We start from the raw sequence: 70,361 nt of genomic DNA on the forward strand, positions 1-70,361 counted from the left end.
GTGTGGATGGATGGGTGTGTGGATGGATGGATGTGTGGATGGATGAATGGATGGATGGATGTGTGGATGGATGGATGAGTGGGTGGATGGATGAGTGGGTGGATGGATGGATGGATGGATATTTCAATAGATGGATGGATGGACAGATGGACGGATGGATGTTTGGATGGATGGATGGATGGATGGATGGATGTGTGGATGGATGGATGGATGTTTGGATGGATAGATGAATGGATGGATGAATGATGGATGGATGATGGATGGATGGATGTTTCGATGGATGGATGGGATGTTTGGATGGATGGATGGACGGACAGACAGACGGATGTTTGAATATTTGGAGAGATGGATGGATGGATGGATGGATGGATGGATGGATGGATGGAGAAAATTGGTCATCCCCCAGAAAGACAACTGTCTTGGTAGAATAATTTATATTTCCTTTCTCTCCCTAGAACTCTACAACGATCTCAGTCAGGGACCTCCACTGGCCGGGTCCCCCACTCCTAGCCTCAGAGACAGAGAACCCCTCCAGGCCAACCTCTTCAACCCATGTTTTTCAGCACTGTGTACTGCTCACACAGTTCTTGCCTAGAACACCTGCACTTCCAGAAGCCCTCTCTCCCAAGGACCCTGACCTCTTCCCCCATGCAGATGCTGGGGCACTGCATCTACCAACTTCTCTCTCTTCCATGCCAGGACACACTGACCTCAGCCTCACACAGGCCTGAGCTCCAGGCCAGGGTCGGCTGCTTCTCAGTTGATAACCCTGAAGCCACAGACTCTCCTCTCTGAGCCTTGGTTTCCTCATCTGTACAAACGACCTCATGAGGGGAAATGGGAAGGATTAAATTTGATAATGTGTGTCGGATGCCACTGCAGTGCCTGATACACGAGGTGCTTAACAAAGCAACACGAGGACTGATGTACTGATTGATTTATCAACTGACAGATTTGAGACTCTGCAGGGAGTGACTGTTCTTCAAGGCAGTCAGGTGGGAAATGCCTTTAAACATGGTAGAGCCCAGCAGACAGTGCGGCCCTGCCTGGATCTGGGTCATCAACACCTCAGCTATCTCCCACCTCGGAATGAACAAGAAAATGGCCACGTCTCCTAGCCTTTGATCTAAAGAGTTTGCAGCACCTGATTAAAGTGATCGGTTGTCTCTCTTGTAGACTCAAAAGCACCTGAAGCCACCCCTGCAGATCCTCAGTTCTCCACTGACCAACTCAAAGGCCATGGACACCCCAGCCATCAGGGCTCAGGACAAGCCTTAACAGAGTGCACTGGATCTCATCCTGCCTCCACTCGAACCCCCAGGAGCTCCTCTGCTCCACACGAGGCCCCTTCAGGGAACCTCAAGGAGCTGAGCATGCCCCACCTCAGGGTCTTGGCACATGACCCAAGGTCTCCACTGGGCTCTCTGCCTCCCTTTCCTCGGGTGTGTGTCCCTTCATCAGCAAGGTCTGCCCTGGCCTGGCCGAAATCTCCACTGGAGCCCACCACTGCCTGATGCATCAGACACTCCGTCTGCTTCTCTTGGCCACCCGACTAGAAGAGCCCACCAAGGCAGGCACTGTCGTATCTCCAGCCCCTGGCACCCAGCAGCATTCAATAAATGGTGATTGAGTGGATGAATGAATGAATGAGGTATCTCATTCATTTAATAGTACTACTAATAATAATAACAACAGGAGCTGTCTCTGTACAGATGATTTAAAGGTAAACCAGACATAGTTCATATTTTCAATAATCAACAAATGTATAATTAACCAATAAATAAGTTAATAAGTGATCAATAAATGCATGATCATAGACTGTGGTGGGGCTCCCAAAGGGGCAGGGGCAGGTGCTTGGATGGGCACCAGGGAGCTCCTCCGCCAGGGATTGGGTCTGGGACCTGAACGGCGTGTGAGAATGAGAAAAGCATGTCGGCAGAACAAATGTGTACGAGTTTTCTGCAGCTGCTGTCATAAACCATCCCAAACTGGGTGGCTCAGAACAACAGAGACTTATTCTCTCAGTTCTGGGGGCCAGAAGCCCAAGACCCGGGAGTCGGCAGGGCCTCCCTCCTTCCAAAAGTGCTAGGAGAGGGTCCTTCCCAACTTCCGGCTCCTGGGGACTCCAGGTATCCCTTGGCTGTGGCCTCATCACTCCAGGCTCTGCCTCCATCTTCATGCATCTTCCTCCTTCTCTACGTGTCTTCACCTCTTCTCTCCGAGACACCCGGCAGTGGATTTTGATCCCACACAGATAATCCAGGATGTCCTCATCCCTTACCTTAGTCTCATCTGCAAAGACCCTGTTTTCCAAAAAGTTCACACTCACAGGTTCTGAGTTAGGATTTGGACATATCTTAAGGGGGTCATCATTCAGCCAAGTCCAAACATCCTGGACAAAGGCCCTGAGGCTGGGAGGTATGGTGCTGACCAGTGACATGGAAGGGGTGGCAGGCCCACAGGAGCCTGGACGGTGGGCAAGGGCTCATGCATGCAGGGCTGGGGGCCAGGGCGAAGGGCTGTGGATGGCCATGGCTGAGTTTCACAATGGGGAGGAACGTGATCCAATAGCTGCTGTGGGGGCAAAGACAGATCAGAAAAGGCAGCGGGGGAAACAGGTGGACCATCGGGGACCGCTGTAGTCCTCCAGGTGTGCTGGCGGGCGGGGCTCAGGCAGGGGAGAGGGAACGAGGAGGGGTAAACCAAAAAAACAGGCTTGGAGGTTCAAACAGACTTTCCTGATGGCTGCAATGCGGTGGGGTGGGTGGAAGCAACAACACTGAGCCCAGGACACGGGCATGAGCAGATGGGTCGCACAGGGCTTCTCCCAAGATGGGGAAGAGGGTGTGACCAGGTGTGATCCTCTTGACAACCCTGAGTGTGGGGTCAGAGTAGCCCCATCTCACAGAGCTAAGGGGAGGCTGAATTGTCTGAAGCAGCATTCAGGTGGGGCTGTGCCAGCGTTCACCATGGTATCCCAGGGAGCACAGTAGTTAGCAAACCCCACTGCTCAACAAATCCCAGTGTTCAGCAAACCCAGGTGCTTAGAAAACCTGTGTTCAGCAAGTCCTGGTGTTCAGCAAACCCTGATGCTTAGCAAACCCCAATGCTCACCAAATCCTGGTGCTCAGCAAACCCTCACAGCATAGTGCCTGGATGGCAGAGACTTCCTCAGTGTTTCTGGCATGAATACTGCATGCCAAGCCCTGGGATTTGCACCGTGAGAGACCCAGGGACCTGCCCCAGGTGAGCTCTCAGTGCAGCAGCCGCTGGTCCTCTCCTAGCAGTACGGCCTGGGCCATTCCTGCCATGCCAGGTTTCAGCCTCCCCAGCACCAGGGAGCCTGATGCCAAGGTCTCCACAGGCCCTTCCCACTTTAAACTTCTTCAACTCCCAAAAAAAATCAGGGACTTTCCAATTTAGAAAATACCCTCACTGGATGGCCCCACCCATCTGGCCATTAGCTCCTCGAGCAGGCCAGGCGCTCCTGGGCTGCCCACCCTCCGCAGGTATCAGCCCCAGCATCACCTCTCGGATACAGAGTGGAAACAGCCCTGTCCACTGCCCTTCTTCTCTGTCTGGACCAGTTCCTCCTCTTACCTCCCCACATCCTGTTACAACCATTCATGCTCAGGGACCTTCCTCTCCCCAGAAGCTGTGGCCTCTGAAAACCCCAGACGCTGCCACTGGCTGTCCCACCTGCCTGTCTGTGGCTGGGTCCCCCACACAGCCAGATACGGATGCTATCCCCTGCCCTAACCACTCAGCAAGTGAGGGCTGGGCCCTGGGAGCCTGGCCTCTGTGTAACCCTGAGTGGGAATATGGAGGGAGGCCTGTCCACTGGAGCAGTTCACCAAGGACAGGAGGCTGGGACAAGCTCCCTCCACCCCCACCCACAGGCTCAGAGAATCACCCAGAGGCACCTTCCCACAGCGCCTCACTGGGCGGCCGGGCCTGGGAGCCAGGGCCAGCGGGCCTCAGGGGACCTGGACAGTTTGGTTTTGCTTCGTGGATCTGGATAAACTGGAAATGTAAAGGGCTGCACTGGACGTACCCAGCTGGGCAAACTGGACGTGCTTCAAAGAGCTGGGAGCAGGACCAGGCGGCCGGTTCACACAGCCATGGCCAAGCTCGGCCCATCACTCAGGCCACCTGCCGGAGGCCTGTGCACCACCTCGCTGCCGCCCCTCCCCACCGCCGGTGGTCAGGGACCCTGCCTGCAGAGCCGCTCGGCAGCAGGGAGCTCCGGGCCAGCCAAGCGCAGGCCTCCCCCTCCAGGAGATATTAATCAAACACATCCTGATAGTGATCAATGGAGGGCCCCTGGCAGCGCTGGGCTGGCCAGCCTCCAGGCTCACCATCCAGAGGCAGGAACGCCGAGGATGGCAAATGTGATCTTTGGCAAGGGACAGCACATTGTCTCACCACTGTGGGAAAATGCTTAATGCACAAACATTTCCTTAAAACGAGCTTACAAGGAAATGTCCAAGATGGCCTTATTAAAGATAATCAGCCTGGCCAAACGGGACAAAAATAGATTAAGTCCCTTCCGAACTGCAAAAGCAGGATATGTGGCCCAGTGAAGCATCCCTGAACCAAGGCGGGTGGCGGCGGGGAAAGACTCTGAGGCTTTCCTCTGGGTTTCACCACTTGCAGAAGCTTCCCAGTCGGCTGGGTGTGGAAGCCCAGACCCTCACCCACCCCAAGTGCAGGGTAGGCGCTGAGCCCCGGGCTGGCAGAGGTGGGGAGTGGGCTGCAGGCGTGGGGGGCTCCGGGGCTGCACACAGGAATGTCGGGGCCTGGTTTAATTTCTAAACCTGCCATATGGCCCTGCGTCCTGGGACCCAGGCTGGTGGCCAAGGAGGAGCCCTGGGGCTCGGTCCACAGCCCTCCAGGCCGGCTGCACAAAGCCATTTTTCAAAGGTGTTTCCAACAGTCTCTCGAAGGAACTACCCTTTGAGAAGCTGGCTTGGGCCCGAGCCAGGCAGGGATGTCTGGGGGCTCTTGGCAAATGCGCCGGCTGTCCCCAGATCAAAAGTGCCTTTCTTGGTTGCTCACTGCCTCTCTGTGCCAGGTGAATGAGCTGCGGGGGCACCCGGGGCCGGGCAAGGCCAGAGTTGTCTTACCCAGACTCCAAGATGTGGGTGGGGGCTGACCACAGGTGTGCCCCACCAATCCATGGAAACCCCAACCCACAGGGCAATGGCTCCCGTTACAAAAGACCCATGGCGGGGCCCCTTCAAACCCAAGCTCCCCAAGGACACGGCACTGTTTGTTCAGGGATCATTCGCCATGTGACAGAGAGAGGCCCAGACCAAGGAAGTATAAGGCCAGAGGACTTACAGGCCCTGCCAGCTGACGTGGCCTCGGTCTAGACAGATAGACGGGTAGAGTGGGCACAAGGTGGGGGGTCCATGAAACTGACCTAATCTTCATTCACCCACCACAGGACCCTCCCTTCTGGGCAGAGGCGGGTTCTTTCAACCCAGCAGGCGGGCGTTGGCAACCCCACTGTCACAGGAGCCCCTGGCATCTTCTCGCTGCAGACGAACTGGTGGTAAGTGCTTGTGCGTGGACACTGCGCGACCCAATGTCCCATCGGCCAGCAACCAAGAGAAAGGCTCTGGGATGTCACTTACGCAGAGAGCCCCGCACGCACACTCCGGTTTCACCTGTGCCGCCAGGCTGGGACCAAGTCCACCTTGGAGATGTGGCTGGCAACCGTCACGGCTGCCAGGTTCATCCTGCCGGCACTCAGTCCCCCTGTCCACCGATAATGCCGACAAAACCCACGGTGGAGCCAGAGTCTCGAGGGAGAGAAGCAAGATCTGCAAGGGCGTCTTCCAGGTGGCCTTGCCCGGCCCTCTCCAGATGCCGGAGTCCTAGAGCTGACTTGCACAGATGCTGATCTGCATCAAAGCTGGCCCTGTGCCAGGCACCTGGGAGGGCTTTGTACCCATCTCCCACCCGTCCTCACCTTAAGCCAACAGGGCGGGGACTGTGGCTATTTCCATTCTACAGATGAGGTACTCAAGGCACAAGGAGTCTGTGCAGCCAGCGGGTGGAGGCGGAGCTGGGGCTTCTCCGGAACGTTTCTGAGGACACCATTCCTGGCCTCGTGCAAACCAGCTCCATCGTCTCCATTCGCTTCAGAGAATCAGCAACTGATGCTGGTGCAGCGCAGAGAAATAATGGGTCCATTTTACAGATGCAGAAACTAAAGTTCAGGCAGGTCCAGTCATCTGCCCAACATCAAAAAGCCGCCAAGTGGCAAGGCTGGGATGAGACTGAAGACTGGATGCTAGCGCCTCCCCAGCCGCCATCCCTTGACGCTCTCTGGCCTTCAGCCCTCTTAGTGCCCAGCATGCAGCCATTGAAAGCAATGCTGGATTCCGCCCCTCACAGCAAAAATCAAAGAGAAAAGCTGCCTGCTCGGGAATGCTTGTGAGAGAGAAAACACCTGAAAGGTAGAATCGTGTGCCCCCAAAATTCTCATCCACTTGGAACCTCAGATGTGACCTTACTTGGAAACAGGAGTCCTGCAGATGTCATTAAATTGAGGTTATATTGGAGCAGGGTGAGCCCTGAATCTAATATAATGGGGGCCTTATACACAGAGAGAAACGTGGATGGAGACACACGGGAGAAGACACAGGAAGCGGGGGACGGAGACTGGGATGATGCAGCCACAAGCCAAGGAATGCCAGAGCCCAAGAAGCCAGGGGCAGCAAGGAGGGACGCTTCCCTAGGGCCTCGGGAGGGCGTGCAGCCCTGCTGGCACCAGCACCTGGGACTTCCGGCCTCCAGAACCGCGAGACAGCACGTTTCCACTGTCCAAAGCCACCCAGGCTGCGGCGCTTCCCACAGCAGCCCCGGGAAATCAGTGCAGCGCCCAGCATCCTGCACCCGCGCGATGGGGGCCAGCTCCCACCTGTTCCTACCACATTATTGCCAACTGAGGAGGGGAGTGAATTTTGTTCTGCAAAAAAATTAACAATAAAAAATGCCAGAAGTCTCCATCGGGTGCACAGGTCCCCAGAGCCTGGAAGGGTGCCCGCTCTGGGGAGCATTCCTGCTTGCACCGGCCAAGTGGGTGACCTCTCTGTAACCTCTGCCAGAGTCCCTTTCACCTCGCTTCTCCTGTCCAGCCCCGAGTCTGCTTCCTGGGCCGCTGCCCCAGTGCAGGCCAGAGCAGAGTTCACCATCCCGCCTGCCCCATGGTCACGCAGAGTCGCTGCCTCTGTTATGCGGCAGGACTACTTGCCAGGCAGAAGGCAGGACCATCAGCCCCGGGCATCCCCAAACACATTCTTGGCTTCGGAAACAAATGCCAGAGGTGGCTGAGCCGGGCAAGACTACTTCCCAGAGGGGGCACGCTGCCGGGCCTGTGAACCCTTGATGAAACCCCAGGGAGCCAGCGAACGTGTGATGACGGCCCTGGAGTCTCAGTCCCTTCTGCCTGGGCTGGTCCCACATCCTGCTCCAGCTCGAGTGACATGGGGTCAGCAGCTTCCCTCCACCAGCCCAGCCGTGGCCATCGTTGCCCACCTGCCACCTCTCACGGGAGCAGGGACCTCGCCTGGCATGCGGGGTGCCCACTCCCCCTTCCCAGCACTACTGAGAGGTCTCCTTGCCTCCAGCCACAGAGCCCTGATGCAACCCCTTCCTCCTGGCCTGAGCATGGGCTGTGCACCACCTGTCCCCACAGCGGAGCTAACACTGCCACCTTTGGGCACTTGGACTGAGACAATATCCCCACCCATGTTCTCCTGTCCTCACTGGGTGACTCCTAACCTCAGACAGTCCCTGAAACAAATGCAATCCCTTTCACCCATCAGAATGGCCACCACCACCCTAGTTTCTGGAGGCAGCCAGCCCAGGTGTGCTTGGGGGCAGGGATGTTCCAGGAGGTTCCGAGCCCCAGCTCCCTCCTCGGTAAGTCAGAAGTGAGAAAGCATGAGTGTGCACGGCACGCTTCTACAGCGTTCCCGCTGCGGCCACCGACGGAGGTCCAGGGGCCCCCAGGCTCTGCTCTGATGCTGGCCCAGCACTCAGAGCTCTATTTGACCATTTTTCCAGGGCTAGGTGGGATACGCCCAGGAGAAAAATCAGGGAGGGGCAGGGGCGGAGCTGACAACGGGCAGAACACCCGGGGCCCAAGCCACTGCTGCACTTTAGGAGCAGACGTTGGGGTGACCTCAGCAACTGCCCGGCGGGTCTGGGACTCAGTTTCCCCTCTCAGTTCTCCCCGCCCTGTCCACTTCCAGGAGCAGGGGCTGTGGAGTTAGGGAGTGAGCGGAAGGGGTCCAACTTGGCCTCCGACAGCCCCCAACCTATTTCCCCTCCCAGGACTTTGGCCTCGTCTGCAAAGTGCGACCCTCCTCACCAGCGGCCCGCTGCATCCCAAGGCACAGAGCCTCTTTGCTTTGCCCCAGAGAAGCCTGAAAATGGCCTCTCCCTAAGCACGTGCATTGGCAAGGGGTCACTGCAAGAGCCTCCTGGAGACCCGGATTTCTAGGGAGATGAGGTGGAGTGTGTCACATACCCACAGAACTACAGGGTCTTGTGAGCACCTTACATGCCTGGGGAGACTGACATGCCCCACCTGGGGAGAAGGGAGTGTGAGTGTCCCCACAGTGGAGGGCAGGTGGACAGACCCAGGGGCTGCTCCGGGCCCACCCAGAGGGAACCCCACAGCCAGAGAGGGCCCCAGCAGTGCCCTACACTCCAGGCAGCCGGCTGGCCTGGCGGTGAGAACCAGCAGCCTACCTCATCACACCCTCTCCCCACTAAGAGCAAGCTGCCCTTCCTCCTGCAGCCTAGAATCTAACACATGGTTGTCACTTCCACCACGCAGATTCCCCTAGGGTCCCTTAGGCAAGGGCTGTATAAGGGTCCCAGCACAGGCGCAGGAAGGCTGCCAGGAGGAGGAGGAGTTCCCGCATAGGGGGGGATCTCCCCCTGCCCTCCTGAGCCTGGTGCTGAGCGGGGCAAGGAGAGTACCAGGGCTTGGGCACCGGGTCGCCTGACCCTGGGCTCTGCTGCCCTCCGCTGGCCTGCCCAGGAACTGCGTGTGCCCAAGGCAGCGTCTCCAGGCGTGTCTGGCCTACCTGCTCTACCTGGCCCTGCCTCTGGACGTCCCGGGCCTCTGTTGCAGGCCCTCACCTGTATGCAAATTATACTCTGAGGGCATCTTGTGGGTTACAGGCCCAACTGGGATGGGCTCAGTCATGCCTGCCCTCAGCTGCTGGGTCTACAGCTCAGGTGCTGCCTCCCCGGCGCACAGTTTTGGGTGGGGATCCTGCTCAGCACCATCTGGGGCTTCTTCAAAAGGTGACGCCATCACCCCTGAGACAAAGTGAGCATCGGGACCCAGCAGCTACCTGCAGACCCAGAGGGAGGCGGCTTGCAGCCCTGCTGGGAGCTCCTTGCCCTCACTTCCATCCCATCTCACACACCAGGAACCTGAAGGCAGTGGAGGGAAGAGGCCACAGGGCCCGTGCCCACAGAGCTGTGCTCACACCCAAGACCATGTCCCCTCCCAGTCCGGCTCATCGCCCTCTGCTCTGCCAGTGACTGATGAGCCAGTGGACCGGCCGGCAGGCCTCCTCTGAGGTCTCCCAGACTGCTTGCTCCTGGGACAATACCCAAGGTGATTGGCACCCCACACAGCTGGAGCACTCCCCACCCAGGCATGCAGCTCTGCACCAGCACCATCCCGCCACACCTGTCCCGAGGACCCCCCACCCGGGGCCAGGCTGTTCCCTTGAGAAGTCACAGGTCACCCCTCTGCCCAGCTAGTACCCCCAGCCCAGGCTCGGGCAGCATTCGAGGCCACCGCTTCCAAACAAAGCTGAGGGGGAAGCCCTGTGGACGGCCCCCGACGCAAGCCCTCCAGAGGCTTCCAGGACCCGGGGGCTCAGGCCTAGATGTGTTCCAGAAGCATATCTGGGCCGTTTCATGGAGACCCAGCAGGGCACTGAAGTATAAAATTGTTGCACTCGCCTCAGGTGGCTTTGGCTGCCTGGAGGTCACAAAGTGAGGTCTTGTGGAGCTCGGCACGCAGGAGCAGCCGCTAATGAGCACCACTCAGGAGCTGCGCTAGTCTCCGTCCACCACAACAAATCACCACCGACCCGGGGATCAGAACAGCAGGGGCTTCTTCTCCCACGGTGCCGGAGGTCAGAAGTCGGGCATTGGCAGGGCCGTGCTCCCACCGGGGGGTTTTGAGGCGGGTCCTTCCTGCCACTTCCAGCCTCCGGGGGGCTCCCAGCATTCCCTGGCTTGTGGCCACATCGCTCCAGTGTCTGCCCTCTGTCTTCACGTGGTCTCTTCTGTGGTCTCTACATTCTCTCTTCTTATAAGGCACCAACTATTCATGGCCACCCCAAGTCCAGCATGGCCCCCCATCAAGGTGTTTAACCCAATTACATCTACAAAGACCCTATTACCCAAATAAGGTTGCATTCAAGGTACTGGAGGTTGTGATGTGAGGTCTTGTGGAGCTCGGCACAAGCTCCTGGGGCCATACCCAAGGTGACTGACACCCCACGTGGCTCTAACACTCCCCACCTGGGCAGGTGTCTCTGCACCAGCACACCCCACCACGCCTGTCCCGTGGACCCCCCCACCCTGGGCCTGGTTATATTTTCAGGGGATTCCCCACTCAGCCTACTACAGGTGACGCTAACACTGGAGGGCGGTTATCAGAGTGCGACCCCAGCCAGCAGCATCAGCACGACCAGGGAGCTGGTCAGAAGCGGAATTACCAGGCCTGACAAATCAGAACCCTGGCGCAGGGCCTGGCAGCCTGTTCCATGAGCCCTCCAGGAATCCCAACAGACTCTAATGTTTGGGAACCACTGGAATGATCCCAGAAAGCCCCCTCCCGCCAACCCCACTTTCCACATGTACTGCAGAGTCTCCGTTTCAGCTGGATCGGGTGCCACACTTATCAGCTCATTTACTGGGACTGAGGGTGTTGGGGACGGTCCACCCAGGAGCACTCACAGGCCCACAGACAGCTGTGAGACAGGAGGGCGACATCAATGTTGTGACAGATAGAGCAGGCAGGAGCTGAGAGGGGGCTGACCTGATGGAGAGATCACAAAAGCCTGCTGGAGGAGGGGGCTGGGCCGACCCCAACCCCTCCCTGCCACGGCTAAGCCAGTCAACTACACCGGAGCTGTAAAATCAGAGGTAAGCTATCTCTGACATTACACTCATGAAAGATAGGCAGGAGTCCTCCATGGACCAAAGGAAGGCTTCCCCGTCCCGGGCCTGGAACCTGCCTGGCACCCCCCGATGTGAGCACGCCACACACCACAGCCTGTCCCGGGCCTGGAACCTGCCTGGCACCTCTCCGACGTGAGCGCGCCACACACCACAGCCCCGTCCGGGGCCTGGAACCTGCCTGGCACCCACCTGATGTGAGCATACCACACACCTCAGCCCCATCCCGGGCCTGGAACCTGCCTGGCACCCCTCCGACGTGAGCACGCCACACACCACAGCCCCGTCCCGGGCCTGGAAACTGCCTGGCACCCCTCCGATGTGAGCACGCCACACACCACAGCCCCGTCTCGGGCCTAGAACCTGCCTGGCACCCCTCCGATGTAAGCATACCACACACCACAGCCCCGTCCTGGACCTGGAACCTGCCTGGCACCCCTCCGATGTGAGCATGCCACAGACAACAGTGATGTTCCTAGGGCCTCCGCCCCATCATGAGCGGAAGTCACAGGTGCCTTCAAATTATGTGGCTGCCATGGCCGGCATCTCCACGCGTCCTCCCTGTCCTGCTCAGTGCTACGCAGCAGCCACAGAGGCCTTACTCTGTCACACCTTGGGGCTTGGGATACTCTGTTCAAACTGCTGCTCGATGTAATTATTTTCCTTGTGCCTTCATGGATTTGGGGCTGATTTAAAGACATTATTCAAGTCCAGGCATGGTGGCGTGGCACTTTGGGAGGCCAAGACAGATTGATCATTTGAGGTCAGGAGTTCAAGACCACCCTGGCCAACACAGCGAAACCCCATCTCTACTAAAAATAGAAAAAAAAAATTATCCAGGTGTGGTGGCACACGCCTGTAATCCCAGCTACTCAGGAGGCTGAAGCGGGAGAATCTCTTGAACCTGGGAGGCGGAGGCTGCAGTGAGCCGAGATCCTGCTACTGCACTCCAGCCTGAGTGACAGAGCTAAACTCCGTCTCAAAAAATAATAATAAAATAAAATACTAAAAAGGACAATAAAAAGAGCAAGTGCCCCACCGACCCCCCATCCACAGGACGCGGTCATATGTCTGCAGTCTTGCTTCTCTGCAAACACACCCGCCGCGGGATTTAAACTGGGCATTTCCACCTAAACACCGGAGATGCGACATCCCAAGGCAGCAGCCCTCTGGACGTAAGAATTTACAAAGGAAATGAATAAAAACCAGCTCCCGACTCGCAGGCCCCTTCACCCTCTGGAGACGAGAGAACACCCAGAGGGACCGAGAAAGTGGGGTTAGTGCAAAGGGTGCGGCCACTCCACCAGCCGACACCCAGCCTGGAGAGAGGGCTCAGGGCCACCTGGAGGGCCCCCATATGGAGATGGTGCCTGATGCCACGGCAGCACAGCCGTGGGGGGGTGGGCCTGGGAGGGCAGGCTGGGGGCGGCATCACCTCCAGCCTCTAGCCAGTGGACCCACAAACACCTGAGGCTGCCAGGATCCAGGTGGGGGCCATGGGGAGGGTGGAGGGCACTGCATGAGCTGTTTGAAGACTGGCTTGAGGACCCATGGGAGGACAGGGACCCAGTGCCAGAAGTGCGGGCCAACAGGACGGGCCCAACAGAGGAGCTGACAGGAACCCAGGCCGCCCACATCACCCGGCATCAGAGCCCACCTCCACCGACCCAGGAAAGAAAGGCCCTTCGCCTCTGACCACTCCCACCAGTGCCGGGTCAGCAAATCTGGAAGGGAGAGGTGCCGGGAGAAAGGAAGGAAGTGGCTTCCTCCCAGGACTCCTGTCCCAACACAGTTCCCATGAGTTCCATGGCTGACTCACACCCCCCGTCTTCCTGACATGCCTGGTGCCCCTCACCTGGCAATGGGAGGGCCCGGCTACACGGGGGATGGGTCCTGCAGGCGGGCGGCAGCCACAGCCTCGAGGGTCCCTAACCTGGAGCATCGCTACCGGAAGTTCTGCCTGCTGCAACCCATGCCCCTTCTCCTTCCCTCACTCTTCCTCCACTCTGCACTTAACAAGATCATCACCGTGGGACAAGGGAGAGGAGAGGGGCCATATGCTCACCGCCATGCTGAACACTGGCAGCCAAGGGCATGAGTGCAGAAAGGCTGGTGGTTCACCCAGACCGCAGTCGCCATGGCTGAGCCCAGGCCTGGAAACCCAGGAGCTGCCCCATGGGAAGTCCGTGGCCAGAGCTTGGGGCTGCAGACGGAGGGGCCCTGGGCTCACACTCCACCCTGCCACCTTGCCACCTGTCTGCGTGGGTCCCTGAATCTCCTTGTGCCTCAGTTTCCTCACCTGCGAGATGGGGACAATGACCCCACATACGAGGAGCTCCAAGGGTTGAACCTGGTGGTTGAAGCTCACAGACCACGCTGGGGTCGCTCACAGACTCAGCTTCCTCACTACCATTCTTCCAAAAAGCCCACCTGCCTCCTTTCCCAGAAGACAGGACGGGTGCCAGAAAAAGTCGATTTCAAGTCCAAGACCACAGTCAGCAGCAGGCAGAATCCAGACCAAGCCTTAGACTCTAGGCTGAGTGTCACCTGCCACCGTCCAGGGCGACACACGGAGCCGCTGAGACTAGCCACCCTGCCGCGGTGGACGAAGGGCCATCCAGGAGCTGCATCCAATGCAGCAGCATTCGTTCAGCGAGCGTTTACCCGGGGCTAGGACAGGCCAGGCACGCGGAGCTCACATTTCCACCCGGAGGTACCGGAGGTACTGGAGGTTGAAAGCAGAGGCAGCTGGGGCCGGGAGGCGCAGCAGCAGCACCGTCCACCAGCCGTGCAGCCTCGGCAGGTTATCCACCTTCTTTGAGCCTCAGTTTCCCCATGTGTCAGTAGGGCCACAGAGGGTGACTCTGTAGATTAAACACATCCATCTGCCGGCTGGCAGGTAAAGGGCTCTGGAAAGCACCTGGAGGCCGGCAGGCTCCCAGCAACCTGACTTCCGTCAATACCAATTATCAATTACCACTGTTACTGCTCTCGAGATTCCTTTCAAGGGAAATAAAATGCAGACAACGGGCCTGTGTTCCCTGCCTCCAAGACTAGACGGTGCCTTCACACCCTCACCCCTGGGCCTCCCACCATGAGCCTTCAAAACGGCAGGTGACCAAATCCAGGCTTCTGTGGGTGCTGGCTCCCATCCCAGTGTTCCCAACATGGTGCTCGGGTCGCCAACGCTGGGTGGCAGACACCCCCAGGCCTACCACACCCAGGCATGTCTCTGACAGGAAGGGCAGAGCTCACCAACAAGACCCGTGCCTCTTCAGGTAGGAATCTTTTCCCTTTTCCCAGAGGCCCTCAGGAAGCTCCAAGCTGGCCTGGATAACAGCGGGTTTTCAGGCTTAATTTCCAGCCTGTTCCTCCTCCTCCTCCTGGTCCCAGCCTTTCCTCTGTTGTCATCCCCCTGGTATGTCCAGGTGAGAACGTACCACGTGCCTGGCTTGCAGTAGCCCCAGATAAACACTCAGAGTGCCTGCTACAGTACCAGATGTAAGATACCTTCTGTTCTTTCTGGCATTCAATGGCGCAAATACCTACAAATTTCTCCACACCACAGGGCCCCACAGGGTGAGTGGAGGGGCTCAAAAGCCCAGGAGCATTGGGCTGGGGGATGGGAGGCATCAGGCGGGAATCACCAGACCCCACAGAGGCCGGGACCCCATCTCTGCTCTCTTCAGGCCCGTGCCCCCGGGCGTGGCAGGGCACAGCCAGGCTCTTCACATCCAGCCGTGCGCCCTGCACACAGATCCAAGCCAAAGCAGACAGGCCAATGTCTCTCCTGGCCCCTGCTGGCCAACCCATGTGTCCGCCAGGGTGCCCGGGTCACTGCAGGACTGAGCAGCCACCACTTTCCTCTGATTCCTCCATCCAGAGAGGCTGGGTTCATTCCAACCACCCAGAGAAGGGGCCTTTCTGTAACCACTCCCCGCAAAGCACTGCTGGTTTAACACTGGCCCCTAGCAGCTATGGGTGCTCTTTACAATTTGCTGGAAGAAAACAAGGAAAGGCGGGAGGGAAGCTGGCGCTCCTAGGCCTGCCGTCCTCCACGTGTGGCCCCTGCCAGCAGCAGCACCGGGAACTATCACACATGTGCATCCTCAGGCCTGACCATCTTGATCAGAAACTCTGGGCAGAGCCCGGGAATCTGCATTGTAAACATTCCCCAGGGAGCCCCGGCACATGCTCAAGTCTGAGAGGCGCTGACAGACACCTGCCAGTGCTGCATAGGTCTCAGCTTCAGAAATAAGAACCACCAGAGAATGTTCACCGTGGATTCAGGTTATCGGGCACCGCCCACCTCACAAGTCAGTGTGCCTGTTAGCTGTGCTTAAAAGGGCCACAACCTGCAGGGCCAGGGAGGGAGGCAGGCAGGTAGGCTCACCTGGTGACAGGTGCTGCGGGGGCCCAGGCCCAGGTGTGGATTAGCTGACTGCTGTTGGAACCAGGGAGGCACCCAGGCCCACCCAGACCCCCCACAGGTGTGGGTCCCACCACCCAGTGAGGTTTCGATTGAATTACTCAGAAGAATAGTCCGCCCTACACACACCCTGAAACGTGATCAGAGGGCTGGGGAGAGGCGTGCAGGAAGCCGTGTGTGCTGCCCTGGCCGTCTGCTGGCCACTTTGATGTGAGGAGCGTCGCCTGGGCTCCACGCCTCCTCTTTGATTCTTAGGAGCAGTGCGGTGCGCCCAGTCCCATTTGGTGGTTTTCATGCAAGGAACTGTTCTAACCTTTTCTTAAGAACCACCAATTATCTCAGGCAGGAAACCCAATCCAAGCCGCTCTGGTGGTAGGAAGATTCCCCCTGCTGTGCTGATCGGGGCAGAGACCACATGAAAGGCCCCAGCCCTGCTCATTAAGACCCCGCTCCCAGGCCCCAGCCACAGATTGGGCATGGGTTTGGGGCCCCATCCAGCCACCTGCAGTGGGGACAGCACGTGGGAGGGAACCTGAGAGAGGACCCTAACGGCCACTGAGCACTCCCGCTGATGACACCAGGCCTGCGGGGCCAACAGAACCGCTGCTCTGGTCAGCCCTGTGCTTGAGCCCTGGGTGCAGAGGACCTCCAGCCCCGCCCCACCCCGCCCCACCCCCGCCCCACTGCTGCCCCTGGCACTGCACCTCCTGCTATGGCCCAGCAGCGTCCCTGTGGCTGACCCTGCCCTGCCTCTCATTCCTGCCTTGCCACCTTCCTGGCTGAATCCTGGGCCTTCCCCATCAGCCCACACAACACCCTCCCACATGAAAACCACCACGATATCCTCTTGACACCAGCTCCCCTTTGCAGCGAGATTCCCTGTCCATCTTCATTGTCTTCAATGCCTCTCCACTCACTCTCCTTTTAATATTTGGCACATGCAAAAGAACACATGTAACATACGTATATTCCAAACGGTAATACCGTGACCATGAGGCCTGCCCAGCCGCACCAGGACGAGAACATGCCCCGGAACCTGTCCACGGTAGCCACAGCCTGGGGCTGCAGTTCCTTCCCAGCCCATCCCCATGTCCCCTAGAGGTGGCCGCTCCCCAGACCACAGGCTTCTCGCTGTCTTGTACTGAAATCATCTCATCACTGATGTGCGCGCCTGCACGGTATGCCGCCTGACCTTGCTTTTGAATCTTACATGAATAACACTGTGTCATGTGGAGACTTCTGGAACTTGTTCACTCAACGTTATGTTTCTAAGATTCCTCCATGTAGCTGTTTGCAGCTGGAGTTCACTCATGTTCACGGCCGTGTAATATTCCACTGTCCCCAAGCTTCAGTGTACCTGTCATTCTGTTGAGGACGTTTCAGCTGGCAGGTGTATCGGTAGTACTGATGCCGCCCTGAGGATTGCCCTGCCAACTGTCTTCCAGTGCACATGGGCAGGGGTTTCTCTTGAGAGTGTATCTAGCAGAAAATTACTAAGATATGTCATATTCAATTGCAACAAATAACACCCAACTGTTTTCCCCAGAGGCTGTTTCACCTCAGCTTGCCTCCAAGAATAAGCACTGAGTACCAACAATTAAGACGGTCCAACTCCTTCCATCTGGGCCATGGAGCGAGTGAAAGGGGTCGTGTTTCTGTTTCATTTCACATGTTCCTAATATCTGGTAGGATGGGGCAGCGTTTGACATCACTATGGAACCTGGGTGTTTGCTTTTCTGCGAAAAGCCCAACTTTCCATTGGTTTGCCCTTTTCTTCCCAATCTGCAGGTACTCTTTATGTGGTCTGCATATAAGTTTAGTTTATCAGTTACCAAAATCTTCTCCCAGTGTGTGGCTCTCCTGTTTTATGGCATTTTTTAAAGAAAGAAGTTCTGAATTGAAATATATTGAGTTCACGATCTTCTAAATGTGCTAACGCTTGCTTCTCACACTGAAGCGCTCACCCAGTGGGTATGCACTTTTGAGTTAGGTGTGAGACAGGAAACCCATTTCATTCTTTTCCCACCTGGGCCGGAATTTCTGGCCGCATTTATTAATAACCATCCCTTGCCCGCGGGTTTGCGTCTGTCCGTCCCAGTTCTGCGCTTGTGCAGGGCGTCTGGGCTCTCTTCCCTTAGCCGATTCGCGGATCCCACGCCATTCCAGAAAGGGCCTCACAACTACAGAAAGAGAGAAGCTGGAATGCACCCTGTGCTGCTGGGCTGAAACCGGAGGTATCAGTGTCATTCCCAGCTGTTAACAGATGGGAGAGGTGGAAGTGTGTGCACATATCCCCTAGCTCCGTCGACCAAGAGCTCCTGTAAGCAGCAATCCCGACAGCCAGGAGCACCCCTCACACCCACATCCGGGTTCCTGACGCTGTGGTCCATTCAAAGGAGCAGAGCTCCTGGGAGACGCGGCTCACTCCCGTAAAGGGAATGGGGCAGGCAGGTATAAAATGAGGCTTGAACATCTTTTTGCACCAGAAAGTAAAGAAACAGTTAAAGAACTGTAGGTATATACCAAAAAAAAAAAAGACACACACACACACACACAAAAGGCAGAAGAAAGGGCTCCCACAGCCGAACAAAGATGACCTGAGCCTCAGAGTAAACATCAAAACAGAACACAGCCCTGAATACAAGAGACCAGGACCCGCACAGGTGGATGCAAGGAAGGAAGCTTAAGGCAAGGTTGACGGGAACGGGACATTGACATCACCTCACAGCACCTCCCAACTCATTCATTACGATAGGTTGTGACCGGGCAGTGGAGAAGCTGACCAGGGCCACTTTGCCAAGCGATGAGAGAGAACGCCAGCAGGGGCCAAGTGCAGTCTCAGCCCCTGCCAGGAGGCAGCGTCCATCCTGTGATACTCCTAGACAAGACGCACACCCAGAACCCAGCCACGAGGAAACGTCACAGGAACACAAGCTGGGAGCCATTCTGCAAAGCCTCAGACTTATCTGCCGAGGTGTCAAGGTCACACACGCCCAGGCAGACGGAGCCACTGTCCCATCCAGGCGGATTAAGTCACCATGACCACAAAGTCACGTGTGCCTCGCACCTGATGTGAATGCTGGCGGGACGCCTTCCCAAAGCACAGAGCGTGCAGGGTCAGAACTGCAACCACTAGAGTGATACAGAAGCTTCTCTCTCCTGTACCTGCAACTTTTCGACCATGCTGTGGTTGGGGTCACCCCTCCTGCACCATCCCACAGGGGCTAGGGCGTGGGCTCAGCACCTCTGAAGGAAAAGCAGATTAAAGAAATTGTACCTCCCAGGCAAGAACGCAGTGTAGGAGCAACGCTGGCAGGGCCATCCCTTCTGGTCCTGCTGAGCTTGGGCACAGACCAGGTACCAGGCTGGGGGCGGCGGGAGGGGGTGGGAAATGTGACAGGGAGTGGCGTCCCAGAGTTGTTTCTGGGAGTTGCTGGGTCCACCTTGCCTTCAAAATAGTCAACCACACCGCATCCCACCACTAGATGGCACCCAAACCTCAGCAGAAAAGGGGCGGGGGCAGGGGGACAGCCAGTGCTGACAGCAGCCGAGGGAGGCAGCTTGTCCCCAGAGAAGCAGCTGCCCAGGGGAGCTGGGTGTGGACTCCCAGCCATTGAAAGGGCTTACAACTAATTCCCTCGATGAAGCAGCCCCACTGGGTCCTCCCCACCCAAAACCAGCTTTCCAGGAAGGTGGCCTGCAGAAGAGGGCAGCTCTGAGTCCTCACTGCCCCCAAGGGGCCCCACCCAAGTGATGCCAGGTCAGTGCCCAGGATTTCAGATAAGCTTCAGGATCAATCGGAAGCTGCGATGTGCTGAGATACAAAAAGCACGGGGACAAAAAAATAAAAAATAATAATATAATAAAAATTAAAAAAAAATTAAAAAGCACTGGGACTTACAAAACCCCACGCACAGGTGTTCCACGACATTTTAGAAGTTACTTTGCTTAAACTTTCCTAGAATCCCTTTTCCAGACAGGCTGGGGAAGGCTAGAGAGATCACGCCCTGCCGGAGCCAGCCCCTGAGCCCTCACTTCCTCGCCAGTGCCCACGGCAGACATCACTAATCAATCCCACCATCCTCCTCCATGGAGATTCCAAATCTCAGCAGAGACCTCCGAGAATTCTAATACCAGCTGTGTGAGTCGGCACCCAAGTGAGAAACTATCGGTCAATCTGGACTCAGTGTGCATCACGTGACAACGTGGCTTTCCACACACTGCTCACTTTCCCCACCTCCCCCCCAGGCCCCCTGCCACACACCCTAAGAACACAGAAAGTAAGGCCACCATTGGTATACATGCCTTTGAGCAAGACAAAAGAGGTGCCCCTCACCGCAGGTAGACAGCCCATGAGCCACGTGCCCTTGTGCAGTGTACAACCCAACCAACACAACCCTACTCCAGAGAAGCAGGAATTGTGCTGAGGTAAGAATGACAATCCCATTCTTTGCAAGACTTATTGATGAAAATTATTGGCGATCAGGACCCTAAAGAAACACACACCCAGTCACACTCATATAAGCCATAAAATAACAGAACACAGTCAAGGTTCTCTCCACGGCAAACCACCCGCACCCCCACCTGGCTGCCCTGGAACTCTGCCAGTTAACTTGTGCAGACCCAGGCAGGCCTGTGGTCCCCAGGGGCCGCCGGCGGCGAAGGCAGCACGGGAGCTGCAGGGCACGGGGGAGGCCGCTGCTTCTTGCTCGTCTGTCTGAAAGGTCCCTGTGGAGTCTGTGAGGGATTCTCACTGACGCAGCCCTAAAAGCAGGCGGAGGTGCAGCACCTTCCGGAAGCCCCAGCAGCCGTTCTGAAGACGGTTGTCAGGCCGGTTGTCAGGCCGCGCACAAAGGACGTGGTTCCTCCTCCCCAGCTTAGTAGGCCGTCGAATGAAAGGTCTCTTCTAGCTTGGTTGGCCATGCAAGGCCGCCTCTTCATGATGGGCGCCTGCGTAGGCCAGCCTCTCTCTCCTGCCACCCGGGCTGGGACGGCAGCCCAGACGTCACCAGCACAGCCGCAGGTGTGGGTGGTGGCTCAGCCTCTCTGTCAGCTCATCCTCCTTGGGCTCCTCCAGAACATCCCTGTGGAATTGAGGAGACGCACAACAGGGGCCTCTAAAGTGGGGAGACCCTGGCACGCTCAGAACAAGGGAGCAGAGCTTAGCAACACAAGCAGAGTGAGTGTCACAGGGACGCGGGGATTCCAATCAGCCTCAGGATGGATGCGGCCACTAGAAATGTCTACCCAGCATTCTTAAAAGCCCAGGGGCCACGTCTTCCCGCTGGTTGGCAGGACCAGGGGCTTGGTCGCAGCAACTCAGCAGCCCCTCATGGGAGGCACAGAGGCTCCAGAGCAGGGCTGCCTCTGGGCGGTCACTTTTCTGGACTAGTAGAGGAACCATCTCAAAGCTGCCAGAAGAGATTGGTACAGTTTCCTCAGGTCCCCTGTTTACATCCAACAGAATCCAATGGACCCTGAAGATGGTTCCTTAAATATGCCCGATCCAAGAGCAGCAGAGCAGGACAAAGGCCATGACCCCAGTGCCAGGAAAAGGAAGTCCCCCGAGCCAGCTCTGAGCTTCTCCCCTGTGGCACAGGACCAAAGCCAGATAACCGGGTGGAGGGGGAGGAGGGGGCGGAGGGGGTGGAGGGGGAGGAGGGGGCGGAGGGGGTGGAGGGGGAGGAGGGGGCGGAGGGAGTGGAGGGGGAGGAAGGCAAGGTGAGGGAGGAGGGCCATCAGGGCCTGCCACCACCTTGGTCCCTCCACCCCCAGCTCTTGGCTTCACACCCCAGGGGCCACACAGAAGTGCCTTCCCCACCCACACACCTGAACATGAGCTCCACAGTCATCTGGTAGGTGGCCTCTGGGGTCCCAGCAAGTGGTTGCAGATGGCTGTGGGGATCCCACTTATGAAGGAAGTTCTGGCAAGCAGGAGGAAGTGGCCAGTGAGCGTGGGCCCTGAGTGAAAGCAGCCTGGCCCCATCCCCAGCCCTCCAGGGTCAGCCTGGCTCCCACCAAGGGGGCTGAGCCATCCACCCTGGACACCCAGGCGCAGGCCCCACGAAGCTGCTGGCTCCTACTGGAGCCGGTGCCCAAGTCCCTCCTTCAGGCTGGCCTGGGGGCCTGAGCGTCCCCCGAGGCTCCAGTAGCCAGGGCAGGCAGCACTGAGCCCCACAGGAAGGCCCGGTCTCACTCAGGACCCGCCTAACCCAGCACAATTCTCCCACCAAAGTCCCAGGCAGGCCCAGCCGGTGGCCTCAGGCCCATCGAGAGCACATTTGAAACAAACCGCCACGGAGAACAGCCTGGGTGGGGATTCCCAATACCTCCAGAATCAGGGCCAGAAACAGGTTGACCCAGATGACCGACGACACCAGCCACCATAACACAAAATAGATCTTGGACCACCTGCAGAGGACAGAGGCCCACCCGTGAACCACGGTGAGCAGAGCGGGACCACCCGACAGAAACACCGCCGCTGCGTGGTGGGGACAGTTCTCAGGCATCCAGCCACGCACGCCAGGATGCAGAGCGCACCCCTATTTCCATCTCAGAGATGACCCAGCCAAGGTCTAGAAACGTGCAGCAAGCTGCCACGGGAGCTGGGCCAGCAGGAGGCGGCGCTGGGAGTAAAAGCCGGGACCAGCCGCTGGGGCCATCTGAGCTCTTCAAGCTCACAGATACCTCAACTATCTCCTCCTCAACAGCTCCCCAAGCCCCATGGAATTCCTCAGAAGCCCCAGACACACCGACGACCTCCAGGAAGTGTAAACCCAGAGACAGCAGCCACCACGCTGAGTCACGATGTGGCCGCACAGGGGGCCGGAGCAAGGCCAGCCAGGATGCCACGCTGGCGGACCCCGTCCCAGCCCCGCTCAGGGCATCCCGTGCAGCGTGCCAGGAGGCGAGAGCCCGCAGGCTGCACGGAGAAACACGCCGCCGTCGGGAGACAGGACTCACGGGCCCGAGTAGCGCCGAAAGGCATCCAGGAGAACCTGCCAGTTGTTCACCACCATCAAGTTCCAAAGAGTGACCAGGGCGGCCTGCGGGTCCAAAACCAACGGTCCAGGAGGGCCCGGAGGTGGGGAGGGGAGGAGCAGGGGAGCAGGGGTGGGCAGGGCACAGCGCTCACCGCAAAGTCATCGAAGTTGTTGGCCCAGTACTCCAGCTGCTCGAAGCTCCCACAGGGCGCAGAGCCATTGGCAGGGGCCAGGCTGGGGGACACAGCACAGCTGGGTCAGGGCGGGGCTCCAGGTTCTGAGGCCCGACACCTTCCACCCACTCCTCTGCTGGCGTGCTCAGCCTGGCCTGAGGTCCAGACTGGAATGCAGGGGGTGGGGGGCGGGGAGAGTGCTGCTCTGAGCAGGCCACGAGAAATGCGTTCAGCAGGGACTCCAGGCGAGGGCTCCTGGGAGAGGCGCGGAGCAGAGGTGGAAATCGGGGGTCGGGGAAAAGAGGGTGGAGGGAGGAGATGAAGGACCCAGGAGAACACCCTCCTCTCCTGAGACACGGAGCCCACCAAGGCCTCCCCCAACCCCGGCACCCGAGACACTCCCCATGGCACCTCAGACCCCACCTCACCTGCTGTTTCTAGGAGGAGCCACAATCACACCTCGAAACAAGTTGATCCCAATGATGGCAAATACGTAGTAGACCACCTGGGGGGACAGGGGCCCGGGACTGGTCAGCCCCACCCACGCTCAGACACAACCGCAAAGCCAGGCTGATGCCTGTGAGGCCAGGTCCCTCTGCCCAGGGCTGGAGTTCCAGCCTGGCTGCCACTTCAAAACACGTGCAGCTGGCCTTCCCCCGGACTGGCAGCTCCACAGAGGCAGTGGGGCTCAGACAGGGGTGGTCATGGAGCTCCTACGGGAACCGGGGCCCTGCCCCCAGGTACCCTGGCAGCCACAGTTAGGGGACAGGCTGCCCGCCCACCCCAGGCCTGTCCCTAACATGCGTCAGCAGAGAGTGAAGGGATACATGCCCTGGACTTGGACTAACCTGGTCCCCTTTCTGGGCCTCAGTTTCCTCTGCTGTGCAAGTTAGGGGGCTGCGCAGACAGTGCCTGAGGCAAGATTCTCTTCCCGGCGTCTATTTCCAGAGCCGCGAGGGACACCTGGGGTCCAGTCCAGAGCACCCCGCGATCCCCGGGGACACCTTCCCACCCGGTGGTCCCTACCTCAATGTGGTCGGAATAAAAGGAAAAACTGCCTCAAGCACAGCCGGGCTTCCTGTCACTCCACGCGGGAGCGGCTCCCAGGGCCGGGCTTTCCGTCACGCCACGCGGAGCGGCTCTGGGGCCGGGGCCGGGCTTCCCGCCGCTCCATGTGGAGTGACGGGAACTGGGCCAGCCTGGTCACGGGCCCCTCTCCTGCCTGAGCCCGGCCACCAGGCAGAGCAGACCGGCTCCTCAGCAGGGAGGGCCCGGGTGTCCACAGCTCTCGCTCAGCAAACATGGCTGCGAGTCCCTGAAATCCCTCTAAGAAAGGAGCCTTGACTGTATCCTCACCTAGAGCTTGTGTGGGCTGCGGGGTCCCTGGAGGCAAACTCCTGTGCCTCTTGCATTTCTGTCATTCATTTCTCAAGGAGGCCACAACCCAGAAAACACAAGGGACTTAAGTTCCCCAAACAGTCTCTGGCATGGGAGGGAAGTGCGCTGAGGCAGGGCCACCAGCCACACCACCCCGAGCTCCCTGCTCTGCAAAGAAAGGGAGACCTCTGGCTTCTTGCCCCGACCCTGTACTTCTCTGGCCTCAGGAACCTGGTGCCGTCAGAACCCAGGAACCTTCCTGCAGACAGAGCAGTGAGTGGCGCAGCACTGCCTCCGCCAGCCTCCCAGCCTCCCACTCCCGTGCACGCCGGCCGCCAGCAGCAGCCGGGACTCACCACCAAGATCCCGCCAAACGCACGCATGTTCTGCACCAGGCCCAGGACGGTGCTGGCCACCACGGCCATCGGCTGAGGACAAGAAGAGAGCACAGCCCTTACACCTCCTGGCCCCACTGAGGGGACACCATCCCGGCCCACTACCCTGACCGACAGAAAGGTTAAGATGGGCAGGCCAATGACCACCAACCCACACACACGCCTGGACCCACAGCCACCCGCACACGGCTCTACACACCACATAGCCTGACAGGCCCCCACGTCCACCCTTACACACCCCCACACCCCAGCACCGGCATCATCCCCCACGCATCCGCGCACGCTGGCATCACCCACCCGCACGCAGTCACTCATGCACTCCCAGTCCCAGCACCTCCACCCCAGCCTATTCAAGCACTGACTTCACGCCCTCTGGGAAGCCCTTCTCTGCCTGCCCACCACGGCTGGGTCAGCTACTCTGCAGCCTGGAGGTGCCAAAGAAATGCAGAGCTAGAGGTGCAGAGCCACCCACAGGGAACGAGTCTGGGAAGGGGCCTCTGAGACCCAGCAGAGGAGCCCCAGCTCCAAAGGGCCACTCCTCCCAGTCACAGCGCAGCCGAGGCTTTGCAATCAGCCCCATCAACCCCTCCAAAGTAAACAATACAGCTGAACGCCACAGTGGAGACCAGTAAGCATGTACATTTGCACACATGTGTGTCATCGTGAGAGGTCCTAGGAAACTGTGACCAATCAAAATGACATTATTCCAGGGCCTGTTGTGCACCACTTCCGTTAAAGTCACAGTTCCCGAGAACCTGCTGATGACACTGACACCTTACTGCCTATGTGTGCACACACGATCGTGCATCTCATACAGGCATGAGCTCACATGTATATTTGTATGCGATGATCTGTGTGTATGGTTATGCTGGATATAGGTGTATTAATGTATGTGTGTGTGTGCATCATGGCATGTGTATTGCATGCAAATGTGGCTGTATACGTGTAACTGATCATATGTGCCTGTGAGTGCTTGTGTATGTATGTGCATGGTCACATTTGTGGCTATGTGTGAGATCACATGTGCATGGCTGTATTGTGTATATGTGTGATTGTGTGTGCCTGTATGGTTGTGTGTAATTACGTGTGAACATGTGTACGTGTGTGTATGCAGGCCCCAGCACAGCAGCCCCCTAGGAAGGATCAGGACTCCTGAGCTGCCTTCAAGTGGGACATACTGCCAGGTGGGACAGGTACACAGCTCAGAGGAAGGATGAACAGGGACAGAGGAAGGACCTGGACACCCAGAAAAAGGGTCTTAGGACATGGAGGCAGGAGCAGTGAGGTCCAGAACCTGCCACCCCGCCTGCCTGCCCCTTCAAGGTGCCCACTGCTCCTAACCGGTGCATTAAGAGAAACCAGGGCTCACAGACAGCCACAAGCCACCTGCGCCCACACGAGGGAATCCTGGAAACGAGCTCCCTGGCCAGGGGTACTCTGCCCCTCATTACTAGCACCCTGGGAGTCATGGCAAAGGCCTTTCTGGGAACCTCAGAGACCTGGGGAAGCGCTGGGATGCCCAAGGTTCCAAGAGCATGCAGCTGCTCCCGCCGCCGCCGGCCAAAGCGTCGCACCCGCCACACCCTCGCCCGCTTTGCTGTCCCCACCCGGAGACGCAGAGCTGGCTCTCCCGCTTCTGATGACCCTACCCCAGCATCATAAGAACACGGCAGACATGAGGGTGCGGCCTGGGGGCCCAGGGTGATGGGCACAGTCCTCAGGCCCTCGCTGCCCCAGGCTCACCCATCCTGGAGCAACACAGTAGCGTGAACTAGGAGGGCAAGCGAGTGTGGGGGTGGGGGTGGCCGCACGCACCTTCATGTTGGGGATTATGCGCAGGAAGCGGAACACGATGAGCATGTTCAGCATGCGGGTCATGTCCCACAGCGACAGCAGTCCCAGCATCTCCGGCCTCCTGGGGACAGACAAGGGAGGGAGGCGGGTTGGGAGGGGCCCAGGAGCCCCACAGGGAGGGGATGAGGAGATGCGTGGTGGGCTTCTGGACGGACGGAGGCACAGAGAGGGCAACAGGGCACAACAGGAGCCCACCCCACAGCCAACCCCGAGCAGAAAAGCCTCTGCAGGGCGGCAAGAGGGCAGAGCCAGGGCCACTCACTCACTGCTCGGCTTCCACCTGCAGCCCCCGGGTGACCCCCATCGCCCCAACACCTTCCCACCCAGCCCTCAAAGGTAGGCCAGCAGCCCTCCTCCTACACAGACCCACCGTCCACACGGGAGGCCGAGGTTCCAGACGCTGAGGCTTGCTCCAGCTCAGGCCCCGGCAGAACTGCATGAGCCCATGTCTCCTGCCCCTCTCCCCTGTGCCGGCCGCATCCCCCACCTCCTGCCCCATCACCCATCTCCTGTCCCATGACCCTGACCCCTGACCCTGTCCCTGAACCACACGCCACTTGGTCTTTCTGTGCTTTCATTTCTGTTGAAACTTAAACCCATTCTCATCCAGATTGTCGGCCCCCAAGCTAATGACTCAGACCGAAGTACAGCCAGCATGCTCAGTGCACATCAAAGACGAGGTGACGCCAGCCCCATGATGCAGCATGGTGCACTACCAGCCTTCCTAAGTCCTGGGGGGCTTCCTGGGGAGGTGACGGAACAGCAAGGCTCTTTCTGGTCACCGTCCCTACCCCCAACAAGCGATTCCCAGCTGCTCACCAGGCAGTGGGATAGATGACAGAGCACAGAGATCCAAGGAGCCCGGCCTGACCACAGGGCCGACACTGGCATGTGTGCCTGTTGGGCCCCGTGCCCACCCTTCCTGTCTCATCACGGGCACCCAGGAGCCACGCTCCCAGGGCAGAGCAGCCTGGCTGATGGCCCTGCTGTGCCGTGAGGCTCTCAGGGTCCCCACCCAGTTAGTCTCTTCGTGGACAGAACCCTGGGCAGTGGGGAATCAGTACACAGCATTAGAGTTCACCGAGCCCCGGGCCCCTGGCTCCATTATTTTAAGGGGGCTAAAGTGATGTCCAGAGTGGGAGGGGATGACTGAAGGTCACACCGCAAGCTGGGAGCTCTCCCAAGGACCTTCCCACCAACAGAAGGGCCCAGCCCAACCCCAGTGATCACAGGTCCCCTGAGACCTGAGCCTTGCTGCTCTGCTTCCAGAGCCTGGGCATCTCTGCTTCCAGCCCCCAGCACATGCACTGGGAAGGGGAGCCCACTGCCACCCTGGAAGGCACCTCCAAGGGGGAACGGCGGCTTCTCACCACAGCCTGCAAGGCGCCCACTTCTGGAGAGAGGCCCCAGAGCAACGGCAGGGCCCTGCCCCGACACAGCCTCTACTCAGGATCGGCCCACCCGTTCCACCATCACAGGGCCTGCCCTAGCGTCAGAGCAGACCCAGCGGGCAGGCTGCACCCCCAGACACTGTGGAGACCCTCCCGGGGCACTAGGTGGGGGTGCTGTTTGCTGTAGCCGCCCTCAGTTCTGCCCAGTCACATACCAGCCTGGGTGCGGCAATCTGTACACAGCCAGAGTCGAGATCTCCAAAACCTTTAATTACAAAAGAAAAGAAGGCTTCGCTACAGCAACGCTAATCTGGGAGGCCCTGAAAGGAATTATAAAGCTCATCTCTAGCACATTCTCCCGAAAAGGGGCTTTTGGGGAGAAATCAGAGCTTGGTCCTTGACCCCATGAGTTGGTTCCAGATGTCGGGACTTCCTTCAGCTGGAAAGACACCCTGGCCTCAGGAATCGGAAGACTGCACAGATTGGGGTGGTGGGGACGGCAGAGAAGATGCTGAGTCAAGGACAGACCACAGGGCCCTTCAATTTCTCTTTGCTCGTGTGCCCAAGGGCCTGCCAGCTACAGCAAACGTCACTCTGATGTGGCTGCTTGTGACACACACACCGAACGTGACATCCCTTCACTCCCACAGGGTCTGGGGAAGAAGTGTAAGCATTTTCCGAGAACACCCTAGGTGCCCGAGAGCCCCCTGGCCCCTCACTCCACCCATGCTGACAGTTGGATACAGTGGAAACCCAGCCTCCTCGAGCCCCCACCAGCTGCCTGCTGAGCAACTCGGCCAGCAGGGAAGCCGGCCCTCATCACTGAGAGCAGGAGCCCACCTTCCCACAGCCTCTGGTCCTCAGAGGAGGCCTGAGATGGGCCCACACAGAGCCCAGGTGGCATTCACCCACCCACCCAGGAGAGGCCGGCCTCAGATGCGCCCACTTTACCAGGAGGACTACGGTAAGGAGCCCGTCAAACACGTTGCTGGCGTAGGACAGGTACCCTCGCAGGCCCAGGGCAAAGACCTTGAGCAGCAGCTCCAGCAGGTAGTACACGATGAAGATGCAGTTGAGAATCTGAAAGGGCAGGAGAGGCGCCCAGCGTGGGGCCCCAGGGCTGCCAGCCCTGCCCAGCCTCTCCCTGGCCCTGACGGGGAGCAGCTCAGAGCTTACCCCTAGGACGAAGTCATCGCGCTCAGCAGGCAGCACGTCTGCATCCAACACCAGGAACACCTGCGAAGCGAGAGGAGCAGGCTCACCGCAGGCCCAGCACAGCGCCGGGCGAGGCAGGAGGGGCAGGCTCGTGCACAAGGTGGGCGGGCTCCTCCACGCCAGCTCTGGGGCAAATCCGCACTCACGCAGATGGACACCAGGTTTGCCAGGGCGACGAGGTTCCCCAGGTAGTCGAAGTAATAGTGGCCAAAGAGGAACTGGGCGCTCTGCAGAAACGGGGACTGGTACGCGGGCCTCGGCGGATGCTGGGCAGAGAACACACTCGCTCAGAAGCACGGTCCAGCAGCCACAGCTGTCACAGCCCGAAAATGCCCATGCCCTCTCATTCTGGGATTTGACTTTTTTTCCTACCTCATCCCCGTGCTACCTATCCAGCCACAGGAAATAACCCCAGACACAGAAATCACTCTAGACACAAAGGTGTTCATCTCAGGGGCCTTTGCAACACCAAGAGAGAGACAGAAGTAACTGAAGCATCCACTGAGAGCGTAAGTAAACCACGCTGTGATATTAGTCACCTTAAATGTATGCAAAGTGTCACCCTGATTGAAAAAAAAAAAAGCTGTGTGAAAAACACATGTAAGTGATGTGCTCATAGCTACAGAAACTTAGCACAGAACCAGCTCCTGGACTGTGGCTGGCAGCAGCGGAGGGCAGTGTGGGTAGTGGGGCAGGCCGGCAGCCACTGCCACCGTCAGGACCCTCGTGAGACCCAGCACTATCCGTGCTCAGCAGCCTCCTTGAAACACATCCACGTGTGCACGAGGTCAGCAACGGGAACTGCCTAAATGTTCCTCAGCAAGGGCACCCACGCCACTGTCCCACGCAGGAGCCACTGGCCACCGGTGGCTAGTTCGTGAAAATTTCAACGCAATAAAATTCAACACTCGGTTCATCAGCAACAACATCCACGTGTCAAGTGCTCCACGGCTACAAGTGACACGTGGCTACAGCTCATCCCCACAAAAGTCCCTATGAAAATGGAGGGCGTGGAGACATGGCTGAGTGAACCGGCAGGCTGCAGAGTGAAAACTGTGACGCTTCATGTAAATGTCAGAGAAGAGCAGAGCAAGTGTTTCCGCAGGTACCTGTACATGCCTGAAATTACACAGGGAAAAGTCTGGAAGGAAAACCCCAAAATATCCAGTTAAATAGAGAGGCTATTTTGGAGTGAGACCCAAACGGGCAGTGCCGACGACTGATGCCCTTCCTCTCACCTCCCGATCTCCCCCTTGATACGCATTCGGCCACAACAGGCAGAGTCCCTTTCAGTGTCTCGTCCACAGCGAGCGGGGCTGAGGCTGTCTCAGCGGGGGGGGGGGGGGGGCGCTGGAGGGACGCAGCAGGACAGCAAGGCTCCCCTGCGGTTTCTGGATGTCACATAGGGGATCGGGGTATGGTGTGAAGCACATGTGGAGATGCTCTGTCCTGGACACACAGTCCCCAGGCCACCTACAGTCATGGCCTGACCTCCCTAAAATTTCCCAGCTTCCCACAGTCCTCAATGCAGAAACCAGTGCCCAAGTCCACCTGCCCACCCTGCTACCCAATTCCCTCAGCAGACCCATGCCACTGCCTGCTCAGAGCCTGGGCCTGCTGCACCCAGGAGGGTGGCCTCCTGCTTGCCCAGTGACCACAGACCAACCGCAGCCCAGGGACACCAGTGAATGTCTCTGCGTTCCTGTGTCTAAACCACAACTTCTCTCAAGAGGTCTGAACCCTGGCTTTGGGAGGGCCCCCTTCCAGGTTCATCCTTCCTCACATACTCCCCTGAGCCCAAGGACACCACAGTTTCCTTACGTCTTCCAGTTACTCTCATCATAGTTGACACTTCCGCATGCCACAGTTTCTATGTAAACCAGACTGACACCTTGGCCCAGAGAGAGACTCAGCATTACCTGTTATGTTTAAATGCCGCGAGGAGAAGCATTCATATGTCACCTGTGTAACTGAGGAATGACAGACATGACGGAAGTGGCTGTCTCTGGGTAGAAAGACAGCGAGGGGGGGTTTTCCACTTTTCCCTGCTGTCTATATTGAATGACTCCTTGTTTTTAACCCCAAAGCCTCTCAGAGGAAGAGGAGACCTCTTTCGGCAGCAGCCAGGGCACCTTCTCTGAAGCTCACCAGCATGCACCCACCTACCCCCCGGCCACAGCCAGGCTGATGCCCAGGCAGCGACCCCACACGGGAGGGCTCTCGGAAAGGCTGGGGCTCCCATGACGTCAGCCTGCCCAGAAAGCACCTCTTTGTGCTTCCAAAACCACAGGCTGCCCCAAATCTCAGCAACCCCAGAAGCATCTATCTGCCTACCAAACCTGAAGCACAGCCAGCCCTTCACATCAGCGGGCTCTGTGTGCAGAGACTGAACCAACTGCAGATCAAAAACACTCACGGGAAGAGGCATCCGTGCAGAGCACGTACAGGCTTTCCTTACCGTTACTCCCCAAACTTCCACAGCATTCCTAGGTACTAGGTACTAGCATCAGTCTAGAAATGATTTAAAGTATATGGGAGGATGTGTGTAGGTTATATGCAAACACTGCGTCATCTTACATAAAGGACTTAACCATCCATGGACTTTGTGTCCATGTGGAGTCCTAGAACCAATCCCCTGCAGATACCCAGGGACGATGGCCTCCCCTCTGCAGTCAGCATTTTGGGGAAAGAAAGTATCAGAAAACCAGATTAAGGATATCATAGCTCCCAAAACCTGTGGAACCCAAACTCCCATCTCAAAGCCCAGTGCTTGGTGCCCTGGGAAGAAATAGCAATGCCGGGACCTCCAGGGAGACGGCCAGGCTGGGAATCGGGCCAGGCCTGCGTGTTGGGCCTTCCCCGCTCCTATGCGCACACGAGCCCGCTCTACTGGGTCACGAGCAAAGCAATCCACCCACCCTTCCTCCGTAGTCTCACAGGAGAGGAACTCCTCTCCAGCTCTCACTAAATCCTGACACTGGAAAGGGGTGGGAAAGCCAGCTCTGGACAACCAGGACTCAACTGTACCCTCCGAAATGGCAGAAACTGCCCAGAGAGAGCCCAGAGGGCCCAGAGGACGCCAGGAGCAAACCCTGAGGAACAAAAAATCACCTTTCCAGAACCTTCAGGATGACTGGCTTCTCCCAGCCTGCATCCACCTGCCTCTGGAAGGGGCTGGATCACAGCAAACCCAGCCAACCACAGCTGCTAAGAGTTGCTTCCTGAGCCCCAAACACCTCTGGCCCAAGGACAAGAGCCATTATCTAGAATGGTGCTTTTTTTTTTTTCAAGTCAGTCTTGCACTGTCATCCAGGCTGGACTGCAGTGGCATGATCTTGGCTCACTGCAACCTCTGCCTTCTGGGCTCAAGCGATTCTCCTGCCTCAGTCTCCTGAGTAGCTAGGATTATAGGCACCTGCCATGACACTCGGCTAATTTTTTGTATTTTTATTAGAGATGGGGTTTCACTATGTTGGTCAGGCTGGTCTTGAACTCCTGACCTCGTGATCCGCCTGCCTCAGCCTCCCAAAGTGCTGGGATTACAGGTGTGAGACACAGTGCCCCACCAGAATGGTGTCTCTTAATTTCCTGTCATCTGAGAACCATCTCCACAGTCTCTGCAAAATCTGCACCTGGTAAGGTTAATTTCCTATCTTCAGGTCAGCCTTAAGTTGACACTGCACTGCCCAGCCTTGTCCCAAGCAGAGGTTTGATGGCGTGAATGTTCAAAGCGCCGCCTGCTGATCCTCGCCACACTCATCTTCCCTCCCCCAAGGGGTTGGGGGCACCCTGTGGAGAAACGCAGCCCTAAAGGGGATGCTCAAAAGGGTGATGGGAATGAGCACATGCCACTCAGGCTCAGGCTGGGGCAGGGCCTGACTCCAGGGGTCTGGGAAGACCTTAGGAAAATGTTATTTGGAAGACCACCTCTGATAGGGGCCTAAAGCCACAGAGGCTGACGAGCCCTGAAGCAGGTGACAGTTGCTATGGGCTGAATTTTGTCTCCCTCAAAATTCCTATCTTAAACCTCTAACCCCCAGTAGCTCAGAATGTGACCCTATTTGGAGACGGGGTCTTTTAAAAGGTAATTTAGTTAAAACAAGACCATGAGAATGGGCCCTAATCCAATCTGAACAGGGTCCTCATAAGAAGAGGAGCTGAGGACGCAGAGGGATGACCACGTGAGGACACGGGGAGAAGGCGGTGTCTGCGAGCCCCGGAGAGGCCTCAGGAAGAACCCGCCTGTGACACTTTGACCTCGGACAGATGGCCAGGACCGCGAGGGGACAAATGTCTGCTGCTTCAGCCCCACCCCTGCCCCAGTCTGTGGTACCGTCCAGCAGCCTGAGAAAACAAGAAAAGTGACAGAACTAGACGGCGTCCGCAGCCACATTCAAGTTTCAGGGTCTGGCTCAGTCCTCTGAGGCTGAGTGGCTGGAACGGCAGCCCCATGCAGCCCCCACACTGCCTGTGAGGCTCAGTCCTCTGAGATGAGTGGCTGGAACGGCAGCCCCATGCAGCCCCCACACTGCCTGTGAGCACCTGGGCTGTTTCCCAATGTCTCCGCCCACCTGGCCCAAGCCTTCTAGACACAGAACTTAGCCAAATGCTGAGGCCCACCTGGTAACTCTGTAACCCAGTGTCAAGGCTGAAAGGCAAAGGCTTTGGAGAGGACCAGTGTGCAGACCTCCTGAGGAAGGACAGACAGGAAAAGGAGTCTGTCATGGAAACAGAGAAAACCATTCAGAAGATTCCTCTGTGTCAGGCTGGGCTCAGGATAGTTCCTGGGGTCTGGTGAATTTCACAGAAATCTCCCCAGTCACCAGGAGCCAAAGAGATCTCCATTCCCAGTTCCCATCCTAGGAGCCGGGATCCCTGGGCAGGTGAATTCTAGCACTGATCATTAGAAGAGTTCCCTCCTGGGTGATCAAGGGCAGTGGAAACTGGAAAGCCCCCCCTCCCCTCCCTGGGCGGCCGTGGCCCCAGTTACCTCTTTAACCACACTCCTGTCAAGCTCGTTGAACAGTTTCTGAAACTCATCGGCCGATAGCGGGACACTGCCGTAGGAGCGCACCTGCTGCAGAGGGAGAACAGGTCAGCAGGGTGCACGGGAAGGGGAGCACGCTCAGCCCCAGCCCCACCCCGATGGGCTGTGAACCCTGCAGGTGACCTGAAGCCACACCCCTAGTCCTGAAAAGGGGCTTCTGGCCCCAGTGACCTCACAGGAGGAGCCCAGAGGTGGCTGGGGGCAGGGGACAGGGGGCAGGTACCTCCATCATGGCCTCTTTGTGGGAGCTGTCCAGCTGGACCCTCTGAAGCACCTGCAGCAAGTTCTGGGGCTTCACGCCAGCTCTGCAGAGAAACCACAGCCCGGTGAGCACAGCCAGCTCAGCCCCTGGGAACCCGGGCCTGGGTCCTCCGGCCCTGGCATCTGGCCTGAGCTTTGCCACGGACCCACTCTGCAGCCATGAGCCACAAAAGCCACAAAGGGGGACAAGGAGGAGGCCAGGCCACTCAGCCCTTCACCAGCCCAGGGGCCGCGGGGGGACACGAAGACAAAGGCGCAGACTCAGGGCAAGGATGCCAGGAACCACGGAGCGCCAGGGGCATGGTGGTTTCTGTGAGTCGGGTGCCAGCCAGCAGGGGCGGGCACAGGCCGAGCACGAGAAGCCCAGAATGAACACCCGGCCCTGACACTCACGGCAGCCACATGCCCACCCTCAGGGGGAAGAGGGTCCATGCCCAGCACTCACGCCTGAGGGAAGGCTCCTTCCTCCCCCACCCTGGAGGACAGGACTTCGAAGGCAGCCCGGGTCCCCAGCCGCCTCCGAAATAGTGAGGTCTGGAGAGATTTCTGTAAAGAGGAAGGCTGTGAACGACAGGATCAGCCCTCCCCCAGCTCAGAACCCCCACCCATGCCTCCCCTGGGGAACAGGCAGAGGGGGAGCCAGGGAAGCCTTGGAGGGGGCACAGTCCCCCACAGCCTGGGGCAAACCCTTGCCCCAAGGGCATGAGAGCACTGGCCATAGACTCCCGGGACAGGCCACACAGGGCGACGCCCGACAGGTGCGCTGCGCAGCACACTGGGCCGCATTTCTTCTCTGTGTGCTGGAGAGCCCCCGGCTCCCCGTCAAGAGGGTTTAGGGTCCGCTGTCCCGGGAGTTGCCATCGCTGGCAGCTTCCCCTGGCGGGGACTGAGACACTGAGTGGTGGGAGCGACAACACGCAAGTATCCCCAGCTGACCCACTGGAGGCAGCAACCCTGCCCTCCCGTCCCAGCAGGACCCAGGCCAGCAAAGGTCCACTGGCGAGGGGTCACCAGCTGCCCAGCTCAAGCCACACCCTGCCTGGCCTCTGGGAGCTCCAGGCACAGCCGGCACGGGGGCGCTCACTCACCATCAGGTAGCCACGGAACTGACTGTAGATGATGGCCGTCAGCAGGTTCATCAGAAACAGGCTTCCTTCAAGAGGAGACAGGCACGGTCAGAGGGGCCACCAACGCTGCAGCAAAACCAACACGAGGGCGGCCCGGCACAGGACGGCACAGTGGGGGTGTCCCCTAGCAAATGGAACGTGGCCGGGCCAGTGCAGTCATGGGCAGGACCACGAGGTCAGTGGCGGTGACAGAACAGAGTGTGGTGTGGGGCTCCCTGGGATGAAGCTGTGGGGTGGGGACTCCCTGGGATGGAGGCTCCCTGGGGTGGGGACTCCCTGGGATGGAGGCTCCCTGGGGTGGGGGCTCCCTGAGGTGAAGCTCTGGGGTGGGGGCTCCCTGGGGTGAAGCTGTGGGGTGGGGGCTCCCTGGGGTGGAGCTGTGGGGTGGGGGCTCCCTGGGATGGAGGCTCCCTGGGGTGGGGGCTCCCAGGGGTGGGGGCTCCCTGGGATGAAGCTGTGGGGTGGGGACTCCCTGGGATGGAGCTGTGGGGTTGGGGCTTCCTGGGGTGGAGCTGTGGGGTGGGGGCTCCCTGGGGTGGAGCTCTGGGGTGGGGAGCTCCCTGGGGTGAAGCTGTGGGGTGGGGGCTCCCAGGGGTGGGGGCTCCCTGGGGTGGAGCTGTGGGGTTGGGGCTCCCTGGGAGGAAGCTGTGGGGTGGGGACTCCCTGGGATGGAGCTGTGGGGTTGGGGCTTCCGGGGTGGAGCTGCGGGGTGGGGGCTCCCTGGGGTGGAGCTCTGGGGTGGGGAGCTCCCTGGGGTGAAGCTGTGGGGTGGGGGCTCCCTGGGCTGTGAGGTGGGGGCTCCCTCGGGTGATCTCTGGAATGAAACACACTGATGTGAAGTTCCGGGTCATGGAGGGGGCAGGGTATACCAGTCCCTGAGCTCTCAGGACCCTGTCACAGAATGCTGGCCACGCTACCTGCACTCACCTATCACGGTAAAGACTATGAAGAAGATGGCATAGGCCCGGTTCTTGGAATACGCAGGAACCATCACTGAAAAAAAAAGAAATCACAGAACTAAAAATTTGCTGACAACCTCAGTACCTGATCCCACTTGCATCCTGACTCTACACAATTTGCTTTCATAATAGAAACGTCTCTCCACTGCTGAGCGTGGTGGCTCATGACTGTTAATTGGAGAGGCTGAGGTAGGCAGCAGATCATTTGAGGTCAGGAGTTTGAGACCCGCCTGGCCAACATGGTGAAACCCCATCTCTACTAAAAATACAAAAATTAGCCAGGCGTGGTAGCTCATGCCTGTAGTCCCAGCTACTCAGGAAGCTGAGGAAGAAGAAAAAGAAAGAAAGAATAAAAAAAAAAAAAGGAAGTCTCCTGGGAGGGCTGAGAGGCCTTCCTGTCCAAATTCAATCTCTCACCTCAACTCTGCTTGCACACCCTCCAGGACGGGGAACTCCCTACCTATCAAGGACATCCATCTGCGCACAGGGCTGAAAGCCTCCCTGCAGCCCTCCCCACGGACAGTCCTGCTCCCCCTGTGGTCACCTGCTAGGACTCAGAGGACACAAGGGACAGCGCTCAGGGTCAGGCTGCACAACTCCCCCAAGTGTGGACACTCCCGGGCTGCCCTCCAGGGAAGGTCTCCGGGGCTGTGAGCTCCAATGAAAGGCACCAGCCAGGGTGGCCAGGCCACAGCCAACCCCAGGACCATGGCCTCCATCCTGGCCACACTTGCCCTGAGCAGCGGAGGCCCCATCAGCACCACACAGGGTGAGCATCGTGGCCAGTAAGACTCTGGGCCTCACATGCTGCTGCCCAGTGGCTCCCACAGTGGACCTCGGCAGCAACAGGCGTGGGGCTGTGGATCTCCAGTAGGAGGGCACCGGGGGGCCCCCCTGACCACCGGAGTCCAGCGGGAGGGCACCGGGAGACCCCACTGACCACCGACCTCCAGCGGGAGGGCACCGGGGGACCCCACTGACCACCGACGTCCAGCGGGAGGGCACCGGGGGACCCCACTGACCACCGACCTCCAGCGGGAGGGCACCGGGGGACCCCACTGACCACTGCCATCATCATCCTATGAAGAACACCAGCCACTTTCAGCTTCTCAGACAAGTGAGAAGACGGGGGAAGAGGAGAGGAAGACAAAAAGGAAGGAGGAGGTGAGAAAGCAAAGGCAGGAGAGGGAAAGGAAAGAAGGAAAGAGAAGAGAGGAGAGAGAGGGAGGAGAAAACCAAGACAAGAAAGAAGAGAAAGGAAAAGAAGGGAGGAAGGAAAAGTCTCCCTTGCTTCCCCGCCTGTTGATAAAAAGGCCTGACACTCCCACTGGGGTCGAAGGCTCAGCGTCCCACCCCAGCCCCCCATGCCAGGCTCGCCGACCCCCAGGGTCCCTCCCTGGCCTGCACGCACCGTCAGGGTTGTTGGCCGTGGTCAGCAGCACCAAGAGGGAAGTCAGAGACTCAGGCAGGTTCCGGAAGTAGGCCAGCCTCTCCCTGTCCTGCCCGTCATCCTGCTGAGAGCAGAAGCACAGCTCTAGAGCACCACTGGGTCCCCACCCCACAGGCTGAGCTCCAGGCCCCGGGCCCAACCACCTGGTACCATCCACCCGATGCCCGGCCTGCAGCTCCCTGTGGCCTCCCAGCAGGCTGAGCTCACGGCCAGATGGGACCAAACTCAGGATCTCCAGGCACAAGAGCAGGTACCCAGGGAGACCGCTCACCCGCATGGACATGGTGCCCAGAAGCAGGCTGGCTCAGGATCACGGCAAGAGCCCTCGGCCGGCCTAGTGACCACAGCCCTCCCTCAGGCCAGCGCGCCTGGTCGAAGCTGACTCTGCCGTGCACTGTGTGAGCAGTGAGGCTGCAGGTCAGGGGCAGAAGGGGCAGGAGGGGCCCAGGCTGCCAGGGCGGGGAAGGTCGGACCCCTCGTGAAGTCTGCTCTAGAGGCTGTGTCGGGCCCACGGCCACCCTCGGGACCCAGTGGCACCATGCTCGTGGCTGTGGCATCCACACCGGAGTCTCTATCCTCTCTCCCTGGAGAAGGGTCCCAGCCACAAAACACGGCGGACACATGCAATGTTTCTGCTCTGAAAGCAATTCCACCTGAGACTCTGGGCCCAGGGCTCTCACTGGGGCCGGGCTCGTGGGCACCCTCTGCCTACCGACCCTCCAGACCCCCAGCCGGAAGATGGGTGGTCCCTGCAAAGCAGACTGGTTGTATGAAGTGTGTGGGCAGCTGGCAGAGCGGGACTCGGCACCCAAGCACACAAAGCAACCTCCTCTCTTAGGGATCGTTTCAAAGCCACAATCCCAGCTGCTGGCCAAGGGACAACCCCGCAAGCAGGCCCTTGCACGGAGCTGCCTGTGACGGCCACTCTGTCTCGCACAGGCCACCGTTCCTGCCTCAGGGCCACAGGATAGCACAGAGGCCTCCGAGGCTTCACTTATAAAATGGCACTACCCCCTCGTCAGCCCAGTCAGGGGCTCCCAAGGACACGTGAGCTTACTGGTGGTGAAGACTCCACATCCACTAGGGGGAGGGGCACAGGGGCCATGGGAGGAAGGCACGAGGCGGGGAGCACTGCCAGGCACAGAGCCACGGGTGGGGACAGGCTTCCCCGATGGAGAGAGCAAAGTGGCCCCTCCTGGCCCTCAGCCCAAGCCAGAGTGGAGGAGCAGAGCAAGGCCTGGAGGGCAGGCTGGCCTCCAGCAGTCACCGGGGACGGCAGGACCGGAGCACTCAGCCCTCCTGGGCCTCGCCCCTCCCAGCCCAACCCAGTCAGAACCACCACGTTCCCAAATGTAAAGCAGGCCCACCGAGCGCCCACTGAGCAAGGTTTGGGGCCAGACTTGGAGTCAGCTGAGGAAGGTTCTCACACCCACACCACCTAACAGACAAGGACACTGAGGTCCACAGAGCCGACACAACTCCCCAAGGCAGGTGGCCCTGCCCCAGCCCATCTCCCAACCCACACTGCGCACCTCCCAGCAAGCCGCACGCTCCTCCTCGACAATTCAGCTCCTACTCAGGCAGACCCTAGGCGTGACCTCCCGTACCTACAGCCCAGCCCGAGCCACAGCTCTGCAGGGACGCAGAGGAGCCCTGGGCTCCCACCCAACCTGCCACAACCAGCCCCCGCCCCAACCTGAGAAACGTCTATAAAACGGGATAGTAGCATCACCGCCGCTGGGGACTGCACACCCCAACGCCAACCCTGGTTCTTCAAAACCAACCCAGGCCGGAGCTTCACAATGAGCAACGCCAGCGGGGGACAAGCAGGCTGGCTCTGGACAGTGCTCACAAAGGAAGCGAAAGCAAGGCGGCCGCTGCACCCAGCCAGCAGGAGCCGGGGACGCCAGCAAGGCCACCCAGAAGCACAGCCTGGCTACCGTCCCAGGCCAGGCTGGCAGGGCACGATGGTCAGGGAAGGAAAGCAGGGCAGGCCAGCCACCACCCCATGCCCCTTTCAAGCCCTGCCTCGGACAGGGATCCAGATTCCTGCCAAGACCATGACAAGCAGCCTGACCCCTCATACGAGGCACCCCTTGCTCCCCCAGGTCCCCTCCATGGGGCAGAAACCCATGCCTGGAGGAGCCAACCCTTCCAGGTGCCTCGGGACGGGACCCTCTGCTTTCCCAGGGCGGAGGACCACACCCCAGGCTCAAGGCTGAGGCTGCTGCCACTTCCAGTGCCCCACGCTGACGCCATCCACCTGGCGTGGGCTCTGGAAAACAGCGCCACAGCAGTGGTCACTGGACAGTCACACGGACGGCCTGAGATTCTGTCCGCCAGTTCCACCTCCACAGCCCAGCTGCCCCCACCACCTACAGACACGCACACAAAGACACACAGACACACACACAGCCCAGCTGCCCCAACCACCTACAGACACGCACACACATGCACACATACCGCCCAGCTGCCCCACCACCTACAGACACGCACACAAAGACACACACACAGACACGCACACACAGACACACACACAGCCCAGCTGCCCCCACCACCTACAGACACGCACACAAAGACACACACACAGACACACACAGCCCAGCTGCCCCCACCACCTACAGACACGCACACACATGCACACATACAGCCCATCTGCCCCCAACACCTACAGACACGCACACAAAGACACACACACACAGACATGCACACAGACACATACACAGCCCAGCTGCCCCCACCACCTACAGACACACACACAGACACACACACACACACACAGACACGCACACACAGACACACACACAGCCCAGCTGCCCCCACCACCTACAGACACGCACACAAAGACACACACACACACAGACACACACAGCCCAGCTGCCCCCACCACTTACAGACACGCACACACATGCACACATACAGCCCAGCTGCCCCCAACACCTACAGACACGCACACAAAGACACACACACACACAGCCCAGCTGCCCCCACCACCTACAGACACGCACACAAAGACACACACACACAGACATGCACACATATGCACACGCACACAGACACACAGACAACACACGCACAGAGCTCACAGACTGCTTCCATCTGGGTGAGAGGCCTCGGGGCTTCTCTTCCCCTCTGGACAACACACACCAAACCCCAACACAGCCACAGGCAGGAACAGCAGTGTGGCTGAGCACTGTTCACTCCCACGACAACGCTGCAGAGACACTGCGTGGCCCCAGCCCCGAGGAGGATGGTGCCCCTGGGCAGGACAGGACAGACACGCAGCACTGCAGGAGGGTGTGGGGGACAGGCAGACACCTCCACACAGCATCGAGCTGCCGGCTGGGGCAGCTGCCCCAGGCAGGTGGAGAGGAGGATTCGGTGGGACTAGTGGCGGGACAGGGCATGGGAGCTGGGGGCCCTCCCTACAGGCCAGCGAGCCTGGGAGCTGCAGCTGCAGAGGGTGCAGGGCAAGCCTGATGTCCAGGAGGAAAATGAACGGGGCTGGAGGAGAAACCAGAGGAACCACCCTCAGGGAACGGCCTGGTGGGGATGGGCGGGTAGACAGGGAGAAAGGCAGGAGGGGAGGAGGGAGGGGACTAGGGCGGGAGGGAAAAGGGAAGGAGGATGGGGGAACTGAGTCAGGGTGGGAGGGAACAGGGGAGGGTGGGAGAGGGGCAGCCCACAGGACAAGTGGCCCGGAGCCCAGGAGACCCCAGGACAGAAAGGTATGCGGGCAGCGGGGTGGTGGAGCACTGTGGCCACCCGAAGCAGACCCCTTAGCCCCGGATGGGCCACTGCTAACTACTGGACGGTGTGCAGCCGACGCCGGCCCAGCGCCCTCTGTCAGTCACAGCAAAGGGCAGTCCCAGCCCCAGCCCGAGGGCGCCCTACCTTCCTACCTTCCCGCCGGCGAACAGCAGCATCCCGAACATGGTGAAGAAGCACAGGTGGATGGCCAGCAGCAGCCCGACGCTGGGGAGAGTGTGGCACTCAGCCCGGGCCAGGCGGGTGGCAGGCCCAGCAACACCTGACCTGCCTGCGGGGCTCGGTTACAGGAGCACCCTGGAGTCTGCAGCAGCTGGGGTGGATGCCAGCAGCAGGATCCCCCTCTCCCCAGGGGCCTTGCCTCACGCTCAGCTCACAGGACCCAGAGGAAAGATTGGTCCTGCCCTGGCGGGGTCCCTCCTTTGACAGTGACAAATGAAACCCTGGGGGCCCAGCTGAGACAGCATCCGCAGACCCGGGGCTCTCAGAGGGGAGGACACTTACATCTACCAGAGCTGGATAGGGAGGGGTCAGCATGTGGCCACTAGGGACTCAGGCAACGCTGCCCCTGGCAAGAGCGGAGGGCGGCGGGGGACCGGGATGGGGCTAGCCGAGGCTAGAAAGAGGCTGGGCCTGGGGCGCAGGCAGACAGCCCTCCACTTCCAGCAGTGACAAGAGCCGCGAGGGCTCCCAAGCAGGGGTGCCATCAGGAGCAGCTCGGCTTTATAGTCTATGCTGGCGGCGTGCAGACACCATGAGTGGAAGGGGACGGCAGAGGGGAGAGGCAGTCACAGCCACAGCGGGGACAGAGGGCACAAGAGGAGACCCATTGGAGGGAGGGCCCACGGGACTCAGCAGCCTTCGAGCTGGGGCTGGGGTGTCTGCAGGGAGGCCTCTGCGGGACTGCTGGAACCACAGAGACCCCAAATGCCCACCCAGCAGCCACCCCACACTGTCACCAGCCAGCCGGGAATGCCGATGAGACTCCGGTGGGCCCCGCCCGCAACCGCACGGCCTGGGGCAGAGAGAGCCTCTTCCCAACCCTGCGCACCCCGGGAGCCACAAGCCCACCTGGCCATTTCTGGCAGCGACCAGCGGATGCATTTCAAGGTCTTCTTCATCATGGAGGAGTTCTGCAGCAGGAAGAAGGGGCGGAGGAGCCGGCGGACCCGCAGGGGCTAGAAGAGACCCGGGCAACTGAGAACCACGTCGCCCACTTCATCCACCCCCCACCTACCACCCAGGTGGGCACACAGTTCAGAGACCCCAGTGCCCTGGGGGCCCCTCCAGGGGCACTGAGCTCAGAGTTGGGGGCCTGACTCCAGAGCTGGCCTTGAGGGCTGCCCCAGGCTGCATGCCATGAAATCCTTCCCGGTCACAGGCCTCCCCGTCATCTCCCATCTCCTGGGCACTGCATACACGGGCTGCCCAACCTGTCCAAGGCAATCTTCATCCCTGTCCAAGGCAATCCTCCCCTCTGCCCAGCCAGGACACAGCTGGAAACGGTGGAGGCCCCATGCCTCTCTCGGGACCCTCCTGCCTTGCCCAGCACACCCAGCATCTCAGGGGACCATCCCTGCCTCCTCCCCCGTCAACCCACCTCTCCTCATGCCCCCACCTCCAAGCCTTCCCCTCCCAGACACAGACACTGCCCCCAGGAGCCCCACCCCTACCCCAAACTCACACAGCGCCCTCCAAGCTTACTGCACCCACACTCTACACTCACACCGTGTGACTGTGCGTCCCTCCAAATCTCACATGGAATCTGATGCCCAGTGTTGGGGATGGGACCTAGTGGGAGGGTCTGGGTCATGGGGCGGATGCCTCATGAATGGCCTGGTGCCCTCCCTACCAGAGTGACTCCAGGTAACGGGTTCACGAGAGATCTGGCTGTTAAAAGGAGTCTGGGGGCCTCTCAACATGTAACACACCTGCTCCCCATCTCCTTCTGCTATGAGTGGACGCTTCCTGAGGCCTCACCAGACGCAGATACCAGTGCCATGCTTCCCATGTAGCCTAGAGCCATGAGCCAAATAGACCCTTCTCTACGAATACCCAGCCTCAGGTATTCCCGTATGGCCATGCAACACAGACTCACACCCACACACTCTCCCAAGTATCCCTGTCTTCCCTGCTTTCCTCCTGTGGGGGCAGAAGGGCCCGCCCACCGCCACCACCCACAGTCCTGTGAACCCACCCCACCTTCTCATGGTTGGCTCCATCACCACCTCCTGTCCCAACCATCACACATGAGTATGTTCACCCCTTCCATCATGCCATGTTTCCCTGCTGTCTCCTCTACTCACCCCATTCCCCTGCTCCTGTCCCAGCCCATCCTCCCCTCCCAGCCACTGGGACCCACCTGGGGGTCCCCATGAACACCTTCTCATCCTGCCTGGCGCCCTTGGCACCAGACACAGCTGTATCGGCGCTCCTGTCCGCCCCGCATTGCCTGATCCACCTGTGCTGGGCACCCTGTCCCTACCTCCCCTCCCTGTCCCCACCTCCCCTCCCTGTCCCCTACCTCCCCTCCCTGCCCCCACCTCCCCTCCCTGCCCCCACCTCCCCTCCCTGCCCCCACCTCCCCTCCCTGCCCCCACCTCCCCTCCCTGTCCCCCACCTCCCCTCCCTGTCCCCCACCTCCCCTCCCTGCCCCCACCTCCCCTCCCTGCCCCCACCTCCCCTCCCTGCCCCCACCTCCCCTCCCTGCCCCCACCTCCCCTCCCTGCCCCCACCTCCCCTCCCTGCCCCCACCTCCCCTCCCTGCCCCCACCTCCCCTCCCTGTCCCCTACCTCCCCTCCCTGCCCCCACCTCCCCTCCCTGCCCCCACCTCCCCTCCCTGCCCCCACCTCCCCTCCCTGCCCCCACCTCCCCTCCCTGCCCCCACCTCCCCTCCCTGCCCCCACCTCCCCTCCCTGCCCCCACCTCCCCTCCCTGCCCCCACCTCCCCTCCCTGCCCCCACCTCCTCTCTGGCCTCACACCTGCATTCAGTCCCTTAAGTATCACATTTATACTCTGGCCTCTGTTAATCTCAAATCCACGCTCTCAACTGCGGTCTTGCATCCTCATCGGTACCTTGTTTTAGAAACACAGAGCTATCAGCTCCTTGCACAAAAACAAAACCCTCTAACAGCTGCCCACAGCTCTGCCCATGGCCTTCGGGGTCCCCGGAGCAGGCCCCGCCAGTCAGTCCAGCCCCTTCCCAGGCCTCAGGCCACAGCCCTCAAGCCACCAGCCTCTACGCAGCTGGCCGGCTCAGCGCCCCATCCCTGCAGAACACCGCCTCTGCCAGTGCTGCCTTGCCCCCTTCTGGCACCTACCACACTGGGAATCACACTCTGCATTGGCGCTTCCATGCACCGGAAGTCTGTCTCCCTCTACTCCAGAAGGGGCTCCCCGAGGACAAGGGACCTGCCTGTTCTGTTCACCAAGGTCCAGCCAGCACCAGCACAGCGGGCCCTCCGGAGCGTCTGCAGGTGGCCAATCCCAGGCACTCTCTCGACTCCCTGGGTGTACTTAGCATCCTCAAAAGGGACCCCAGGGCCTGGCACAGGACTGAGAAGGCCAAGGGACAGCAGTGAACAGAGAACTGCATGGGGCTCTGGCCCCTGCCCTGTCACCCAGCTCACCCAGAACCCACTCACCGCCCACTGATTGGGAAGCTCTGGTCTTGGGCCCTGAAAACAAAGGCTTCTTTCAGCCCCTCTACAGGCCGAGGAGGGGCTGCAGGTGCTGCTGGGTCGTCCCCTCCCCTGCCTGGGAACTTGGAGCCTCACCTAGTCAGATGCACACATACAGTGCAGCTTCCCCAGACACAGCAGGCCAAGCCTGAGGCCGTCCCGTGACGCTGGGGCCATGAGACCTCTGTGAGGATGGGAAGGTGCGTCCAGGTGACCCGCCTCCAATGACAAGCAACCACAATGCCAGTTAAGCCCCTCAGACCCTCAGACCCAAGGCCTTGGAGAGAAACCATGTCTAAACAGCCGTGGAAAGATAAGGGTGAATGATCAAAACCCAATAGTGACTGACAGCCCGGGTGTTATCCAACCCACCAGGTGCAAGGCGGGGGGCACCCAGTCCTCCGCGCAAGCCACCCAACGCCTGTGGGAGCCCTTGACGACTAAACGGATGACCACGAAGGAAAACCTCAGGCCTGGTTTGCAGACATGCAGAGTGACGGCCAGCCCACGTGTGCCAGAAACGCACATATGTGCACTCCAGCCTCCATCAAGACAGCCCCGCACGGATGCCCCAGAAGGGAAAGCTCTGCAGTGGGCGGGGCAGGGTGGTCCCCGGTGTGGAATGAAGAAGGGGATGATTCCCAGGTGGAAGACAGGGGCGTGGAAAGAGAAGGGAGAAAGCTGGGGACGAGGTCTGGGAGGAAGCACGTGGACAGCCTGCTCTGAATAAGCAGCTCTTCATGGACACGTGGCGTGAGGAGCTGGTGCCCCACGTGAATGCCCACCATGGGTATCTCAAGGAGGAGGCTCTCTGGCCAGGACAAGGAGTCCTGGGGATGCAGCGGGGCCTCTTCCCTCAGCCACCCTGCTCCTAACTCCCTCCACCGCGCACAATGCATCCACCACAGAGAAGTGCATCCACAACAGAGACGCAGGCTATGCCTGATGCCAACAGCACAGCTACCCAGACAAAGGCAGAGCCAGGCACTGGCCCGAGAGCCCCCTGGCAACAGATGGGGCCCTTGCCCGTGCCAGGCACTCATGTGTCGTCTCCGAACAGACAGGCGTGCAGGTTATGAACACACCGCCCCTTCCAGCTCTCCTCAGCAGCTACTCCCAACCAGGTCCTGCCAGCAGGTCCCTGGGGGAGGCGGAGCTGGAGATGTGCTCCCTCCTTCCTGTCACTGGCTGTTCCTACTGGCTGCACCCGAAGCTTTCAGCCTCCCCATCAGCACTGCCGGGGCCAACCTCACTGAGCTTCTGGGAGGCACCAGTGCCCACCAGGCAGCACTCCCTCCCAGAAGGCAGAGGGCAAGGTCCCAGCTCTCTGGGCCCCTACCCTGGGCTTCCAGGTGCTAACATCGCCATGTCTCCCCCGTGCCCCCTGGCCCACAGGTGGGGCTGCTCCCTGCTTTCTGGGTTCCACTGGGCTTCCTTTCACCGTTTGGTTCTTGGCGACTGCCTAAAGCCCTGTTCATTCTCTCCACGAAGCAACTGCAGGGCTCTGCTTCCCCGACAGCCCCAGTGAATTCTGCTGACTCCACACCCACCTCTCCCAGCTCTGTTCTCCCAAAGCACAGGGGGTGCTTCTAGGCGCTGAGGGGCAGCCGAGATGCTGTGGTGGAAAGGGCTGAGCATGGCAGGGTAAGTGGGCTTTCTCACTGTCAGGCCTCACAGAGCTGGGGGCTTGTGGCGACAGGGCATAGTGAGGTCCTGGGACAGCGCTCTCATGTGGGGCTAGACAGCCAAGGCCTTCAGCTAGAGAGCGGGCAGCCAGGAAACAGGAGTCCTGGAGCCCACTCCCAGGCCCGCCCTCACCATCAGGGGGAGCCAGGGGGAGCCCTGTGCCTTGTCCAGGCCTCCGTCTTCATCTGCAAGATGGGAACAAGGCTCTGCAGCCAACAAGTTATAAAATGCCATGGAAGGTGGCCAGTGCTGGGCAGGAGGGCGGGCGGGCTCAGGGCCCCCATCCCAGCACTCACGTGGGCCTTGCACCCACACCCCCCAGAGCTCTCCGCCTGCCTCAGGCCACCTCACCACCTACCTCATGACATACGAGACTCAGGGACACGGTCCAGTCCACCAGAGACACAACCAGCGCCACGAGGTAGCCCAGCAGCCAAAGGTCCTTCTGGAAATGTGCCCACCCAAACAGGTAGCCCTGCAAGAGAGAAGGGCGGTGAGCAGCAAGCAGCCCCACACGCTGGCCCTATAGCCAGAGAACAACGGTGCGCAGGGCAGGGACAAGGCGACCGGGGCAGGGCATGCTTCCACAACAGCGTGGTCCCCACGGGACGCTGAGCAGCGGTCAGGAGGCCCCAGCTCCCGCCCGAGCCTACCAGGGACTTTCTATGCAACCTCAGGCAGCACCGAAGCTCTGGCCTGGGGTCCTCATCAGGAATGGGGGGCTCCTGCCTGTCCCTCTGATCCGACCCCACCCTGTGCAGGCTGAGAAGACATGGAATGCATTCTGGAAAAGGCTAGAACAGCACGGGCTCGGCGGGCAGGCGTCTGAGCACTCAGTGTGGCACTCTGTCCCGCCCGCAGCCCTGCAAATGCTGCTTCAGGTGACAGAGCTCAGGCAGCCCCAGCACGGCCCCACAGTAGCTGGCTGCAGGAAGGGTCCCAGCGCCTTTGGAAGACTCAGCAACACTGCCAGCTTCGGGTCACAGGGCACTGCCACAGTAAAGCAGTTTGGGCGAGTCACAGGGCACTGCCACAGTAAAGCAGTTTGGGAAGTGAGAGCGGGTCTGTTCTTCCCTTACCTAACTGCCATTTCCCACTGTCAAGAAAGTCTCCAGAGGCCGGGCGCGATGGTTCACCCCTGTAATCCCGGTACTTTGGGAGGCCGAGGCAGGTGGATCTCTCGAGGTCAGGAGACTATCCTGGCCAACATGATGAAACCCCGTCTCCACCAAAAATGCAAAAATCAGCCAGGCATCGTGGTGGATGCCTATAATCCCAGTTACTCGGGAGGTTGAGGCAGGAGAATCACTTGAATCCGAGAAGCGACGGTTACAGTGAGCTGAGATCACGCCACTGCACCGTAGCCTGGGCGACAGAGCGAGACTCTGTCTCAAAAAAAAATTAAAAGTCCCCAGAGGTCACAGCTTGCTGATGTACCCTCTCTCACCTTTTGACACTTCTCAAACACCCCAACTATTCAAAAAACGCTAATGACAACTTCTTGCCAGTTTCAGTTCCAGTTGAGAAACCCCCAGACCTGCTAACCACATGATGAGCGAAAAGGAAGAAGTGAGAAACTGCCCGGGTCCAGCCACAGCCTCGGTCAGCACGCAGCCCTCCCGGCCACACAGGACTGCAGGGCAGCGCCGCGCGGGGGCCCCACCCACCACGAGGCCACGTGAACCTGAGGCCCAGCCAAGGAGCGGCAGGGCTGGCGCTGAGGAATGCTGCCGCCTGGGCCCAACCTAACACCATGGGCATAGACGTGGGGGCCCTGGGACGGCAGCGCTGGAATCACCGTTTCATAGAAACAACAGAACACGTAGCCTGTACCTCCCTGGAAAGTCGTTAGGCCTCTGCCGAGGCTCCAAAGCTTAGGTGAGCACCAAAGGCCCACCTCAGCTTCTGGAAGGACGTGCATCACAGGCAGAATCCAGAGTCAAACGTGCAGCAGCGGCTGTCTGCCCCATACTCACCTCCTCTCCTCTTCAATGTGGGTTGGCAGGGTGAGCCTTGAGGGGGGACCACCTGGGCCTCCCTTATTCACTAGGGACCTCTCCTCACAGCAGCACTGCGGACCCTGGACCATTCCCAGAGGCCCTGCCAGCCTGCGCCACCCCCGATGGCAGACGGCCTCAGTGTGCGCCTTAAGAGAGGAAGGAGGGCTGGCACAGCCTCTGCCTCAGGCACATGCTTGTCCAAGAAACCGTGCTTTGCTCAGCAGGTCAAAGTGCAAAGTCTGGGGAAAGGCAGCCTGCTCCAGAGAATCGGCAATAAACCAGGACAGCAGCGGCCAGGCACTGGGAGGCCAGGGCAGCGTGCGGAGGGCCCGGTGCCCACCTCACCTTCACAGAGAGGTCGGCCGCAAAGACCAGCAGGCAGAGCACCTCGACGCTCTCAGTCAGGCCGCAGGGCAGCTCCCAGGGCGCGGCACGGTAGCGCACGTCCGCCGTGCGCGTGAGCGAGGACGGGGTCTCAACAAAAGCCAAAAACAGGATCAAGAAGATGGTGAAGCTCAAAGTCCTGGCAAGGGGACAGAAACATGAACAGGCAGGAGCCAGCAGCCCTCGGGGCCCAGAGGCCGATCAGCGGCTCCCCGGTCAGAAGCGCGGGAGCTGGCACAGCCTAAGCACAGACACTCGTGACTGGGAAGATCACGCATCTGCTCAGAGCTCCACTGTCGAGGGCTGATCCTGCATTCCAGAAGGGAACCCTTGTTGTCAAAGGAGCCCTCCACCCACAGGCCGGGCTCCTTTCCAGAGAGGATGATGGTAGCGGCCCAGTCTATGTGGGGAGAGGAGCCTGTCTGAACCCTGAGATCAGTTGTGGTTCCCGCTCGGGGGCCAGCCTCCCGCCACCATGCAAGCCGACAGGAACCTTGAGTTCCACATGGGTGTGTTCTCACCGTTGGCACACGTTCGAGTAATACCATCGGTAAAGCCACAGCGAGCTGGCATCCATCCGGTGGTTGATGGAACGGTACTGGAAGTGAAAAGTCACACGAGGCATGACGGGGTGCGTGCAGGGTGCGCCTGGACCCAAGCCCCACACACACAGCCACACGAGGTGCCTGTCCTCATTCAAACAGGCCCAAGCCTCAGGCTGTGGATCATAGGGTACACTTCAGCACATGGACATGGCCGGCCCCGACCCAGCAGGCCCACACCATCACAAACCACGAGGTTTGCCCAACAGACAAGCACTCTCAGGCCACACGCCCATGGTGGGTGGGTGTGCAAACACTCAGGGAACACTTGCTGAGGGCACGGCCATGCCGTGGTCTGCCTGTGAGGTGCTCTTTTCTGTGTAGGGCTGGCCCTCCCACTCCCCGTGCAGCCGTGTCATCCTCCGGGATGCCCCCACCCACCCGGGACCTAGAACGGGGTGGCCCACCACAGGCCTCGGAACACGGTGCATCAAAGTAGCAAACGCTTGCAGGATGCAGAAGACGAGTCCTCCGGGGACGGAGGGAGCGTCGTGCCCAGAGGCCCTGCCCTCAGTTACCTTCACCTACAGTCCAGCACCTGAGGCCTTGGTCTGTCAGTCGCCCCTGGACAGGCGAGCCAATCAGAGGGCGGCCACCACCCAGGCCCAGCCGCAGGGAGCAGGTGCCACCAACCTGAATAGCATCTTCGATGAAGACCACAGCCTGATCAATGCAGAGGTCCCACTGGGCCGCGGCACCTGCAGGCAGAGGGGACACATCAGGTGACCTAGCAGGATGACATGGCCTCACCCTTCAGGACCCCCGTGATCAAGGGAAGATGCCAGCTACAATTCTTCCCAAGGCCGTTTGCAAGGAGATGCCTCCACCCAGCAGTGGGGCCGAACCATGCCTGCCCAGGGCAGGAACCGAACCAGGTAGGTGCCTCGGCATCACGCACGCAGGTCAGGCCCAGGCAGGGCAGCTCCATCTGCAGCGCACACCCAGCCAGGCCCAGGCAGGACAGCTCCGCGTGCAGCGCACACCCAGCCAGGCCCAGGCAGGGCAGCTCCGCGTGCAGCACACACACCCAGCCAGGCCCAGGCAGGGCAGCTCCGCGTGCAGCACACACACCCAGCCAGGCCCAGGCAGGGCAGCTCCGCGTGCAGCACACACACCCAGCCAGGCCCAGGCAGGGCAGCTCCGCGTGCAGCACACACACCCAGCCAGGCCCAGGCAGGGCAGCTCCGCGTGCAGTGCACACCCAGTCAAGCCCAGGCAGGGCAGCTCCGCGTGCAGCACACACACACAGCCAGGCCCAGGCAGGGCAGCTCCGCGTGCAGCACACACACCCAGCCAGGCCCAGGCAGGGCAGCTCCGCGTGCAGCACACACACCCAGCCAGGCCCAGGCAGGGCAGCTCCGCGTGCAGCACACACACCCAGCCAGGCCCAGGCAGGGCAGCTCCGCGTGCAGTGCACACCCAGTCAAGCCCAGGCAGGGCAGCTCCGCGTGCAGCACACACACACAGCCAGGTCCAGGCAGGGCAGCTCCGCGTGCAGCACACACACCCAGCCAGGCCCAGGCAGGGCAGCTCCGCGTGCAGCACACGCCCAGCCAGGCCCAGGCAGGGCAGCTCCGCGTGCAGCACACGCCCAGCCAGGCCCAGGCAGGGCAGCTCCGCGTGCAGCGCACGCCCAGCCAGGCCCAGGCAGGGCAGCTCCGCGTGCAGCGCACACCCAGCCAGGCCCAGGCAGGGCAGCTCCGCGTGCAGCGCACACCCAGCCAGGCCCAGGCAGGGCAGCTCTGCGTGCAGCACACACACCCAGCCAGGCCCAGGCAGGGCAGCTCCGCGTGCAGCACACACACCCAGCCAGGTCCAGGCAGGGCAGCTCCACGTGCAGCACACACACCCAGCCAGGCCCAGGCAGGGCAGCTCCACGTGCAGTGCACACCCAGCAAGCCCATGAGAAGCAGCACGTCCTGCAGGGCCCTGGCACCAGGCTTGGGGTTCGGAGCCCGGCTCTTCCACAGGCTAGCAGGAAGGCTGGGGCTGGCTCCTCCTCCATCAAGTGGGGCTGTTCACAGCCACCAACTCGACTCCCCAGAGGGTACTATGAGGTCCAACACGGGAGTGCAGGAGCCCCCTGCCAGGGTCCCCAAGCATGCTCACTACACGGGGCTGCTGTCATCCCTCCTCTGCCCAGCCCTACCCTGGCTCCTGCACAGCCTTCATGAGCCAGGACACCACACCTAGTGCCCCGCCCACCCCTATCAACCCAGACCTCAGATTCCACACTGACAGAGAAAATTGGCATCTAGAACCCAAAGGTACCGCTGTGAGGCTTCTTGAGAGCTACAAGGTCCCATCCCCTCACTGGCCCAGGCCATGCGCCAAGCAAGCCCACCCAAATCACTCCCAGGGTCAGAGCCGTGGAACACCCAAGTTCCCCAGCCTCTGCTGATGCCTTCGTGTTGAAGGGTGGCCGCCCACCTTTACCAACAGCACAAGTGGGTGGAGCCTCCTGGCAGGTCTGGGCAAGGTGGCAGTGGCTCCTAACTAAGAGTGGCCTACAGGAAAAGTCAGGCGGCACGGAAGCCAAGGCCCTGCACCCCAGCCTGCTCGCAAGCCCCTCACCACCAAGGAGCAGCCAGTGGGCACACCTGGTCAGCCACTGAGCCACAGCAGGAAGCCTGGGTTACCCACCAGCATGGCAGGTTCCTGTCACCTCTGTCCACTGACCGCAGTGAGGGGGCCTGGGCTACCCATCAGCATGGCAGGCTCCTGTCACCTCTGTCCACTGACTGCAGTGAGGGGGCCTGAGCTACCCACCCGCATGGCAGACACATGCCACCTCTGTCCACTGACCAGGGTGGGCGCCTGGGCTACCCACCAGCATGGCAGGCCCCTGCTACCTCTGTCCACTGACCACGGTGGGGGCCTGGGCTACCCATCAGCATGGCAGGCTCCTGTCACCTCTGTCCACTGACCGCAGTGAGGGGGCCTGGGCTACCCATCAGCATGGCAGGCTCCTGTCACCTCTGTCCACTGACCGCAGTGAGGGGGCCTGAGCTACCCACCCGCATGGCAGACACATGCCACCTCTGTCCACTGACCAGGGTGGGCGCCTGGGCTACCCACCAGCATGGCAGGCCCCTGCTACCTCTGTCCACTGACCGCAGTGAGGGGGCCTGGGCTACCCATCAGCATGGCAGGCTCCTGTCACCTCTGTCCACTGACCGCAGTGAGGGGGCCTGGGCTACCCACCCGTATAGCAGACACATGCCACCTCTGTCCACTGACCATGGTGGGGGCCCAGGCTACCCACCAGCATGGCAGGCTCCTGCCACCTCTGTGGCCTTGCTTCGTAGCTGCCCCTCAGCAAGTGAAGGCAGAACCACAGCAACTGAGAAGCCGGGGGAGGCCGACACTTTCCAGGGAGAGGGGAAGCAGCTGCTTTTCCCGTTGAGACTCTGCTTTTACACCTGCCTGCCCCTCGAGGCCCACAGCTGCACTAAGACCAGGCAGTGACCTGGGAGGCAGCAGCAGAGGCTCGGGAGGTGCTGGACCCTGGGCAGAGCTCCAGGCCACGAGGCTGACTCTGTGGAGGTCCCTGGGGAGGCAGCTGCTCCTGTCCTTGGGGCTCGTGCCTGGGGACATGAGGTAGAGGTTGCTGGGCCCAGGACCGATTATAGATGTGGGGTGGCCCCAGACCCCACCCTGGCTCTGCCCGGCCCTGCTGCCTCGCCGGAAGCAAGAGCCTTCCCTCCCTGCAGCTCTGGCGCCCACACACACAGCCATGAGACCCACCATGGGAACACCGAATGTCTCCCCAGGGAAGCTCTGAAAGTAGCTTCTGTTTCTGTCTCCTGAGCGTGTCCTGGGGTCGCTGTGAACAGAAGCCACACTGTTGTTCCCAGCTGTATCTGCAGAGCCCAGAACTCAAGCACACAGGACTCAAAGCTGATTTATCCACGAATAAATCAGCTGCCAGTGCAGCAGGTGACCTGAGAGGCCCACCTCACCAAATTCCCTGGGAAAAGACAGAATCTCTACCAGGAGAGATCTAGTGGTACAAGCTCCTTAGACTACAAGAGACGAGCTGCTGAGCTCCGGGCTCACTGCAGCCCCAGGACCACGGAGGGCGCTCAGGCGCACCCCGGCCAGCCATCCCAGGCCTCAGTGGTGGGCAGCCAGCACCTGCAGCTCCCTTTCACCTGGATTTCCGGTTGCTGGTGTGTAAAAGTCCAGGTCTGGCCATCCTCCGTTCCACCCTGCAGCAGCCCAAGGATCCTGTTCCAAACACCCAGAAGCACCCACAGCTTCCCCTGGGTCCCCCCCATTCCAGGCCCATACTCCAGCCTACCCCGCGGGTTCCACATCTCCGGCCCACCCCTCTCCTGCCTTTCAACCCTCCGTGCCACTCATTCTGAACTTGGCTCTGCCAACGCCACACTTTCCAAAACCCCCAACCCTTCACCCAGGCTGCTGCTTCTGCCAGGAATATCATCCCCCAATTTGTGGGTCCAGGGACTCCCTTGGGGCAGCTCACCCACCCCTGAGTCCAACGCCCTGGGAAGCAATCACCTGTCCACACACCGTCAGCCCCCGGGGCTGGAGGGTTCTGCAGGGCACAAAGGACAACAGGGGCTGGGACGCTGCATCTGGCACACCAGGCCTGGACACAGCTCCTAAACCCAAGCCTCCGTGCCGCAACACCTGGCTCTGAGCTCCCGCTCCCCTCTTGCTCCAGGGTCCAGGCTGCACAAGCCGTGCCCTGACCAGCATGCTGTGTGACCCTGGGCAAGTCCCTTAACCTCTCAGTTCTCCAGGTCCTCACAGACCCCACCCCACAGGAGCTAAGTACAAATTTAACATCTTACTATGGCTAGAGTGCTTTGCCGAGTGAGCCGGTCATCAGCACTCACTGTTGCTCTTAAAGCTTCTACACTACAGCAACCCCTTGTCCTCTTTCTTCATAACCAGTAAAAGCGTGATGTTCTGACCCAGAAACGAGAGAAAACAACTGTCCTCAACCTTTGACCCTGGCCCCATCAGGTGGGGCTGAGTCAAAAGGACCCGACGGCAGGGTCCACTGGCGTCCTCAGGGCGCCCGCAGCAGCAGGTCCCCCCACCCGTTGGCAAGAGACCAACCACAGGACTTGCAAACCAGAGCACAGGGCCTTCACTTCACAGCCTTGCACGGACCCCGGCACAGAGACTAAGTCTTTCGGAGTCTCCGCAGTTCCACGATCTGCGAGTCTCCTCGGGGAGCCTGGCCAAGGGGATTCGGAATGCAGAGCGTCCTATCCACGTTCTCAGAAGCCCTGGGCGAGGCCACAGCATGGGGACAAAGAGCAGTTCCCGAGAGCCCCTCTCACCAGCCACACTGCCCAGCAGAGCGGGTCTCACCTGCCAGGGGAGGACCCGCAAGGCTCATGGTGCTCCTACCCAAGATGGCCACCGACCCCACACCAGCCCGCAGAGCCCCGTGCGGAGGACAAACTCTGGATTCCCTCTGAATCCTCACAACACCCCTCAGGCAGTCCCTAGTATTATCTCCCTTTTACTGAGATTCGGAAACGTGAAGCGTGGCCAGGCGCAGGGTCTCACACCTGTAATCCCACCACTTTGGGAGGCCAAGGCGGGCAGATCACCTGAGGTGAGGAATCAAGACCAGCCTGGCCAACGAGGTGAAACCCCATCTCCACTAAAAATATAAAAATTAGCCAGGCGTGGTGGGCGCCTGTAGTCCCAGCTACTCAGGAGGCTGAGGCAGGAGAATCACTTCAATCCAGGAGGTCGAGTAAGCCAAGATCTCGCCACTGCACTCCAGCCTGAGCCTGGGCAACAAAGCAAGACTCCGTCTCAAAAATAAAAAAAAAAAACAGAAAGGTTAAGCAACTGCCAAGGTCACACGGCCAGGGAGTGACAGCCCCAGAAAGGCACCCAGACCCCTAGACAGACAGTCTATGTTCCCTGAACACTGCCATATCCTGCGCGTCTCATCAAGCGGCCTGCCAGAGCAGCTCCTCGAAGATCTCATTCCTGACTGGCCCCAGGAAGCACTGGAAGAACTTCCTGGAGGCAGCTTCTAAGGTGTGCAGACAGGTGGCCACCTCGGCCTCTGGTTTTCATCTGTCAGGGTCCCCTCCTTGGCCCCCCATTACTCCATGGATGGGCACATGCTACAGACCAGCAGGTGGGCGTCACGATTCCGGACAGAGGAGGAAAGAAGAAAAGAGGGGCCAAAGAGGGAAGTGGCCAGGTGGGAACTCACAGCAATTCTAGCAGCAGCCGCACCAGAACAGAGGGCTGCGACCTTGAGCACGTCTCAGGGCCTCTCTGTGCCTCAGTTTCCTCATCTGCAAAGTGAAGCTAAGGTCCTTCCACCTCTAACTAGAACCTAATTCCCCCGGTGTCAGCGAGGGGCGGACGCACCCCACCCTGGGGGGACTCAGCAATCTTCAGGCCAGGACAGGAAACAGGAAGAGCAGGAGGGAGTGGGGAGGAGACTCTGGGCTGGCAGAGGGCAAGGGGAGGAAGCCGCCCTGGTCTAGGGGACCTGCCCCAGCCCCACGGGAGGTGGGACCAGGAAAGGTGCCCTACAAAGGACTCCTCGCTCCCAGCTGGTTCGAATCCCACCTCGGCCACTTACTGGCTGTGTGACTTGGGTAGGGAATGCCTCTCTCTGAGCCTCAGCTTTCCCCCAGAAGAAACGGGAAAAATCAAAGTGCCGCCATCTCTGAGTCCATCAGGCGACCCTCATTACGGTGACCCTCGGGAAGCAGGGAGTCTGGGCCGGCCCAGGCACACGGAAGGTGCCTGCCGCTGGGGGCCGGTTCCCTTGGAGCTGCCCAGGGCTGGGCGAGGGCCTCTCTGCCGGTCTGGTCGGGATCAGGACGCGACCTGGCAGCGACCCCAGCTCTGCCCCGACCCCGGGCCGGGGTCCGCAGGACGCAGCCCACCCGCTCTCAGAACACTGGCTCCCCTGGCGCCCGGCGCGGCCCGGGCCCCGCTTGGACTCGAACCCGGTGGGGGCGCGCCCGGCAGGACACGGGGTGCGTGGACAGGGACCCCCACGCGCGACCCGGGTCTCGGGCCAGCCCCCTCCCCACGCCCGGGCGGCTCACCAGGGCCGACTTGGATGCTGCGGCAAATGGTCAGCCCCGCCGGACAGTCGCCGCCACCGCCGCGGCCCCGGCCCAGCAGGGGCTCCGACTCCGCCTGGGGTTCCGCCATCCGATTGCCCGCGCACGCGACCCGACTCTCAGAAGCGCAAGTCCCGCGGGCGCCCGGCTCCACTGCGCAGGCGCGGAGACCCCGCCCCTAGCGTTCTGGCAGGGGAGCGGACAGCACTGTGACGCAGGGGATGCCTGCACTTCCAGCCAATGAGAACGGGGTCTCCTGCGCGGGGCGGAGCTTTAAGGGCCCCGCCCCTCAGGGGTGGAGCTCAGCTTCCTTCCACCTAGGGCAGGGCAGCTCTCTGGGGCTTAAGGGTTGAGGGCTGGGGAAGAAATGCGTTCTCAAAGGATGGGCTTCCGGCCAGAAGCCTCAGCATCACCTGGAACCATTTTAGAAATGCAAATTCTTGGGCCCTTCTAAACCTACTGAATCAGCAACACTGCGGGCCGGACCCAGGAAGGTGTGTTTCAACAAGCATTCGGGGTGATTCTGATGGATGTGAGTATTGAGTACCTGGGGTGACTGCAAAGGACTCCCCCAGAATGGAACTGGAGTTTACCCTCTGATAGTGAAATTGGGAAGACTAAATGTAATGAAAAGTTTAAAAACAAATGACACACTTAAAAAATATTTACAACATATGTAAAAAGTGTTTCCAACATTAATGCATACAGACTTGTATTCATTTTCTATTGCTACAGTGACAAATTACCACAAACTTAAACTATGAAACAACTGCCATTATCTTTCAGTCCTATGGGACAGGAAACCAGCAACTCGACTGGGTCCCTGTCTCAGGGCCTCACAAGGCTAAAGTCACAGTGTCAGCTGCCGTGGGCTCTTATCTGCAGACTCTGGGGAAAGCCCACTTCCAGGCTCATCCAGGATGTTGGCAGAATTCTTTCCATGGGCCTAGGACTGAGATCCAGGTTTTCTTGCTGAATGTTGGCTGGTATCATCATTCTCAGCTCCTAGACGCCACTGCATTCGTTCCATGATAGCTTGAACTCCTCCATCATCAGAGCAGTAAGCAAGAGCACAGTGAAGACTCCTCAAGATGCAACAAGATGCTTCCAATCTCTGTGACCTCCCCTTCTGCCACATCTCTTTGCTTCCTCCCCCCATTTTGCGGGGGAAGGGTTTAAAATCAATATAGCCGGGTGCGGTGGCTCACGCCTGTAATCCCAGCACTTTGGGAGGCCGAGGCGAGTGGATCACAAGGTCAGGAGTTCGAGACTAGCCTGGCCAACATGGTGAAACCCCGTCTCTACTAAAAATACAAAAATTAGCTGGGGGAGGTGGCATGCGCCTGTAATCCCAGCTACTCAGGAGGCTGAGGCAAGAGAATCGCTTGAACCTGGGAGGCAGAGGTTGCAGTGAGCCGAGATCGCGCCATTGCACTCCAGCCTGGGTGACAGAGTGAGACTCTGTCTCAAAAATAAAAAAATAAAATCAATATAACACAAAATTTACCATCATAACTGGTGAAAGGAAAATAAATCTCAGGACCCCAAAATCACTAAACCAAAGGGAAAAGTCAAGCTGGGAACTGCGTTGGGAAAACCTGCCTCACTTTTTAATCGTTAATAAGACAGCTATAGGCCGGGCGTGGTGGCTCAAGCCTGTAATCCCAGCGCTTTGGGAGGCTGAGGCAGGTGGATCACCTGAGGTCGGGAGTTCAAGACCAGTCTGACCAACATGGAGAAACCCAGTCTCTACTAAAAATAAGAAAATTAGACGGGCATGGTAACAGGTGCCTGTAATCCCAGCTACTCAGGAGGCTGAGGCAGGACAATCGCTTGAACCTGGGAGGCGGAGGTTGCAATGAGCCTAGATCGCACCACTGGACTCCAGCCTGGGCAACAAGAGTGCCAAAAAGAGAGAAAAAAAAAAGACTTTGCTTTCAGTTCTTTTGAATATAGACCCAGAGGCTGGGCATAGTGGCTCACACCTGTAATCCAAGTACTTTGGAGGCCAAGGCGGGCAGATCACCTGAAGTCCGGAGTTCAAGACCAGCCTGACCAACATGGTGGAACCCTGTCTTTAAAAAAAAAAAAAAAGAATATAGACCCAGAAATGGAATTGCTGGATCACGTGGTAATTTATTTTAAGTTTTCTGGGGAACCACCATACTATTTTCCATTAGCACCATTCACTTTTTACCTTCCCAACAACAGCATACAACGTTTCCAATTTCTCCACGTCTTCACCAACACGTTACTTTTTAGGTTGCAGGGTTTTTGTAATAGTAGCCATCCTAATGGGCGTGAGGAGTGTATATCTCATTGCAGTTTGAAGGTGCATTGCCCTGACAATGAGTTGAACATCTATTCACATGTTAATTGTCCTTTTGTGTATCTTCTCTGGGGAAACATCAATTTCAGTTCTTTGCCCATTTTTCAATCAGGCTGTTTGGTCTTTTGTTGTTGAGTTTTAGGAGTTTTCTCCATAGTCTAGATAATAATCTAGTATCATTTTTATCAATTGCAAATAGTTTCTCCCATTCTGCATGTTATCTTTTTCCTCTGTTGATATTGTCTCTTTTTTGTTTGTTTGTGTGTTTTTGAGACAGAGTATCACACTGTCACCCAGGCTGGAGTGCAGTGGTGGGATCTCAGCTCACTGCAACCTCTGCCTCCCAGGTTCAAGCGATTCTCCTGCCTCAGCCTCCCAAGTAGCTGGGATTACAGGCACACACCACCATGCTCAACTAATTTTTGTATTTTTAGTCAAGATGGGGGTTTCACCAGGTTGAACCAGGCTGGTCTCAAACTCCTGACCTCAGGTGATCTGCTCACCTCAGCTTCTCAAAGTGCCGGGATTATAGGTGTGAGCCACCACACCTGGCCTGATACTGTCTCCTGATGCACAAATTTTTTTAATTTTCATAAAGTCTAACTTGGCACTTTTTGTTGACTGTGCCTGTGGTGGCATATCCAAGAAAACAATGCCAAATCTATGCTGAAGTTTTTGATCATAAGTCCTTTCTTCTAAGATTACTTCATTTTTAAGGGCTCATGTAATTATGTCAGAGGCGTTAGAACCAGAGCGACTCCATCTTGAGTGAGGGCTAGGCACAATGAGGCTGGGACTTGCCGGACCAAATTCCCGGAGAGTCAGGCATTCCTAGCCTCCAGATGTTCATGGTTAAAGGAACAGATTGGTAACGTTTACTAAACAGACCCAGACTTGGGAGTGCCCTGATAGCCTGATATCTTGAGAAGAGAAGCATTCCTAATTTTGCTTTAATGATAATAATATTGATTCTTGCAAAATACAGTCATTAAGAAAATTAACTCTTTATCACTGCTTCATGATCTTTGATCTTCCTTCATCCTGTGTATAGCGAGTATATACCTAGCGTGGACATGTTCCTCCTCTTACTTTCTGGGAGGTCCTACTCTATGATTTCCATTCTTTTGCATTTGCTCAGGAGTTATTTACTTCCAATTATGTGGTCAATTTTAGAGTAAGTGCGACGTGGTGCTGAGAAGAATGTATATTCTGTGGATTCGGGGTGGAGAATTCTGTAGATGTCTTTTAGGTCCAGTTGGTCCAGATCTGAGTGCAAGTCCTGGATATCCTTGTTAATTTTCTGTCTCGTTGATCTGTCTAATATTGACAGTGAAGTGTTGAAGTCTCCCACTATTATTGTGTGGGAGTCTAAGTCTCTTTGTAGGTCATTAAGAACTTGCTTTATGTATCTGGGTGCTCCTGTTCTTTCACCACTTTACTTTTTTTTTTTTTTTTTTTGAGAGGAAGTTTCGCTCGTTACCCAGGCTGGAGTGCAATGGCGCAATTTCAGCTCACCGCAACCTCCGCCTCCTGGGTTCAGGCAATTCTCCTGCCTCAGCCTCCTGAGTAGCTGGGATTACAGGCATGCACCACCATGCCCGGCTAATTTTTTGTGTTTTTAGTAGAGACGGGGTTTCACCATGTTGACCAGGATGGTCTGGATCTCTTGACCTCATGATCCACCTGCCTCAGCCTCCCAAAGTGCTGGGATTACAGGCGTGAGCCACCGCACTCGGCCCCTTACTTTTTCTTTTTTTCTGAGATGGAGATTCACTCTTGTCCTCCAGGCTGGAGTGCAGTGGTGTGATCTTGGCTCACTGCAACCTCTGCCTCCTGGGTTCAAGTGATTCTTCTGCCTCAGCCTCTCAAGTAGCTGGAATTACAGGCATGAGCCACTACGCCTGGCTAATTTTTTTGTTTTTTTGTTTTTTTTTTTTTTTTGAGACGGAGTTTCGCTCTTGTTACCCAGGCTGGAGTGCAATGGCGCGATCTCGGCTCACCGCAACCTCTGCCTCCTGGGTTCAGGCTATTCTCCTGCCTCAGCCTCCTGAGCAGCTGGGATTACAGGCACGCGCCACCATGCCCAGCTAATTTTTGTATTTTGAGTAGAGATGGGATTTCACCATGTTGACCAGGATGGTCTCGATCTCTTAACCTCTTGATCCACCCGCCTCCGCCTCCCAAAGTGCTGGGATTACAGGCGTGAGCCACCGCGCCCGACTAATTTTTGTGTTTTTGGTAGAGATAGGTTTTCACCATGTTGGCCAGGCTGGTCTCAAATTCCTGACCTCCAGTGATCCACCCACCTAGGCCTCCCAAAGTGCTGGGATTACAGGCGTGAGCCACCGCGCCCGGCCTACTTTACTTTCTTAATAAACTTGTTTGTGCTTTGCACTGTGGACTCCCTCTGAATTCTTTCTTGTGAAAGACCCAAGAACTCTTTCTTGGGGTCTGGATGGGGAATCCCTTTCTGGTAACAATTACATCAGGCTCTTCAGATAATCTAGGATGATCTGCCTAACTTAAGATCAGCTCATTAGTAACTTTAATTGCATCTAAAAATCCTTTTTGCATCTCATTTAACACAATCACGGTCAGGACACCAGGGGGTGAAGGTCCTGGGTGCCAAAATTCTGCTTCCCTCAGAGTCTTTAAAATCCCATAAATTCAGCCTTAAATTCCCCACATGGGAAAGGACTTGAACCAGAAGCTCCCGAAAGGGGAAATATCAATGAGGAATGCCTAAAATAAAGCTCCACCTCCTTAGGCTACAAAGGGATGCAAATTAAAATAACAATGAAATCACTGAACTCCGAAGTCAGCAAATATTTAATAGATGACGCGGCTCTGGGGAGCAGAGATCCCAGGATGTGGCCACAGGTTTGAGTTTGTTTGGTTTTTTTTTAAAACAAGGAGCATACATCTTAAAACATGAAAAAAAAGCGTAAGATATTTTTATTTCGAAAAAAGGAAATAATCGATGCACACAGCTCTCTGCAAAAACGGCACCTCCCACTGAATTGTCTTTATTGCCACTAAAACATCCCCTTGATGATTGTGTACACACCCCCAGAGGCCCCAGTGGAATGTGGTTCTCAGTAAGCGTTTACACCCTGTGGAGCCGGATGCAGGGGCAGCTCAGAAGCAGCAGAAAAAAACAGTGGGGGCGGGGCCCAGTGAGGTCCCGCAAGAGGGCGCTGAGGCTGGGATGGCAGTGTCCTGTCGCTGGCACGGCCGGAATGGGGCGAAGACAGATGGCATCAGGGCTGCGTCCCTCACCGGCATTCAGTGAGTCTGTCGCCACGCACTTGTGGGTGCCGGGAGGGAGAGAAAGGGCTAGTGTCGGGGCCCCTCTGGGTAGCGCCGTCCTCACAGCAGCCTGGCAGTCCCCGTTTGTGAGTTTTCTGGGCCCTGGCTTAAGGACCCCCACCAAGGACCCTGTGCTAGCCCGGGAGTAAAACTAGAGAGATATGGCCAGGTGAGGTGGCTCACACCTGTAATCCCAGCACTTTGGGAGGCTGAGGTGGGTGGATCACTTGAGGTCAGGAGTTTAAGACCAGCCTGGCCAACATGGTGAAACCCCGTCTCTACTAAAAATACAAAAATTGGCTGGCCACAGTGGCTCACATCTGTAATCCTAGCACTTCGGGAGGCTGAGGGGGGTGAATCACAAGGTCAGGAGATCGAAACCATCCTGGCCAACATGGTGAAACCCCGTCTGTACTAAAAATACAAAAAATTAGCCAGGTGTAGTGGTGCATGCCTTTAGTCCCAGCTACTTGGGAGACAGGCAGGAGAATTGCTTGAAACCAGAAAACAGAAGTTGCAGTGAGCCAGGATCGTGCCACTGCACTCCAGCCTGGCAATAGAGCGAGACTCTGTCTCTTTTTTTTTTTTTTTTTTTTGCATTTTAGGTTTTGGGGTACATGTGAAGAACATGCAAGATTGTTGCATAGGTGCATACGTGGCAGTGTGATTTGCTGCCTTCCTCCCCTTCACCTATATGTGGCGTTTTTCCCCATGCTATCTCTCCCCAACTACCCACCCCCCGCTGTCCCTTTCTCATTGATCAACACCTGCCTATGAGTGAGAACATGTGGTGTTTGATTTTGTGTTCCTGTGTCAGTTTGCTGAGAATGATGGTTTCCAGGTTCATCCATGTCCCTACAAAGGACACGAACTCATTGTTTTTGATGGCTGCATAATATTCCATGGTGTATATGTGCCACATTTTCCCTGTCTAGTCTATCATCGATGGGCATTTGGGTTGGTTCCAGGTCTTTGCTATTGTAAACAGTGCTGCAATGAACATTCGTGTGCATGTGTCCTTATAGTAGAACGATTTATAATCCTTTGGATATATACCTAGTAATGGGATTGCTGGGTCAAATGGAATTTCTATTTCTAGGTCCTTGAGGAATCGCCACACTGTCTTCCACAATGGTTGAACTAATTTACACTCCCACCAACAGTGTAAAAGTGTTCCTATTTCTCCACATCCTCTCCAGCATCTGTTTTCTCCAGATTTTTTAATGATTGCCATTCTAACTGGCGTGAGATGGTATCTCAATGTAGTTTTGATTTGCATTTCTCTAATGACCAGTGATGATGAGCATTTTTTCATATGTTTGTTGGCCTCATGTATGTCTTCTTTCGTAAAGTATCTGTTCATATCCTTCACCCACTTTTGAATGGGCTTGTTTGTTTTTTTCTTGTAAATCTGTTTTAGTTCGTTGTAAATTCTGGATATCAGCCCTTTGTCAGATGGGTAAGCTGCAAAAATTTTTTCCCATTCTGTTGGTTACCGATTCACTCTAATGACTGTTTCTTTTGCCGTGCAGAAGCTGTGGAGTTTGATTAGGTCCCATTTGTCTATTTTGGCTTTTGTTGCCAATGCTTTTGGTGTTTTGGTCATGAAGTCCTTGCCTACGCCTATGTCCTGAATGGTTTTGCCTAGGTTTTCTTCTAGGGTTTTTATGGTGTTCGGTCTTATGTTTAAGTCTTTAATCCATCTGGAGTTAATTTTAGTGTAAGGTGTCAGGAAGGGGTCCAGTTTCTGCTTTCTGCATATGGCTAGCCAGTTTTCCCAACACCACTTATTGAACAGGGAATCCTTTCCCCATTGCTTGTTTTTGTCAGGTTTGTCAAAGATCGGATGGTTGTAGATATGTTGTGTTGCCTCCGAGGCCTCTGTTCTGTTCCATTGGTCTATATCTCTGTTTTGGTACCAGTACCATGCTGTTTTGATTACTGTAGCCTTGTAGTATAGTTTGATGTCCGGTATTGTGATGCCTCCCACTTTGTTCTTTTTGCTTAGAATTGACTTGGCTATGCGGGCTCTCTTTCGGTTCCATATGAAGTTTAAGGTGGTTTTTTCCAGTTCTGTGAAGAAGGTCATTGGTAGCTTGATGGGGATAGCGTTGAATCTGTAAATTACTTTGGGCAGTATGGCCATTTTCACGATATTGATTCTTCCTAACCATGAACATGGAATGTTTCTCCATCTGTTTGTGTCCTCTCTTATTTCGTTGAGCAGTGGTTTGTAGTTCTCCTTGAAGAGGTCCTTTACGTTCCTTGTTAGTTGTATTCCTAGGTATTTTATTCTCTTTGTAGCAATTGTGAATGGCAGTTCGTTCTTGATTTGGCTCTCTTTAAGTCTGTTAGTGGTGTATAGGAATGCTTGTGATTTTTGCACATTGATTTTGTATCCTGAGACTTTACCGAAGTTGCTTATCAGTTTCAGGAGATTTTGGGCTGAGACAATGGGGTCTTATAGATATACAATCATGTCGTCTGCAAATAGAGACAATTTGACTTCCTCCTTTCCTATTTGAATACCCTTTATTTCTTTTTCTTGCCTGATTGCTCTGGCTAGAACTTCCAGTACTATATTGAATAGGAGTGGTGAGAGAGGGCATCCTTGTCTAGTGCCAGATTTCAAAGGGAATGCTTCCAGTTTTTGCCCATTCAGTATGATATTGGCTGTTGGTTTGTCGTAAATAGCTTTTATTATTTTGAGATACGTTCCATCAATACCTAGTTTATTGAGGGTTTTTAGCAGAAAGGGATGTTGAATTTTGTTGAAGGCCTTCTCTGCATCAATTGAGATAATCATGTGGTTTTTGTCTTTGGTTCTGTTTATGTGGTGAATTACATTTATAGACTTGCGTATGTTGAACCAGCCTTGCCTCCCCGGGATGAATCCTACTTGATCATGGTGGATAAGCTTTTTGATATGCTGTTGCAATCGGCTTGCCAGTATTTTATTGAAGATTTTTGCATCTATGTTCATCATGGATATTGGCCTGGAGTTTTCTTTTCTTGCTGAGTCTCTGCCGGGTTTTGTATCAGGATGATGTTGGTCTCATAAAATGATTTGAGAAGGATTCCCTCTTTTTGGATTATTTGGAATAGTTTCAGAAGGAATGATACCAGCTCCTCTTTGTATATCTGGTAGAATTCGGCTGTGAACCCATCTGGACCTGGGCTTTTTTTGGGTGGTAAGCTCTTGATTGCTGCCTTGACTTCAGACCTTGTTATTGATCTATTCGGGGTTTCGACTTCTTCCTGGTTTAGGCTTGGGAGGAGGCAAGTGTCCAGGAATTTATCCATTTCTTCCAGGTTTACTGGTTTATGTGCATAGAGTTGTTTGTAGTAATATCTGATGGTAGTTTGTGTTTCTGTGGAATCTGTGGTGATATCCCCTTTATCGTTTTTTATTGCATCTATTTGATTCTTCTCTCTTTTCTTTTTTATTAATCTGGCTAGTGGTCTGTCTATTTTGTTGATCTTTCCAAAAAACCAGCTCCTGGATTTATTGATTTTTTGAAGGGTTTTTTGTGTCTCTATCTCCTTCAGTTCTGCTCTGATCTTAGTTATTTCTTGTCTTCTGCTAGGTTTTGAGTTTTTTTGATCTTCCTCCTCTAGCTCTTTCAATTTTGATGATAGGGTGTCAATTTTAGATCTCTCCTTGCTTCTCATGTGGGCACTTATTGCTATATATTTTCCTCTAGAGACTGCTTTAAATGTGTCCCAGAGATTCTGGTATGTGGTGTCTTCGTTCTGATTGGTTTCAAAGAACATCTTTATTTCTGCCTTCCTTTCATTGTTTATCTAGTCAACATTCAAGAGAAAGTTGTTCAGTTTCCATGAAGCTGTGTGGTTCTGGGTTGGTTTCTGAATTCTGAGTTCTAATTTGATTGCACGGTGGTCTGAGAGACTGTTTGTTACGGTTTCCGTTCTTTTGCATTTGCTGAGGAGTGATTTACTTCCAATTATGTGATCAATTTTAGAGTAGGTATGATGTGGTGCTGAGAAGAATGTATATTCTGTGGATTTGGGGTGGAGAGTTCTGTAAATGTCTATTAGGTTTGCTTGGTCCAGGTCTGAGTTCAAGTCCTGGATATCCTTGTTAATTTTCTGTCTCGTTGACCTGTCTAATATTGACAATGGTGTGTTGAAGTCTCCCACTATTATTGTGTGGGAGTCTAAGTCTCTTTGTAAGTCATTAAGAACTTGCCTTATGTATCTGGGTGCTCCTGTATTAGGTGCATATATATTTAGGATTGTTAGCTCTTCTTGTTGCATTGATCCTTTTACCGTTATGTAATGTCCTTCTTTGTCTCTTTTGATCTTTGTTGCTTTAAAGTCTATTTTATCAGAGATGAGAATTGCAACTCCTGCTTTTTTTTTGCTCTCCATTTGCTTGGTAAATCTTCCTCCATCCCTTTATTTTGAGCCTTTGTGTATCCTTGCATGTGAGATGGGTTTCCTGGATACAGCACACCGATGGGTTTTGGCTTTTTATCCAATTTGCCAGTCTGTGTCTTTTGATTGGGGCATTTAGTCCATTTACGTTTAGGGTTAATATTGTTATGTGTGAATTTGATACTGCCATTTTGATGCTAGCCGGCTGTTTTGCCCGTTAGTTGATGCAGATTCTTCATTGTGTTGATGCTGTTTGCCATTTGGTATGTTTTTGGAGTGGCTGGTACTGGTTGTTCTTTTCTATGTGTAGTGCCTCTTTCAGGAGCTCTTGTAACGTGGTCTGGTGGTGATGAAATCTCTGAGTACTTGCTTTTTCACAAAGGATTTTATTTTTCCTTCACTTATGAAGCTTAGTTTGGCTGGATATGAAATTCTGGGTTGAAAGTTCTTTTCTTTAAGGATGTTGAATATTGGCCCCCACTCTCTTCTGGCTTGTAGGGTTTCTGCTGAGAGATCTGCTGTGAGTCTGATGGGCTTCCCTTTGTGGGTAACCCGACCTTTCTCTCTGGCTGCCCTTAGCATTTTCTCTTTCATTTCAACCCTGGTGAATCTGACAATTATGTACCTTGGGGTTGCTCTTCTTGAGGAATATCTTTGTGGTGTTCTCTGTATTTCCTGGACTTGAATATTGGCCTGCCTTGCTAGGTTGGGGAAGTTTTCCTGGATAATATCCTGAAGAGTATTTTCCAGCTTGGATTCATTCTCTTCGTCACATTCAGGTACACCTATCAAACGTAGATTAGGTCTTTTCACATAGTCCCATATTTCTTGTTGACTTTGTTCATTCCTTTTTACCCTGTTTTCTCTAATCTTGCCTTCTCGTTTTATTTCATTGAGTTGATCTTCGACCTCTGATATCCTTTCTTCTGCTTGGTCAATTCGGCTGTTGAAACTTGTGCATGCTTCGCGAAGTTCTCGTGTTGTGTTTTTCAGCTCCATCAATTCACTTATATTCCTCTCTAAGTTGTCCATTCTCATTAGCATTTCGTCAAATCTTTTTTCAAGGTTCTTAGTTTCTTTGCATTGGGTTAGAACATGTTCTTTTAGCTCATGGAAGTTTCTTATTACCCGCCTTCTGAAGCCTGATTCTGTCATTTCATCACACTCATTCTCCATCCAGTCTTGTTCCCTTGCTGGTGAGGAGTTGTGATCCCTTGTAGGAGGAGAGGTGTTCTGGTTTCAGGTGTTTTCATCCTTTTTGCACTGGTTTCTTCCCATCTTTGTGGATTTATCCACCTGTCGACTTTGTAGTTGCTGACTTTCTGATTGGGTCTCTGAGTGGATATCCTGTTTGTTGATGATGAAGTTATTTCTGTTTCTTAGTTTTCCTTTTAACTGTTTTGCCCCTCTGCAGTAGGACTGCTGAGGTCCACTCCAGGCCCTGCTTGCCTGGGGATCACTTGTAGCAGCTGCCGAACAGTAAAGGTTGCTACCAGTTTCTTCTGCTTTGTCCCAGAAGGATACCTGCCAAATGTCAGTCTGAGCTCTCCTTTACGAGGTGACTCTTTGGATATACGGGAGTCAGGGAGCTGCTTGAGGAAACAGTCTGTACTTTATAGTAGCTCAAGTACTGAGCTGTGAGCTCCGTTGTTCATTCAGAGCTGCTGGGCAGGTAAGTTTAAGTCTGCAGCAGCAGAACTCATAAACCCCTTTTTTTTCCCAGGTGTTCTGTCCCAGGGAGTTAGGGCTTTATTTATGAGTTTCCACTATGCTGCTGCCTTTTTTTTTTTTTCTTCAGGGCTGCCCTGCCCGACAAGGAGGCAGCCTAGTCACTCTCTGCCTGCAGAGGCTTCACTGAGCTGCTATGGGCTCTGTCCAGCTGCTGTGTGAACTTCCCTGCAGTCCTGTTTATATGGGTGTAGTTAGAACTGCCTCGGCAATAGTGGCCCGCCTCTGTAATGGCAGGTTGCCTCGGCAACGGCGGGTTGCCTTGGCAACGGCAGGCTGCCTCAGCAATGACAGACTGCCTCCGTAGTGGTGGAGTGCCTCGGTAATGGCGGACGCCCCTCCCCCACCGAGCTGGACCGTCCCGGGTTCAGCTGTGCTTGCTGTGAAACTCTCAGCCCAGAGCATTTCCAGTTGCTGTTTTTTTGTTTTTGTTTTTGTGGGGGTGGGACCAGCCGGGCCTGATCACCTGGCTCCCTGCCTCAGAGCCTTTTATTTTTTAGTTGAATGGTCGGCTCTCTCCCAGGTATCCTGGTCGCCTGTTTAAAAGGCGCCGGGATCTGTGTGATTTCCCGTGCGGCGACCCACTGTGCCAGCTGAAACCGCGGCTCTGAGATTCGTGGCACTTTTTTGCCCAGGAATTTCCCGTCCTGGCTCCCTGTTTCAGCTCCTGTTGCTGGGTAAGTGGGGACACAGTCCCTTTTACTCTGCACTGGGAATCGTCGCACTGGGGCACCGGCAAAACAGCTGTGCTGGCAACCCGTGGGGCTCCTCCGCCTGGGAAATCTCCTGGTCTGTGGGCAATAAAAATCCATCTGGAAATGCAGTGTCCACTCACCCTCTGCGCTTTCACTGGGAGCTGCAATCCTGAGCTGCTCCTAACCAGCCATCTTGGATCTTCCTCCGAGACTCTGTCTCAAAAAAAAAAAATATATATATATATATATATATATATATATATATATATATATATACAAAAAATAGCCAGACATGGTGGCCCACGCCTGTCAACATGGCTACTAGGGCGGCTGAGTGAGGCAGGAGAATTGCTTGAACCCAGGGGGCAGAGGTTGCAGTGAGCCAAGATCAAGCTACTGCACTCCAGCCTGGATGACAGAGCGAGATTCTGTCTCAGAAAAGTAAAAAAAGGGGCTGGGCACAGTGGCTTACACCTGTAATCCCAGCACTTTGGGAGGCCAAGATGGGCAGCACACAAGGTCAGGAGATTGAAACTATCCTGGCTAATGCAGTGAAACCCCATCTCTACTAAAAATACAAAAACTTAGCCGGGTGTGGTGGCACACACCTGTAGTCCCAGGTACTTGGGAGGCTGAGGCAGGAGAATCACTTGAACCTGGGAGGCGGAGGTTGCAGTGAGCCGAGATTGCGCCACTGCACTCCAGCCTGGGTGAGACTCTGTCTCCAAAAAAAAAAGAAAAAGAGAGACACCAACCTGGCCTCTGCAAGACCTCAGGCAAGTCACAGCCCTTCTTGGTG

The 70,361-nt window shown here is 57.2% G+C and overlaps 1 protein-coding gene across 2 annotated transcripts; it reads right to left on the reverse strand.

Moving 5' to 3' along the window:
* Positions 1–20,174: 20,174 nt before the first annotated feature.
* Positions 20,175–57,194, reverse strand: TPCN2 (two pore segment channel 2). 2 transcript variants are annotated; one of them, XM_012452984.2, is made up of 25 exons: positions 57,086–57,194; positions 50,649–50,713; positions 49,935–50,011; positions 49,375–49,552; positions 47,388–47,504; positions 42,733–42,839; positions 41,796–41,868; positions 37,855–37,957; positions 36,412–36,477; positions 35,446–35,510; positions 34,803–34,903; positions 34,320–34,401; positions 34,040–34,126; positions 29,196–29,315; positions 29,011–29,070; positions 28,786–28,914; positions 28,050–28,099; positions 26,405–26,504; positions 24,551–24,622; positions 23,246–23,322; positions 22,797–22,878; positions 22,625–22,707; positions 21,991–22,072; positions 21,491–21,585; positions 20,175–20,745 (listed from the first exon to the last, which is right to left on the reverse strand). In XM_012452984.2, exons 1-25 carry the CDS (start codon positions 57,192–57,194, stop codon positions 20,667–20,669), a joined length of 2,259 nt encoding a protein of 752 aa, XP_012308407.2. In that variant the 3' UTR covers positions 20,175–20,666. The 2 variants fall into 2 exon arrangements, with proteins under 2 accessions (XP_012308407.2, XP_064220724.1); XM_064364654.1 differs by lacking the exon at positions 20,175–20,745 and adding an exon at positions 20,752–21,249.
* Between the last annotated feature and the right edge of the window lie 13,167 nt (positions 57,195–70,361).

This window comes from Aotus nancymaae, unplaced genomic scaffold (genome assembly GCF_030222135.1).
Source record: "Aotus nancymaae isolate 86718 unplaced genomic scaffold, 86718_ANA_hifiasm-v0.15.2.pri h1tg000059l, whole genome shotgun sequence".
Lineage (NCBI taxonomy): Eukaryota > Metazoa > Chordata > Mammalia > Primates > Aotidae > Aotus > Aotus nancymaae.

What these genes read in the sequence shown, in the direction of transcription:
- TPCN2 (XM_064364654.1), bottom strand. Translation starts at nt 57,194, where the DNA reads ATGGCGGAACCCCAGGCGGAGTCGGAGCCCCTGCTGGGCCGGGGCCGC. An exon ending in ACAGGAGTGTGGTTAAAGAG is followed by an intron (nt 29,316 to 34,039) that starts GTAACTGGGGCC and finishes TTCTCTGCCCAG; the next exon opens with CATCCGCCGAGGCCCGCGTA. An exon ending in GCTCCTCCTAGAAACAGCAG is followed by an intron (nt 22,879 to 23,245) that starts GTGAGGTGGGGT and finishes TGTGTCCCCCAG; the next exon opens with CCTGGCCCCTGCCAATGGCT.